The sequence below is a fragment of the Bombina bombina genome, chromosome 3, assembly GCF_027579735.1.
Source record: "Bombina bombina isolate aBomBom1 chromosome 3, aBomBom1.pri, whole genome shotgun sequence".
NCBI lineage: Eukaryota > Metazoa > Chordata > Amphibia > Anura > Bombinatoridae > Bombina > Bombina bombina.
Genome location: NC_069501.1, coordinates 404,880,359 through 404,952,447, shown reverse-complemented (window position 1 = coordinate 404,952,447; position 72,089 = coordinate 404,880,359). Strand labels below are relative to the sequence as shown.

General features: G+C 36.1%; 1 protein-coding gene across 1 annotated transcript; it reads left to right on the top strand.

The window, feature by feature from the left end:
• Positions 1–23,221: 23,221 nt before the first annotated feature.
• Positions 23,222–60,832, top strand: LOC128652362 (triggering receptor expressed on myeloid cells 2-like). Its single transcript, XM_053705301.1, is given in 3 exon segments — positions 23,222–23,234; positions 32,742–33,068; positions 60,510–60,832. Coding segments are annotated over 3 exon segments (663 nt in total).
• Positions 60,833–72,089: the final 11,257 nt, after the last annotated feature.

Below are 72,089 nucleotides of genomic sequence, written 5' to 3'. Positions count from 1 at the left end.
AGCTCACCTGCATCCTCCGTGTACAAATTGGGCATGGCCTAACGCGTTTCACTGGGCTCCTCCCAGCTTCATCAGAGGCGATGCCCATCCTCTAATCTAGCATCTATTTATAGTCTCTCTATAAAAAGATTATATAGTTATAAATTAATATTCCATAGACCTGTGTAGTCTATAAATAATCATATTTAGCATTAAGCAATTTACTATTAAGAGAAAAGGATTTTGTATTTTAACCTTCATAAGTTAAATCGAAGTTACTGGGATATATTTTAAAAATTGCATTTATTATTGTGGTTAAATTGAACTTATTTAATGCTATATTAATTATTATATGTTAAATTGTTAATATTGTGCATAAATCTCTGGTGGATTATTTGAAGTTATATAAGGCTATATTTTGGACTAGATAAGTAAGTTATATTTCCTTGGAAATTCTGATTTATTGAAGTTTAAGTTAAGATTTTATTGTTATACTTGGCATATTGTTAACCAAGCATTGCTAAGTAAGTAACCCACATTTTGGCATTGGATTAATATTATTGTCTAATTTAAATTGTTTTATCTAATTGTGATATTTGATACTCTATTCATTTGGAATTAAGGTTAACTTCTAGATAATATTGTCCCTATACATGATAACAGATATTTAATTGAATATTATTTGATCCAAAGATTTCTGTAACTGTCTTTATATTTTAACATTGTAATAATTAGACATATATATACTGTATATATATATATATATATATATATATATATATATATATATATATATATATATATATATATATATTTGGTCATAATCAGTACCCTATCTACTACACAAATATATTCACTGTGTATATAAAAATTAACTGGTCAGAACTTAGGAATTACTTTAATTGCGATCAAATATTAATATTTAATAATAATTTTATCGTCAAATTTATAGCTATCTCAATAGTATTATTTTGGAGTGCACTACAGAGATTTAACATTTCACTGGAGTGTACTGATAAGACTCTACTTTATTAATTGGAGGTATTGCTGACGATAATTTTATATGATTGTTATTAATTATTAATATTCATAATTCCATTAATCAAAATATTGTTACATAAATACATAACACGTTGAAATACACCGCTGAGATATTTTAATAAACTAAATAACTAATATTACTGGAGGACATTTCTGACCTGTACTAACTATTAAATTGAAGGGCATTGCAGAGATAATTTTTAATCGAAGGTTAGAGCTGTTTTTAATAAACTTACTGTTATTTATGGTGATATTCTAATAATAAAAGAACTAACAACAGTGTTAGGCATTATCTTACAACCGGGGGTATCACTTGACACTTATCAGTATTCTACAGCTTTACATGGAACTGAATGGGTTACTTGATGAGATGTCTCTGTGAACAGCATTTAGACAGCCAGCAAGTAAAGTCCAATCACTGTTCTGTTTATTATAAGACTTTTATAGACAACGGTTACAGAATATGGGGTTAAACAAATGACGTATCATAATCACGCCATTTCCCACCGTATGTTTAGAACAATGAACTTCATAGTAAAAATAAGGAGTATTTTTAATGAACGAGGAGTGTTAGATAAAAGTATACCTGGGCACATCGCCTAACACAGAGCAAGGCCATTGGACAAATTATTGAGCTAAAGTGTTCAGCTTAGAACATCAACATATTTTTTCTCACAACATAAAAAGCTATGTTATAATGACCTATAATAAACCATTCTTAAAATGGAGTCTAACAAAATGTATGAGTAGAGACAGAATAGTGTCAGTATTGTTATATATATATTTTCTTACAAACAGTGAAACATTATATGGTTCCTGTTCATGAAAGACATTCTTACGCTAAGTCCAGAGTTGAGTGAGGTGTGAGGAATCAATATTTCCTTGAACTAGGTCTTCTCTTTGGGAGGTGTAGAATGCTCCATTCTTGGGACTTTTGAGTCTTAATGTTGTGTAAGAGACAGATTCCTATTCTACTTATGGTATATTATCATCCATCCATCTTTGACTACAATAACACTACAGGCCACACTGCTATCAAGCAGTGTCATTCACCACCTCTCACTCTGGTGCACCATCAGCGCGATGCTCACACTGTGCAGCAGGCAAGCAGCGGTCACTATGGTACTATGGTAATACTTTTTTAGCCAATTCCAGAGGGGCAGTAGCTAAGATGATGCATGTGGCGGGAGTTTGATCCCAGTGAGCCGTTCTGTTTTGCAGCAGTCCCTGGGAGCCGTGTGAAGAGATTACTATTCAAAGTCCATGGTATATAGATTTGTATGTTCCGAGTTTTACTTGCATACATGTCCTTTGCCTCTCTTATTTGAAAGCTATTGCGGCCACTCTTGAGTTATGCAGCCATCTTATCTGCTGCCAACTCCACCCCCCCCCCCACATGATTATTCTTTTGGCCTTTTTTGTCAAAAATTATTTTTGGAGTTGGTAATGCATTTTTTGTATTCCACTTTGAACCACCAATAAAAATAATTATGTTTCAACGTATTAAACATGTACAAGTGTTCTTTTATTTGCACTATAAAGTTTGTATTCCCTGAAATTGATCCAATAAAAGCTGTATCAGTGGCATACACATGCATTCTGTGCATATCATGTTTTATAGCTTCAAACACAACTACTTAGGGATTTATAAGTGTTATTAATTAATAATGACTCATTTTTCATTATAGTAGCCACTAGTAGTTCTCTATAAATGTGTTGTTGTTTATAGTTGCGCAGGACATTTACAGCATATGCGTGTATGCTGCTGAACAGTAATACATTTTCCTGCAAACATATTTTGATAATTAAATGATATTTTAAATTATTAAAATATGAAACTTATATGTACACATTTCATTTTAACTAAGTTCCTTGAAATAAAAGTCCCAAAATAATGTTCTAATAAATTATTTACTGCATCATCTATCTTTTATTTATTCTATCAAATATACTTTCTTCTAAATGAATATTATATAAAGTAAACAGTAAATGTAATGACAATGAAACATAGTGCAAAACTGATGAGTGTGAAAAATAGTTTTCTTTTAGTAATTCATGTTTAAAAAGATTATCAAGTAATTTATGACTTTAAAAAAAGCCTAGCATACCAAGTAAAGAGCCTTTTGTGCTCTTAATGAGTGTTCAATTACACATTCATCTAAATTACGAGTTTTGCACTAAACAGGGTACGTAAAAAACGCAAAACAAATTAGCTTTATTGCACTTTCCATAGAGCTGCCATTCCGAGTTACTAAAAAACCTCCTTGTGCTGTGCGTTATGGTGCATTAAGCTCCATACCGCACAAAAGCAAAGGGCTGAGTTTATGTGCTCGTGCACGGTTTTCCCCATAGACATCAATGGGGAGAAAGTGTTAGAAAAAACTAACACCTGCGATTGCGGAATGGCAAATTATCGTAACGCTACCCCATTGATGTCTATGGGGAAAAGAAGGTTACGTTTAAACACCCTAACATAAACCCCTAAATACCCATAATCAGCCGCCCCCTGACATCGCCAACACTAAAGTTATTAACTCCTAAACTGCCCTTTTCCTGACATCAACGACACTACATAAACCTAAAAACCCCTAAACCGCCACCCTCCCCCACATCTCCAACACTTTAATAAAGTATTAACCCCTAAACCTCCAGCCCCCACATCGCAACTAATAAACTAAACCTATTAACCCCTAAACCGCCAGCCCCCACATTGTAGCTAATAAACTAAACCTATTAACCCCTAAACCACCAGCCCCCCACATAGTAACTAATAAACTAAACCTATTAACCTTTAAACTGCAAGCCCCCTACATCGCAAAACACCCCTAACTTTAAATTAAAAGTTACAATATAACTAACTATCTTAAAATACATACAAACCTACCAATGAATAAAAAAAAACTAAGATTAAACTATCAATTAACCTAACATAACTATTCTAATAAAATAAAATAAACTACCAATTAAAAGTCCTAAATTACATGAAAAAAAAACCTTACACTACCAAAAAATAAAAAACCTACATTACAAATTTAAATAAACCTAATACTATGAAAACATTTAAAAAAAAATCTAGCATTACAAAAAATAATAAACACTAAAATTAGGAAAAATAAAAAAACTCTAAGATTACAAAAAAATAATGTAGGGATGAAGCCTCTTGCACTCATTATTATTCACTTGCACTCATTATTATCAAAATATTATTAAAATAAAAATAAAATAATAATAAGATAAAATAAAATAATATTAAAATAAAATAATAATAAATATTATTAAAATAAAATAACAAATAAAAATATTTCAGCTTCAAAAGCCATAAAGGCTTTTGAAGCTGAAATATTTTTATTTTTTATTTTATTTTGATAATAATGAGTGCAAGTGAATTATACTTGGTCCGAGAGGGAAAGAGTCAACTTTAAAAAATGAAAATATAAAAAAAAATTTTTTTTACAGAAAATATATGCACACTACATATTACACATAATGAGAACAGTCTATGAGGCGGAATTATGAAATGTATGTCGGACATGTCTTTAAACCGCTGCTCCATAACTTGTGTTTCTGGCGAGTGTGAAGACTCGCCAGAAACACGGGCCCTCAAGCTCCGTTCAGAACTTGATATATGGGCCTCTATGACTGTAGCACATGCCTGGCATGAAACTAAGTCTAGAAGACATACAAGGAGGTTGTTTTAGAGCTAAACTTCCTTGAAGGCCACCTCTTATCTGAATACATCTGACATTTTTTCCCAAATAGAGGACATTAGTTCATGTGTGCCATATAGATAACTCTAGGGAAAAAGAAAAGCAAATTCTGTCTCACACTATATCCCTAATATGGCTAGGACTCCCAAAAAACCTTAATCTCCCTAAGGCTTAATGTAGAAACATAAAACAAGGAAGGGGGAGCAGCGCTAAGGATAGCAATAGGGTATCTACTATGGAATATATAGTTAGGGTAATAACTATTGACTGTTAAAGGTGGACTTTAAATGCAGATATTCAATGTATTCAATAATAAATATAATAAAGTTAAGTGTACAATGACATATATAACAACTGAGTGTGAGTTATAAAATAGGTTTATTCTGAACAATTCCATATCACAATAAAAACAATAATCAGGATCCGGATTTTCTACAAATAAAATATATAAAAAATGAGAAACTATAATAGTCTATGATGGTAAACAATCTAAAAAATCTGAAAAATCTACAAACAATGAGGCGAGAAAAATATTAGCCAGCAAAATATAAAAAGAAAAAAATAATAAAAAAAGTGCTGTTTATCCATTCTTAATTCCCAAGGATATAAGGCAGTGTTTCCCAACAGCAGTCCTCAAGTACCCCCAACAGGCCTATTTTTCATTATAGCTGAACCAGTATCCTCTTTAGAAATACTATCAACCCTTTGGTCAGACCACTCTTTGGTCTCATTATCCATGACATGGTTAGACAAACCTCTAACAGATTTCCATTGGCGGTTAGATGAAAACCTTCTCCTCCAACCTCAAATAACAGATAAACTTGCCTTCATGCTCACAGATTACTTCAAGCATAACACCAATACTAACACATCCCCTAGACTGACCTGGGAAGCCCATAAAACAGTGCTATGAGAGGAACTCATAAAACAAAAAGCCATATTAGTTAAAAACTACAATAATCAGTACAACAGGCTACTTCAACAGTTTAACAGATTAGAACATACACACATGACAGATCCATCAAACCCCCAATGCAGTATGCACCTACTTAAGATGAGATGTAAACTTAATGATTTACTGAATAGAGAAGCTCATAAAAAGGCACTATATCTTAAGAAATTATATTTTACAGAGGGTAATAGAGCAGGCTCCATTCTATTCAGAACACTCAAAACCCATACCAACAACAGCTTTATATGCAAATTATCCTCCCCCTTAGAGGCCTCCGATTGTATCCATGACAGTAGATCAATTGCTAACAGATTTTGTGACTTCTACCATACTCTATATAACATACCACCCTCTGGCCTCTCTACAAACTCAGACATGATAAACCAATACATCAGCGACTCCAAACTACCAACTATACCAGAGCACATAGCCAAACATCTAGACGACCCTATAATGACCCAAAAGGTAATAACAGCCAGAAAAGATACTCCCCTACATAAAAGTCCAGGTCCAGATGGCCTACTGTCAGGATTTGACTTCTAAACTTTGCCTTTAAGTCAAATCTCCTCCCCATTCCTACATCCTATTTAAGTTCATCACTTCCAGTGTTCATTGCTTGATTATTGGATCACTGAGGGAAGTACTGCTGCTCCCTTTATTTTCTATTATCCAGTTAAAGCCTAAACTTTTCATTTCCTTACCAGTACTAATTCTACAAACCTTATACCTCCTCTTTAGTGTGACATCTGAACAGTGTTTGGAAACTTATATGTTACATTTATTATTTCAACCTGCAACCTGATAAACCATTGGACAAGCAACAGCGCTGCAACTATCTCCGTGAACTTGTCGGAACTTGGTGACGTCACCCGCTCTTCACAGATCAGCTGGATGTACTACGCAGCTCCCGCTCAGCTCAGAACAACTGTAGTCTGCACGCCCAAAGACCGATGCTTCCGTGTTTGCAAACACAAAGTTCTACTCGATCCTCCTTTACTCCATAAGGCACAGTAAGATAATATTTCAACTATAAGGTATGACTGTATACTCAATGAACTTAGACTCAGCATATCGTTATGAAATCGAAGTGTAATATTATTCATTCGTATATCACTTCTACTTTGATTGAACCATATTTATCCTGCTTGTTTCTAACATCTAAAAACGCTAACTTTACATGTGAACTGTATCTTGCCACAAGTACATATCCACATCTTGATATTCAGTTATATTATTTTTTCAAGTTCAATATCTGTTATTATAAAAGATAACATGTGTTTGTTAAGACTTACAACTTGTGTTATTTCCACCATTTAATCCATTTAGATAAATTGCTACCATTCAAAATCCTGACATCTAAGTTATGATAATTGGGAGTTTATGGCAGCAGTGAAGAAGTAACATTTATTTTTAACTTTGTTTAAAGTGAATAACAGATTGTTACAGAATAATCAAGCCTTAAAAAATATAGTGAAATTTTTTTTCACAATTTCAGAACTGATTATGGATCCTATTGAAATATCCAATCAAATTACTACATTAAATCAGAAAGTTGAAATATTAGCTCAAGGATTAACCGAGCTAAAAAATGAAAATAGCACATTAAAAAGGGTAATAAATGAATTTATCACTCAAAAGACTAATGAAATGCCTGAACCTCAGGTAAATCCTCCCATTCCATTTTCTGGAGATCGTACTAAATTTAGAGAATTCAAAAACGCCTGTATTTTGCTATTTTCTCTTAAACCTAGAACCTATCGCACAGAAAAAATTAAAGTTTTCACAGCCATCTCTTATTTGTCTGGAGAACCCAGAGCATGGGCAGACAGGTTTTTGGAATCTGAGGATCCAATATTAAATTCTTTGGAAGATTTTTTTCGTACTATGGCTGTTTTATATGAGGATGTGAATAAACAACAGACAGCAGAGCAACGTTTAAGATCCCTACGACAGGGCAAACGAGCAGTGGAAGACTACATAGCTGACTTTCAGTTATGGGCCACTGACTCACAATGGAATTCAGTAAGCCTAAAAAACCAGTTTCGGTTGGGCTTATCTGAATATCTAAAAGATGAGCTTTCACGAGTTGATTTCCCTGAAACTCTAGAAGCTTTAATCAAAGTATGTATCACAATGGATAGGAGATACAGTGAAAGGAGATATGAAAAACTTCAACAAGAAGTTACCCCCAAAATACCATATCAAACCTATCCAGAAAAAGAAAAATATCATGCAGCACCTATACCCATGGAAATAGGCACTATCAGAACACCCCTCACTCAAGAAGAGAAACAAAGAAGACGCTTGGCGAATCTATGTTTATATTGTGCCAACAAAGACCATGAGGTGACCTCTTGTCCTATTCTATTACGCCAAAAGAAGGGTAAGTTGACAAATAACTGTCCTTCTGAATACACAAAAACATCCTCTCATCTATCCATTACCTTGTCATTACAGTGGGACCAACAACAAGTACAGAACGAAGCTATAATTGATTCTGGGGCTGATGGTGTCTTTATAGAAGATTCTGTTGTAAGATTAAATAAAATTCCAATTATGCAGAAATCTGTACCAGTTTTTGTGAGAGTCATTGATGGTTCACAGATTCTAAAAGGTCCTATTACACATCATACCATTCCACTTTTAACCATAACACCTGATGGACATAAAGAATATTTATCTTATGATATCATACCCAGTTCTATACACCCTATTATACTTGGTTTCCCATGGTTACAAAAACACAATCCATCAATTAATTGGTTAACAAACAACATCACTTTTGATTCTCAATACTGTCAGAACACATGCTATTCCTATGTAACAATAGGACAGATCACTACCAAACTACCTGAAGCATATAACGACTATAATGATGTATTCAATCTAAAGAATGCTGAGACACTCCCACCTCATAGGCATTTTGACTGTCCTATAGACACAAAACCTGGGGTTGAAGTACCTTCTGGAAAAATATTTCCTTTATCACATAAAGAATTAAAACATTTGAGAGATTACTTGGATGAAAATCTGAAAAAAGGTTTTATTTCACCATCATCTTCCCCCATAGCTTCAGCAATATTTTTTGTAACAAACAAAGATGGCACCTTGAGACCAATCATAGATTATCGTGCTTTGAACGCAGTTACTATTAAAAACAGATACCCTTTACCACTCATCCCAGAATTAATTGAGCGTCTCCAGGGCGCAACCATTTTCACGAAATTGGACTTAAAAGGAGCATACAATTTAATTCGGATGAGATCTGGGGATGAGTGGAAAACTGCGTTTAAGACAAGGTATGGTTTATTTCAGTACAATGTCATGCCATTTGGCTTGACAAATGCTCCAGCAACTTTTCAATTTTTCATTAATGAAATTTTTAAAGAGTTGATGGATGTTTGTGTAATAGTTTATCTTGACGACATACTAATATATTCAAAATCATTAGCTGAACACATGAAACATGTACGATGGGTCTTAGCAACATTAAGAGAACATAAACTCTATGCCAAAATGGAAAAATGTCATTTTCACAAAGACACAATAAAGTTCCTGGGATATATTATATCCCCAAAAGGAATTCAAATGGATCAAGATAAATTAAGTGCAATAGAAAATTGGCCCATACCTACTTCAATAAAATCTCTACAAAGATTTTTAGGGTTCACAAACTTTTACAGAAAATTCATCAACCATTTCTCCACAATTGTACAACCACTCACTCAACTTACAGGAAAGAAAAAATTTGATTGGGATCAAAAAGCTGACCAAGCATTTCATCGCTTAAAGAAAGAATTCACAACAGCTCCCATCCTTCGGTTGCCTGATCCTGAGATACCCTATGTTTTGGAAGTAGACGCCTCAAACGTAGGGATTGGTGCCATTCTTTCTCAGCAAAGAAAAGAGGATATTATACCTCATCCTATTGCCTATTACTCCCGGAGGTTAACCTCCGCTGAACAGAATTACTCCGTGGGTGATAAGGAATTATTGGCAATGAAATCCTCCATGGAACATTGGCGACACCTCCTTGAGGGAACCAGTGTACCATTTCAGGTGTACACCGACCACAGGAATTTACAATACCTCAAAAGAAATAAAACTTTTTCATCCAGACAAGTAAGATGGTCCTTATTTCTAGACCGATTCAATTTCACACTTACATACATCCCTGGAACAAAAAACATTAGGGCAGATGCTCTGTCAAGGTCATTTGAATTAAAGGAAGACAATGATACTTTATCACATATTATTCCTACTTCTAAAATAATTGGTTTCACAACCATAACAACTTCTGATTTGTATCAAGCTCAACAAGCAGATAGAGCAATTCCTCCTATCTGCATAACAGATTCAGAAACAGGTCTCTACATGCACAAAGACTTAATATACGTACCAAATTCTCTAAGAAATCAGATTATACAGCAGCATCATGAAACCCCCCTAGCAGGACATCCAGGTGTTGAAAAAACAACTGAATTAATTAAGCGAATGTATTGGTGGCCCCATTTTAAATGGGTTGTTCATGAATACATTTCTAATTGTCAGATCTGTGCAACCAAAAAGAAAGAACATCATAAACCCTATGGGTTTCTCTCTCCACTACCCATTCCCCAAAAACCGTGGGATATAATATCTTTGGATTTTATTGTTGACCTACCATTGTCACATGGACATAATACTATAATGGTTGCAGTTGATCATTTCACCAGATTAGCACATTTTATCCCATTGAAAAGAACTCCCACTGCTTATACAACAGCAATTGCTTTTAAAAATCATGTCATAAAATTACATGGATTGCCTACATCTATAGTGTCGGATCGAGGAACACAGTTTACCTCAAAATTCTGGAGATATCTATGTAAAACCCTACAGATTACTTTAAAATTCACTACAGCTTTTCATCCACAATCTAATGGATTAACTGAACGTGTTAATCAAATTCTTGAACAATATCTCAGGTGTTTCATTTCATCTCACCAGGATGATTGGTTTGAATTATTATCTAATGCAGAATTTGCGTATAATAACTCAGTGAACAGTTCGACCAAATACTCTCCTTTTTTTTGCAACTTACGGATATCATCCTCGCACTTATCCGTCTTCCCTAAAATGTTCTGAATCTCCTTCTGTCTCCCAATATACTGACAGATTGAGGGAAGTCACTTCCAGTTTGCAAGAACATTTACTTAATGCCAAAACCACTCAAAAGTATTACTTTGACAAAAAAAGGAAACAAGCTCCTGTATATAAAGTTGATGATCTAGTCTGGTTGTCAACCAAAAACATAAAATTGCCTGTTCCTAGTAAAAAACTAGCAGACCAATTTATTGGACCATTTCCGATATCAAAAATAATAAACGAAAATGCTGTGACTTTACGCTTACCCTCTACAATGCATATCCATCCATCTTTTCATGTATCCCTTCTAAAACCCTATTTGGGAAAAGACTGTCCTCGCTTAAGTGACTTTCCAATCTCTATTACAGACCCTCTTGAATATGAGGTTGATGACATACTGGATTCTCGTAGACGTCACAGGACACTAGAATATCTTGTTCACTGGAAGGGATATGATACTGATGAGAATTCCTGGATACCTGTTCGTGACTTTCATGCCCCGGATTTGTTGTCTTCTTTCCATGCCACTTATCCTTTAAAACCTGGGCCTAAGAAGCCTGGAGGGGCTCTTGACAGGGGGGATCTGTCAGGATTTGACTTCTAAACTTTGCCTTTAAGTCAAATCTCCTCCCCATTCCTACATCCTATTTAAGTTCATCACTTCCAGTGTTCATTGCTTGATTATTGGATCACTGAGGGAAGTACTGCTGCTCCCTTTATTTTCTATTATCCAGTTAAAGCCTAAACTTTTCATTTCCTTATCAGTACTAATTCTACAAACCTTATACCTCCTCTTTAGTGTGACATCTGAACAGTGTTTGGAAACTTATATGTTACATTTATTATTTCAACCTGCAACCTGATAAACCATTGGACAAGCAACAGCGCTGCAACTATCTCCGTGAACTTGTCGGAACTTGGTGACGTCACCCGCTCTTCACAGATCAGCTGGATGTACTACGCAGCTCCCGCTCAGCTCAGAACAACTGTGGTCTGCGCGCCCAAAGACCGATGCTTCCGTGTTTGCAAACACAAAGTTCTACTCGATCCTCCTTTACTCCATAAGGCACAGTAAGATAATATTTCAACTATAAGGTATGACTGTATACTCAATGAACTTAGACTCAGCATATCGTTATGAAATCGAAGTGTAATATTATTCATTCGTATATCACTTCTACTTTGATTGAACCATATTTATCCTGCTTGTTTCTAACATCTAAAAACGCTAACTTTACATGTGAACTGTATCTTGCCACAAGTACATATCCACATCTTGATATTCAGTTATATTATTTTTTCAAGTATTACTATTTCAATATCTGTTATTATAAAAGATAACATGTGTTTGTTAAGACTTACAACTTGTGTTATTTCCACCATTTAATCCATTTAGATAAATTGCTACCATTCAAAATCCTGACATCTAAGTTATGATAATTGGGAGTTTATGGCAGCATACACTCAGTGAAGAAGTAACATTTATTTTTAACTTTGTTTAAAGTGAATAACAGATTGTTACACCTACCTACATCATACTATAAGCATTTCCAGCACATCTTAGCCCCTCACCTTACACGTTTATTTAATGCTCTAGATGACGATGATTACCTATCTCCTGCCTTCTTAGAAGCCCACATCTCGGTCATCCCGAAACCCGGTAAACCCCCTACTGAATCCGATAATTATCGCCCTATCTCCTTATTAAATGGAGATATAAAAATTTACACTAAAATACTCACTATGCGAATTAACAAAGTCCTACCCACACTTATACAAGTTGACCAGACTGACTTTGTTCCCCTTAGGGAAGCCAGAGATAATACCATCTCATGGAGTATGCAAGAACACACCAAATACCCTCTATTTTTGTCTCCACTGATAGGCTAAATTGGCTTTTTTGCACTCTATCCTTAAACTCTTTGGCTTTAGAGACACAATGATAAACCATATATTTTACCTTTACAATAAATCCTCTGCCAAAGTACAAACTAATGGAGTATTATCCCAGAGCTTTAACATCAGCAATGGTACCAGACAAGGTTGCCCACTGTCACCTGTCCTATTCATACTTACAAAGGAGGTACTAGCAAGTCACATCTAAAACAATCAGAACATTCAGGGCTTGACCATAGGTCCAAATTCTTACAAACTTGCCACATTTGCAGATGACATTCTCCTGACCCTTACAGATCCTTCCCAATCCCTTCCCGCACTAATATCAGAATTTGAGATATTTAGTAGCTTCTCCTATTTCCTACTATCAACTATAATAAATCAGAGATCCTTAATGTTTCCATGAAATGACTTTACCAAATTAAAAGAAATCTGCCCCCTCAAACTACAAACATCACACTTAAAATACTTAGGGGGGGGGGGGTGCTGACTCCTCATCTCCCCCCCACACCTATTGACCCTCAACTATAAACCATTATACCAATCCATACAGCAATCCTTTCTAATGTGGAAATGCAAGCCACTGTCTTGGTGGGGAAGAATTCAAAATATTAAAATGAACACACTGTCCAAAATATTATACATACTACAGGCAATGCCAATTGCGCTCCCTAAACAATTCAGACAGCAAATACAGAATTCCATTAATACTTTTATTTGGGGTAAAATCAAGCCCATAATTAACAGAAACATGATGTATAGGTCCCTACAAAATGGTGCTTTGGGACTACCCAACATTTGTTTATATTATCACTCTGTTGTGAAATAATAGATCCTTGATTGTCATTGCAGAGGAGAATCCAAAGCCTGGATAACAATTGACTCCCACTTACTCTGAGCCCCTACACCAGGACCCCTATGCTGGCTCCCTAAAACCAAAAGAATGCCCCCTGCTCCACCTCCTTCCTCTATAGGCACATCTTCACATGGGACTACTTAAATTGAACCCAACTCTTTCCACAACTGTATCTCCTCTCACTCCTTTCTTCCCAAACATAGAATAAATGGGGGATATGAAACCCACAAAAAAGATCACATTGTCCAAGAACTACTTGACTCAGTCCCTACTGATAAATTATTAGATCAAAGCAAACTAAAACGGAGATCTGATCTTCAATCCACCCTTTTTGGCTCGTTCTCTTCATGGTTAAAATATGCTCAATTACACCATTTCATGCATAAGACCAAACACAAGCAAGATCTAACCAGAACCCCCACCCCTTTTGAATAGATATGCCTTACAGGCATGCTTTATAAAGGTTCGCTTTCAATGGCAAAAGCCCTTCTACACAATGCCCAATTCAGCACCCCCCCATCATATACTAACCAATGGAACCATGAACTAAATACTACCATAGATGCTAACCAATGGCAGAAAATATACACTTAGACACGTAAATCCTCTACATCGCCTAAGATCATTGAGCTAAATTATAAAACCCTCTTACGCTGGTACCTCACACTTAAAGGGACAGTATACACTCATTTTCATATAACTGCATGTAATAGACACTACTATAAAGAATAAGATGCACAGATACTGATATAAAAATCCACTTATAAAACCGTTTAAAAACTTACTTAGAAGCTGTCAGTTTGGCTCTGTTGAAAAGGTAGCTGGAAAGCCCACTGCAAGTGGCAAAAAAGACACTCCCCCCCCCTTCTTTTGCATATGAAAAGACCCTTTACACAAACAGGAGTAAGCTGGAGAAGGTAGCTGATGGTATTCACATAAAACTTTGGGGCTTGGTTAGGAGTCTGAAAATCAGAGCAATGTTATTTAAAAATAAGCAAAACTATACATCTGTTTAAAAAAAAAAACTTTATAGGCTATATAAATAGATCATCTACAAAACATTTATGCAAAGAAAAAATGAGTGTATAATGTCCCTTTGAAAACATCTACCCAACCTCCTGTGCATTTTTCTGGAGAGGTTGTAACACCCAAGGTAACATGATACACATGTGGTAGCTATGTACTAAATTAACCCCTTTTGGAAAGGCGTTGAAAACACCCTTCAATCACTTGAAGACTCAGATTTTAGACTAACACCCAGAATGTTTTTCTTAAACAAACAACCGCTGCACCGATGCAAGACCAAAGCAACCCTAGTCAGAATCGCCCTAAATAGCACAAAGTCCCTCATAGCACTACATTGGAAGTCAACTCAGTTACCCACACTAGAAAAATGGATCAAAACCACTGACGGAATGCTATCCTTAGTGGAATATGGCTGCTATAAAAGGAACAAATTATCCTTCTTTGAAGACATCAAATTTTACTGGGAGTGACAATCCCAGCCTACCAAAAGATACCCCTTAACCAGATCTATGCCCCATCTTACCTTATATTTCCCACCTGCAGATCAATCTTCTCTCTCTATCCACACTCACTCTGCGCACCCCATCCCCTTCTCCCTTACCTATCCCCATACCATTGGTTTTTGTTTATGTACTGTATGTATCATATAAGATAAATATTGATGAATGCACATATGCCAATGAGAAAAGTTTCAGAATACAGGACATAATCTATAGAGACTCTCTAAATGAATACCCTTACTGGACAATTCAATGTGTCTAATCAATTAAACACAGATTCATACACCCGTTGGCCTGACGCATGTTTACCTGTGAACTTTCCCATGATTTCTTATGCTGACAGACAACATCCTGTACCAATGTTATCATAAATGTTTCTAACAGGTTTCATTCAACAGCAGCTAAGTTGTACCTTTCAATAATCCTTGTATATCCTGTGAGATATGCTATACACACTGTGCATTTGTTTTGTTTTTATTATATAAAAAAATAATACAAAATATTGTTTAAAAAAATAATAAAATAAAATATTTTTTAAATGAAATTAATAAAATAAAAATAAATTACAATAAAATAAATAAAAATAAAATAAAAATAAATAAAATAAAAATACAATTAAAATAAATTAAATAAAAATAAATTAATAAAATAAATTTAAATAAAATAAAAATAAATAAAAATAAAACAAAAATATATTAAAATTAAATTAAATAATATTAATTAAAAATATAATAAAATAAATTACAATTTAAAATAAAAAAAAAAAATTAATTAAAATAAAAAACATAAAACAATAAAACATATTAGAATTAAATACATTTTTATAATTTTTTAAAATATTTTATTTCAATATTATTTTAATATTTTATTTTTATATTATTTTATTTTTATATAATTTTAATATTATTTTATTTTAATATTATTTCATATTATTACTTTTTATTATTATTTTTTAATATTTTATTTTAATATTAATTTATTTTTATATTTGATTTAACATATTTATACTAGTTTTCTGGGGATCCTGGAGCTCAAGAAGATGTCTTGCCTCCTCTGATTAGTGGAAAACGGCTGGTGTCAAATGGCGTTCTCTTAGCTATACATTCAGTATATATTGTTAACTGGTCCTTAAAGGGACACTGAACCCAATTTTTTTTCGTGTTTCAGATAGAGAATGCAATTTTAAGCAACTTTTTAATTTACTCCTATTATCAATTTTTCTTCATTCTTTTGGTATCTTTAGTTGAAAAAGAAGGCTTCTAATCTATTTTTTTTTGTTCAGACCATTGGACAGCACTTTTTTATTGGTGGGTGAATTTATCCACCAATCAGCAAGAACAACCCAGGTTGGTCATAAAAAATGGGCTGGCATCTTACATTCTTGCTTCTTAAATAAAGATACCAAGTGAATGAAGAAAATTTGATAATAGGAGTAAATTAGAAAGTTGCTTAAAATTGCATGCTCTATCTGAATCCATTCAAGCTACATAAAGTCCAAAACCCCAGAGAGTGGTGCATGCATCATACTACTGCTTCCCTAACCTTTTGCCAGGTGGCAAATTTCAAGATTAACAGCACCTGCCTGAGAGTGATTGGCTGTGCATGGGCAGGGGGCGGGATTGCACGCAAGCGCAAAATATTTGTCTCTCTCCCCCTCCCTCTATAAGTCTCTTTACCCCCTTCCCTCCCTCTATGTGTCTCTACCCCTTCCTCTGTGTCTCTCACTCCCTTCCTCCCTCTGTGTCTCTCCCTCCCTACCTTCCTCTGTCTCTCCCTCCCTCTTCCTTTCTCTCCCTTCCTCCCTCCCTTCCTCTGTCTCTACCTATCTACCTATCTCCCTCTGTCTCTTCCTCCCTCTGTCTTTCCCTCCCTCCATTCTTTCCTCTGTCTTTCTCTCCTCCCTCCCTTCCTGTGTGTCTCTATCCTTCTCTCCCTCTGTATATATCCCTCCCTCTGTGTGTGTGTCTCTCTCCCTACCCCTGTGTGTCTCCCTCCCTTCCTCATTCTGTGTGTCTCCCTCCCTTTGTACATCTCACTCCCTTCTGCATGTCTGCATTCCTCCCTCTTTCCCTTCCTCCCTCTGTCTCTCTCTCCCTCCCTTCCTCTGTCTCTCCCTCCCTTCCTCTGTCTCTCTCTTCTGCCCTCTGTCTCTCCCTCAATCCATCTGTCTCTTCCTCCCTCCCTCTGTCTCTCCCTCCATGTCTCCCTCTAGCTCTCTCTCTCCCTCCCTTCCTTCCTCTTTCTGTTTCTCTCTCCTTTCCTTCCTCTATCTCTCTCAATCCCATAGTTCATCTGTCTCTCCCTTCCTCTGTCTCTCTCTTCCTCCCTCTGTGTGTCTCTCTCCCTCCCCCTGTGTGCCTTCCTCCCTTCCTTACTCTGTGTGTCTCCCTCCCTTTGTGCATCTCACTCCCTTCTGTGTGTCTCCCTTCCTCCCTCTGTGTGTCTCTTTCTCTCTCTTCCTCCCTCCCTCCCTCCCTCCCTCTGCATGTCTGCATTCCTCCCTCTCTCTCTCCCTCCCTCATTCTGTCTCTCTCTCTCCCTCCCTCCCTCTGTGTGTCTAACTCCCTGTGTGTGTCTCCATCCCCCTCCCTCTGTTTCTCCCTCCCTTTGTCTCTCTCTCTCCCCCTCCCTTCCTCTTTCTGTCTCTCTCTCCCTCTGTCTCTCTCCCTACCTCCTTCCTTCCTCTGTATCTCTTTCTCTATCTCTCCCTCCCTCCCTCTGTCTCTCTCTCCCTTATTTCCTCTTTGTGTCTCTCCCTCCCTTCCTCTGTCTCTCACTCCCTTGTTCTCTCCCTCCTTCATTCCCTCCCTCCCTCCTTGTGTCTCTCCCTCCATCTCTATCTCCCTCACTCTGTCTCTATATCCCATCTTTCCTCTGAATCTCTCTCTGTCTCTTCCTTCATTTGTCTCACTCTATCCCTCCCTTCCTCTGTCTCTCTCTCCCTTCCTCTGTCTCTTTCTCTCCCTTCCTCTGTCTCTATCTCTCCCTCCCTTCCTCTGTCTCTCCCTCCCTTCCTCTGTCTGTCTCTCCCTCCCTCTGTCTCTCCCTCAATCCCTCTGTCTCTTCCTCCCTCCCTCTGTCTCTCCCTCCATTTCTCCCTCTCTCTGTCTCTCTCCCTCCCTCCCTTCCTCTTAGTGCCTCTCTCCCTCCCTTCCTCTTTCTGTTTCTCTCTCCTTTCCTTCCTCTATCTCTCTCAATCCCTTACTTCCTCTGTCTCTATCCCTCCCTCCCTTCCTCTGCCTCTCTCTCCCTCCCATCCTCTCTGTGTCTCTTTCTCCCTCCCTTCCTCTTTGTGTCGCTCTCCCTTCTATCCTATATGTGTCTCTCTCTTCCTCCCTCTTTCTTTCTTTCTCTCCCTCCCTCTTTCTCTATTTCTTTCTCTCTTTCTCCCTCTGTCTCTTTATTTCTTTCTCTCTCTTTCACTTTTTCTCTGAGATGTGAAAATGTGGAGAAAACCAATAGTTCTTGGGCAAGTTTTTCAACCCCTATATATATATATATATATATATATATATATATATATATATATATAATATTTTTATATATATATATATATATATATATATATATATATATATATATATAAATGAAAAAGCAAAAAAGCCAAACAGGTCTTAAAACAAAAAGTCCAATTTTAATGGTCAATTTTAAAAGTATTGACAGTACTCAGTGCGAAAAGTCTGACATGTTTCGGCCCACAGCCTTACTCCTAGACATAATTTCAAGTGAACAACCGCCAATATTTAAAAGCAGTACTGAGAATCTATTGGTTGTCATTAATTACAAACGGGGAACACTTGTGTTAGTTTGTGCAAAAAATCCACACACATAGGAGAGCCTGAAAAACAGAACTATTGTACATATATGTAAATACTTCTGGGCCTATTTGAAAATCACAATAATGCTTGACATATAATATCAAACAAACAAATTATATAGATTGTATGATAATGATTGTGAGTATATAAACTATACATAAATACCTATCAGCATTCAGTGAAACTGGTGACAAAGAAAAAGAAAATTGCTTAGTAATCACTAATGGTCGCAAATGAAAACATATTTGTATAATATTGGTTTTGAATATATAAACTCCACATAGAAGCAAAAACATAAGATACAAAAGGAAAGGAAAAGGAGGAAAAAGAAATTATATATTAATGACAACGATAATGAATATAATTCAAAACCTATAAAAATGAATATATGTTTATACTGGAAACATGTGGTCTTGCATAATGAAGGCAAGTACATCAACATGTGAACTGTTGTGTTATAACCGTATAAACCTATAGCGAATTTAACATTGTAGAATTATACTGATCTCCATTTCAATACAACATCTAATATTATTCAAAAGGGATGTTCTTAAGGCTATATATTGTAATAGTAACTAGGCTATTATTCCTGAATGAATTCAAGTGGGTGATAGAAAAAGATACATAAAGTGGAATAAATTAATTGGATGTAAGAACAAACTAATAATTGGTAACTATTTTAATTCGTTCAATACTTTAAATGATGGTCTCAGTTGAAAAAATATATATAAATATACAAACTTGTGGGCCCACAATATTTGCCATACTATTTAATTGAAAAAAGAGAGAAAAGAGAATGTACTGGTATGAGAGCGGGTACACTACCCTGCACACGCAAAATTTATGCGTATCTAAGAACTAATATACAAAGCCTATAGAGAAAATAGACAGTATGTATGTGTGTTAACTAGTGTTCAATGGGACCCTGTGTTATAGGATGCTCACTCAGTTATTACCAGAAATTTATGATGTCATTGATGGAGTTGTACCCATCTGGGATATGTGACTCCAATGTAAAAATCCAAAACGCCTCCTGTTTTAATAGGGCTTTATTACGATCACCACCCCTATTGTGTGCCTGTATGTGGTCAATGACCATCCATCTAAAGGTTGAATTACTGCTGTCATGTTTCTGAATAAAGTGTTTAGCCATGTCAGACACTGGGTCTGATCTTTTGATGTCAGATAAATGTTGTCGTATACGTTCTCTCACCTCCCTTGAGGTACATCCCACATATTGTTTGGGGGTACAGGTACACCAAATCAAATATATAGCAAACTTTGTGCGACAATTGACACAACTTTGTATTTTATATGTTTTGTTCGTAGTTGAAGAAGAAAAAACATTTCCTTTTTGGATAAAGCTGCAAGGGATACAGGCACTGTATCCACATTTAAACATTCCCTTAGATTGTAACCATGAGCTTGTAGTAGTATTTCTTTTAGGTAAAGCACTTGGGGAAATTAAATTTCCTATAGTGCATCCTTTCCTGTAGGAGAATCTACAACCTTTGTCTATAAAGGGGACCAACCCCTCATCTGCCTTTAACATGGGTAAATGTCTGCGAATGATCTTGCAGATGTTGTTATAATCAGATGAATATTGGGTAACAAAGGTAACCTGATCACTAGTAGTGTAGATCTTTTGTGGTTTATTAGCCAACAGAGTTTTTCTATCTAAACTGTCCACTTCCTTTTTGGCCTTTTGAATGGCAGTATTATTGTAGCCCCTGCTCCGGAGTCTATGGGTAAGGTCTTCACTTTGTGTGACACAATCATGTATTTCAGAGCAGTTTCTTTTTACTCTAGATGTACTGTCCCTTAGCAATGGCATAGGGTACATTTAGGGGATGGTTGCTTTTGCCATGCAAAAGGGTGTTCCCTGATATGGGCTTCCTATAAATTTGTGATTTGATTTTATTGGTGCCGGCCATATTACTTAGCTGGATGTCCAAAAAATTGATAGATGTTTTGTTAGTTTCAAAAGTGAATTGTAGACCCCATTCATTTTCGTTCAAGTATCCAATGAATTTTCCAATGAGAGAAGGCTGACCTATCCAAATTAACAACAGATCGTCAATGAAACGATGGTAGCTTTTGATATGCTGGAGAAAGGGATTCTGTTCCCCATATATCATACTGTGTTCAAACCAGCCCATTACCAAATTAGCATATGAGGGCGCAAATTTCGCCCCCATTGCTGTACCTTGTAGTTGGAGATAAAATTAATCTTCAAACTTAAAATTATTGTGCGTCAAAAGAAATTGTAAAACGTCTAAAATAAATTGAATGAATTCTTTTGTATAGTTCAGTTTATTCTCCAAATAGTATTTTACAGCAAGGATCCCCATGGAGTGGGGAATGGACGAATATAAAGCTACTACATCCACTGTTAACCAGGAAAATTCATCCTGCCATGTGAAGCCATCAAATATTTGAAGCACATGTTTAGTGTCTTTGAGAAAACTCGGTAAGGTGATAACAAGTGGCTGCAGTATGCTGTCCAGCCATTCCGATAAAGGCTCGCAAAGCGAGCCGATACCGGACACAATCGGTCTGCCTTTTACATTTTCGATGCTCTTGTGCACCTTGGGCAAGACATGGATAATGGGAGTGATCGGATTATCCACTGATAGAAAGTCAAAAGTCTTGTCATCAATGTGGCCTAACATGAGACCATCATCTAAAAGGGAGATGAGGTCTTTTTTGAATTTTTGTACAGGATTGCAAGGTAAAACCTTGTAATCATTAGAATTGTTAAGTTGCCTCATAATCTCTCCTTTATAGGATTTGAGGTCCCAGATGACAACACTTCCACCTTTGTCGGCATTCTTTATCACCAAGTCAGAATTTGACCTTAATGAAGTTAAAGCAATTCTCTCCTGGTTGGTTAAATTAGGTTTACCTTTCAAAGGTTTTTTCGCAAGTTCAACAAGATCTTTTTCTATTCGTTTCTGAAAAGAAACCAGAGTGTCTCCCCTTGTTTGTAAGGGGTAAAAGGTAGATTTTGGCTTAAACCCAATGTGGGCGTTGTGTATGCCTTGAATGGGGTCAAAATTCTCATCATTCAGTGAGACGAGAGTTTGGCTGTCTCTGACTTCAGAAAAATCCATACTCAGAATATTTGATGTACTCTCAGACAAACTACAATGATTGTCAATTCTTTTTTCAATTAAATCAACACTTTCTTGTGTCAAATAAAAATGTTTTTTCAATGTAAGGGCTCGAATGAATTTGTTTATATCTACAAGAGTCTGAAATAAATTAAACCTAGTGGTAGGAACATAACCTAAACCATAACCAAGTACTTTAATTTCATCTTTATTTAGTTTGTAATCAGTAAGACTGATAACATTATAAGTGGGGTCAGCTGACTCATCTATTGAATTTACTGTTCTTTTGTTTGTATTGCATATTCCATCAGTCAAATTTGATATTTGTTTTGACCCCTCCCTCTCCTTAAGGTGTATCTGGATTGTTGTCTCATATTTGGATCTCCCCTTTGATTTGCCCCTCGCCCCCGATTTGCGTGGTTCACTGGGGTGATCTGAAAAACCTGATCAAGTATATTACTGTCAGTTTGCTCTTTTTGGGGACCAGTCTGTTCTATTGCAATTTGATACTTATTGGGTATAGGAGGATGGTCAGTGTCTTTAGGATTAAAAGATACAGTTTTGGGTACCTGATCTCTGGGGTTTTTTAATATGGATTTTGGTAGTGCCCCTTGAACTTGATAAGCTTCATTATCTGGAATACTGTGATCTGAATTACTAGCCTCTCCTGAATCTGAGCCACTCCAGGTTTCTTTGTCTTTGTTTTTGTGTTGACTATCTTTGTTGAATCTCCATCTACGTTTACGATCTCTAGATCGATTTCTGTTCTGCCTTTGCCAAATATAAACTTTGTTTTGGCTGTAATCTGTTTGGTCTCTTATGTATTTTTCATGCTTAGAATGAATTAATTCTTTTTTCAATTGTGCTATACTGTTATTCAAGATATTATCTAACTCTTTGTAGTTCTTCTCTAGTGTGTTTAGATCTAATTCTTGTTGCAATAGAGTGATTTGGTCTCTAACGGCACGAAGCTGAGAGTCTTTGTGCTCTGTAATTAGAGCCATTAATTTGAAAGAGCAGTTAGAGAGGGAATCATTCCATTTATTAATGAACTCTTGGTCTTCTACAGAAAAAGTAGGGAATTTTTTAATTCTGAGACCCGAGGTACCATTTGTAGCCTAATGTATCTATCTAAGGTCCACTTATCCCATTTTAATCTCAATTCTTTTTTCATTAGATTTTCCATGGATTGGAACTTATCACTTAATGGATTTAAACTGTAAGTTTCGCAAAAAATGTTCTCAAAATCTTGTTCTAATTGATCTAGATCATCAATGGTAGTTAGAGAATAAAACTGTTGTTCCACATCAAAACCCGTTGCCGCTTCCATAATGTTTGAAATAGGGTGAAGCTTCACAAAAACTGGGTTTATCAAAGGTGGCAACAACAGTGTAATTCAAATGAAAAAAACACACCAAAGATAAATGGTAATTTGCATATTTGTCCCAAAACAGAGTTCAGGAGTCAATAATCACTACTAGTTGTTCAGATATATGTGAGAAAAGTAGATAGACTAGGTAATCAGTACTGAGTTGTTACACAGTGTATTATACAAATGTGTCCTGCAGTTATCTAAATGTGAAAGGATAAAAAATATCACTGTGAAATCAACTGCATTAGATGAACACACATATACACCATGCCAATTTGTACTAAGTGTGAAAGTAAATGTTCAAAGAAATATTGACAATACACTAGATATGTATATGTGCACCGGAGTGCAAATATGTAGACCACAAAAAATGTGAGAGAAATATCACTAAGGATAAAGAATTTTTTTGAGCAATACACTTGAACAAATGCTATACCTTTGGTAAATATAAAACTACACACACATGTATCATATAGATAAAGACAAATACGTAATATCTACACTTCTGTAAGTGATTATTCAAATAAATATTGACAATGTACTAGGTTTGTATGTGTACACAAAAGTGCAGATGTACACAGCAAAACGACCACACTAAATGTGAAAGAAATATCGCTATGGATAAGTAATATGTTTGAACAATAGATTTAAACAAATGCTATACTCATGGTAAATATAAAAAGTGCACACACATATATCATAAAAATAAAGATAAAGACGGATATGTATTGCCTGCACGTTTGTGAGTGTGTTGTGTCACTTTAAGATAGATATGAAGATAGAAATTGAAATTATTAATTAAATAATAATATTAACATTGATTTTAGATTATTGTACTCAACCAGTGCAAATTCCTATTATTATACAATTGGTCAACCTGGCATCATACTGATATATTTATCGTAGTCTAAGAAAAAATCAAATTATGTAGAAAACTATGTTGGTATTTGAAAAAACTGCTCACACTATTGGCAATTAAGGACTTGAGACAATCTACAGCTTGACATAATAATAGCATGAAATACTCAATAACACCCAAGAAAAAAGAACGACAAGATAAATGAGTAAAAAAATAGTGAAAAAATAGATGGATCAAAAGAGTCAATTATAAACCCGTGGCAAAATAGTAAATGGGTTCAAAAAAGAGAAAATTGTGTAAAATAGTTTGTGAATAAAGTTCTCCTTTGTGAAATGATGACCACTGGACTTTAAATAATGAAGAACGATAAATAAGTCCAAAATCCCAGCTGCTTGGAAAAGATACAGGTAAACGCAAAAAACTGTCATAGATGTAAACAAGCTTCCCTTTCGCTTGTAATGGTTAAAGATACAAAAGGAACATCAAGGCTGTATTTGGGTAACCTGTCGTGACATAAAGTCCCAATGGAGCCCGCTGTGAAGTATGCCTGAGCTCGGTGAAAAAAACGGAAAGCAATAAAATATATATTATGAGTCTGGCATACTATCATACTATCTATAGCATTTGAGTTGTGAGCATATTGTGGACTGGAGAGCACTGTGCTTTCATGATAGAAAGCGTTTTCCAGCATAATGACTTTCCGAACCCATTTCAAGATTGATCAAAATAGAAGTGTTCCAAGCAGGAACACAATTATGCTGTGAATAAAAATATCCTCCATACAGGGTCTGCATTAAAAAAACCTCAGGCAGAGTGCGTGCAGTTAGGACACCTCAGAATATTGAAGCTGTCAGACGAGAATTTGTGCAGTCTCCACGCCAGTCAGCTGTGAAGCAAGCCCTTACATTAGGAAAATCAGATGAATATCAGATATTCCCTGGGCACTTGATTTTTCTCTGTGGGGATTTTGCCTGGCCAGTACGCTCACCTGACCTCACGGTGTGATTTCTTCCTCTGGGGGTACCTGAAAGCAAAAGTCTTCAAGCACAGACCCCAGACCACTGCTGAACTGAAGATATTAAGGATGAAATAGCTGCAATACCTGAGGAAATTATCCGGCAAGCGATGAGAAGCTTCAGAGCACGTCTGCATGAATGTGTCTGAAATGACAGGAATCATCTGGACGATATCATTTTTTAAAACATAACTTTTTTCTTTTGCTTCTGTTATAGATCAGCTGCGGTTTAGCTATAAAACTAAGATATAATTACAAATGGTAGGTACTGCTTTTTTATGATGTTAAATAAACATTTTAAACAAGAAAACGGTGTCGGTGACTGTGTTTATTGACAGAAAACAGTCAGGACCCTACTGTTTTCTGTCAATAAACACAGTCACCGACACCGTTTTCTTGTTTAAAATGTTTATTTAACATCATGAAAAAGCAGTACCTACCATTTGTAATATACTGTGTATATATATATATATATATATATATATATATATATATATATATATATATATATAGATATATATATATAAAACACCCGACTATTAATTCTTTTATGAATTAAACTATTTTTAATTTATAATTAGTGTCTGAATTATGTACATGGAACCACAGAAACCTATAATGTATTCACGCAGTCAGGATGACTGTAAGTCCTTGTGTCCAATATCTGTTGCAAATAGGGCCTTTTACACTTTCAGATACTTATATTTCAAATGTACAGGTATTAATTAATGATTTTATTTGGCGCCTCAAACACCCAAAAATTGCTAGTTTGACTTTAAATTGTTCTACATAAGAGGTGGAATTGGGGGTCTCACATATTGCACATAATAGACAAGGAATGTTGATTGGTGTAAAAATGGATAGCATAATCAATGGGTATCCCTTGAACACACTATAATAAAAAACTAGGATCTGGGGTGTCCAATATGTGTATTGGCATAAGATAATACGGAAAGAAGTGGAACAATTATTATGCACTTGGAAGGCATAAATATATTTTTGGTGATCCTGCCTCAATCTGATTCCCTTATGGGAAATAATAGCATATTATATTAATTAGACATGGGCATGGGCAAAAATCTTGTTTCGTTTGAAAGATTCATTTTGGATTTTTCCAAAGTTAAGTTTGGTCAAATTTCGTACATATGGGCATTCGTTTTGGACAAATATTGGATTCTGATCTGCTACCATTTATTTACAATGGGAACAGCAAAAATAGACAACTAATATCAACAAAAGTCTTACAAAAAGGAGTTGAACTATTACAAGAACCTTTCTTTTAATGTTAACCCAACAGAAGTCACACAACTGCATGTTCTAATAGCCTGTATGACTAAAATCCAACATTCAGTGCATGACTAGCTGTGTCTAATATCAGTCATTAATAATACTATGGCAGGATTGGACAAGGGATGAGGGACACATGAATGGTCAGATCCCCTGTACATCATTACAATCAAGGAGCCTATTAAACAATCAATGTAACTGCTCCCCCCTTCCTGCACCTTTTTTGGCACAAAATGGCATGAATGAATGAACAAATAGATTTAGTCAAGCAATCACATTCATTCTTTGCCATTTTGTCCAATAATATAGTCGGCTGTTCATGTATCGGCGGACTCAACAAATCAGAAACATTTGCATTCATCTGAAGCCTGAATGTACATCTCTAATATGCATTCCTAATTGGACCACACTATCCCACTCCACCCTTTATTATGCTCGTTAATATAATGTAAAGTAGTAATTACCTTTAATGATGACTGGAACCATGACTGCAAGACATGATTTCTTTAGCAAGAACAGACTGTAGTTAGCTCTGAGGTGTACATTACAACTGCCAGGTATAGAAATTAAGTAAAAGAGGTAATCTGTAAACAAACCAAAGTTCAGTAATGAGAAGTCAATCAGGAGCCAGGTGTAACAACACAAAAGCAGATAATCAGTCCAATCTGTGAGGTAAAGGTAAGGCTTAGGCAAGGGCAAGGCACAAAGGTAAGAAGGCAGACCATGGTCAATATCAGGAGAGCAGGCCAGGAAAAGGAACACGGCTTCCATACAGAATAACCAAGCACTCTATGGGAGACAGAGATGACTTTAACATCTCCCATTCAGACTTGCAATGTGACTCTTAGCATGCTCCAAGACCTGACACCTTATGAAGCATGGTCCTTACTGTGCCTCACGAACTGAACAAGCCTATTGCCTTTCAAAATAATGCTAAATCCAAGACACTACAGCTATTCTTAAACAGTGCTAAACAATTAACCCCCTATTATCTGAAACCCCTACCATTCCTTGTATTGATGAGTGGTAAACACACGTTCACCATAACATCGCAATGGAAAATTTCCATTATCAGGTCACCCACTAGTTAGATCTTTAACCAATTTAGATCAATGATAGTTCTCATACTGAATCTTATTTACACTTGAGTCCTTCCTAAGGGTCCAAAATAATACCACATACAGTGGTTTGTATCCATTGGACTAGTACCACTCTTATTCAAGGACATGAAACTCAAATTTTTTCTTTCATGATTCAGATAGAGCATGTGATTTTAAACAACTTTCCAATTTACTTTTAAGCTATTTCATTAACCAGAGGTCTGACCTCGAGCTTAAGATAGCATTAACCAGCCACTTGTAATGGCTGGTTATTTAATGTGCAACCGTAAACTGGCAAATTTGCCCCTTTATGGGTGCACGTTAAATTAGTACTTCACCTGTAATCTGGCCCTTTATCTATTTTTTTCTCTAGATTTAAGTGAATCTATTAACATCCAATATAGATATCACACCTACAGTCAGCTGGTTTTACTTCTGTTGTATCACCTTGTACCTTTTGCGCTAGCCAATGTGCCTGAACACCAGTTGAGCGCATGTCCAGCAAAGCCCAGGAAACCACAGAAATAAACCAATATTTCCTGCTTAGGACAGCTATGTTATATTTATTTTCTGCTATTAACAGAAGTCTTTGAATTGACTTTGCAAAACAAGCATACAATGATTCTGCATCTTCTTTTCTTTGGAACTCTTTGTGCAGGTATGTATAGTTGTATCCGTCTGAATTTTAAACTTATAATTAAAACTGATTATAATGAAAAAAATAATATACTAGCATTTTAAACTGTCTTTACTAATAATAGAAATGACAAGGTTACAAAACAAATGTCACAAATGTATATGAAGTTCATATGAATAAATGTTATTTACAATACATGTGACATATATCAGTAGTGAATCTGAATGCAGAGGGTTAGCAGAAAATAAGAAAATAATCTAAGGAATATAAACTGCATAATGAAGAACAGTCTAGCAAAGGATCACTGCACAGACTAAAAGCAAAATAGAAGAGATAATTACATAGGAATCAGATTGCTGCCCTTTGTTATCTCAGCAATGTACCAGGGAGTGTGTTCAAACAAACTTCTCGGCTTTAATTCTGTTGATTTATTTTGTCTATGTAGCAATATATGGGTTTCATCTATTAAACAATTTGACATTGTAATATAATATTTTAGTTATGGTAGTAAAAAAAAGCTTTGTAATATCATTTCACTTTTTGTGTGTCTCTTTATTTCTGTATTGGAAATTGGAAATGCAGACTCTAGACTTCAATAGCCTAACACTGCCCTTTACACTATGGAGACTAAAAATGTACACATATTGCTTCAATATTTAAGAAAAAAATATTGGTAGCTAGAATGAGGAATGGAATTAGATATCAATAAGATTTTGGAGATATGTTTAAGAGAATAACGTTAGATTATTACCCTTAGTATGGAAACTAAATGCATTTATGTGTTAACAAATATTAAATATCAAGCATCAAATTCAAGTGTTTTTCATTATTTTTGGCAAATTTTTATTTTGGAAAATTGTGGGCAAATATCATATTGGATTTCTATCTTAATATGTATCCCAATAAGTATAAAAAGTTAGTCCTTTCCTTAAGCACAATAATATTAATAGTTAGGAAAAGAATCCTTAAGGAATGAAAACCATGTTCCATCATTTAATTAAAAAGAAATATGATGCTACAGTAGAACTGTTAACTTAATTAAAAAATGGAAATACTTTATCTAGATAAATTAAGCCAGCGGCATTACTTAAAGGGATTCTAAACCCATTTTTTTTTTAATTTCATGATTCAGATAGAGCATGCAATTTTAAGCAACTTTCTAATTTACTCCTAATATCAATTTTTCTTTGTTCTCTTGCTATCTTTATTTAAAAAGCAGTAATTGAAAGCTTAGGAGCCAGCCCACTTTAGGTTCAGCACCCTGGATAGTGCTTGCTTATTGGTGACTACATTTAGCAAACCAATAAGCAAGCATAACCCAGGTTCTGAACAAAAAATGGGCTGGCTCTTAAAGGGACATGACACCCACATTTTTTCTTTTATAATTAAGAAAGAGAATGCAATTTTAAACATCTTTCTAATTTACTTATATTATCTAATTTGTTTTATTCTCTTGATATTCTTTGCTGAAAAGCATATCTAGATATGCTCAGTAGCTGCTGATTGGTTGCTGCACATAAAGGCCTCGTGTGATTGGCTCACCATGTGCAATGCTTTTTCTTCAACTAAGGATATCTAAAAAATGAAGCAAAATAAATAATGGAAGTAAATTGTAATGTTGTTTAAATTTCTATTCTCTATCTGAATCATGAAAGAAAGATTTTGGGTTTAGTGGCCCTTTAAGCTTTACATTTCTGCTTTTTAAATGAAGATATCAAGAGAATGAAGAAAAATGATAATGATGATAAAGTTGCTTAAAATTGCATGTTCTATCTGAATCATTAAAGGGACACTGAACCGAAATTTTTTTCTTTCTTGATTCACATAGAGCATTACATTTTAAGCAACTTTCTAATTTACTCCTATTATCAAATTTTCTTCATTCTCTTGGCATCTTTATTTGAAATGTAAGAATGTAAGTTTAGATGCCGGCCCATTTTTGGTGAACAACCTGGGTTGTTCATACTGATTGGTGGATAAATTTATCCACCAATAAAAAAGTGCTGTCTGGAGGTTTCAACCAAAAAAATAAAAAGCTTAGATGCCTTCTTTTTCAAATAAAGATAGCAAGAGAACAAAGAAAAATTGATAATAGGAGTAAATTAGAAAGTTGCTTAAAATTGAATCACAAAAGAAAAAAATTGGGTTCAGTGTCCCTTTAAAGAAAAAATGTGGGTTTAGTGTCCCTTTAAGCCCTTTATAAATTGACTCTCTTTAAAGCCATATTATTTTCAATCCCAACTAATAAGCAATGAAACTACAAATTGTTTACAAACTTCTCATATTTTTCTTTTTCTTTCTATATAGAACAATCTAGTAATTGTATTAATATAAATAAAATAAGCTAAGACAATGCTGTTAAGCTCTCTGTGTAAAGTTATATTTAATAATATTTAAGTTATATTATATGGAAATTGTTAACATTTTTATATATGAGAGATGCAAGATTGTATATTGTTTATGTGAGGTTCTGACAATTTGTTATATGTATATTATAAACTTTATAAAATAAGTCAAAACTAAACTTTCATGATTCAGATGGAACTATAAACATCTTTCCAGTTTACTTCTATTAAATAATTTACTTTGTTCTATTTATATTCTTTTTTGGAAAGCATAGCTATGTATACTCAGGAACAGCAATGCATTGCTGGGAGCTAGCTGCTTTATAAAATAAAAAAATCACAATTATTTCAGAAAACCTTATCAAATGATGTATCTACAAAAATCTCCTTAGACTTTAATGGTGAATTATGTAGAAAAATCATTAGACTTGTGATCGTGATTGGCCCCATGATTTAAAAATCCAAAATGAGTTGAAAGCCTTACACACTATATTGCCTCTCCCACTATCTTCCAATCTGCAATTAAACAATACAGGCCCCTAGAGCAAGACAGGACATGGCATTTTCAGTTATGAAAGAACAAACAAAAAAACAGCAGGATTTATTAAAGGGACATGAAATTAATTTTTCCCCCTGTCATGACCAAGAGTATATAATTTTAAACAACTTTCCAATGTACTTCTCCTATCAAATATGCTTCATTCTCTTGATATCCTTTTTTAAAGAAGCAACAATACACTACTGGCAGCTAAATAAACACTTTGGGTTCCATGTACTAAATGCTATGTGGACAAGGTTCTCAACTTGAGAACCTGTCTGCACGGCTTTACGGTGTAGGGGCAGCAGAGCCTGAAAGTCCGCTGCCCGTATGTACCATTACACACTCAAGCGAGTGTGTAATGCCGCCCCCTTCCCTCTCACGATGAATTGCGCAAGAGAAAGGCCTGTCAATCACTCCAAGCAAGCATGTTTGGGAGGATTTCTCTCCACCAACTCAGAGAGTGTAAGAAGCAGCGGACTAATGATTACAGGAAGCAGGCTTGCATGTGCAAACCTCCCCACCAGGGCTCCAAATCAGCATATGCTGTTTACAGTACATGGAGCCCATTTGTGAGCCAATGACAAGAGGTATATATGTGCAGCCACCAATCAGTAGCTAGTTCCCAGTAGGGCACTGCTGTTCCAGAGCATACCTAGGTATGCTTTTCAACAAAAGATTTAAAAAAAGAAACCAATTTTAATAATAGAAGTAAATTGTAAAGTTGATAAAATGCGCATGCTTTTCTGCATCATAAAAGAAAAAAAAAGGATTTTAAAAATCCCTAAAATATGTTTTATTTCAATAAATGAGGACATTACTTAGATATAAAACAAACGTTTAATGGAAATTAAAAAACAAAAATGTGCAAAGCAAGGCAGTAAGATCATAATGATTATTTCAATAAACAAAGTACAGATGGCCCTCGTTTTACAACCGTTCAATTTACACCGTTTCAGAATAACAACCTTTTTTTCCAGTCATGTGACTGCTATTGAAAAGCATTGAGAAGCAGCGCATTGATTAAAATAGCCAGTAGGTGGAGCTGTCCGCTTGTGTTGCAGCAAAGCCAAGCAAGCTGAAATTAATCAGTTTAACCAGACCAGAGCTATCAAGCAGATTTCAAAGGAACAAGATCTTCCTGTCTATAAATCAGTCCAGATTGGAATGCATAGAAAGAACTGTTTGCAGAAAAATGCAAGTGAAGTCTGTGTTGTGTGATTATTTTATTAGGTTTATAATGCTGTTTAGCAAATGTTTTTGTTCATTTAACTTAGTTTAATTATATATTCTGTGTTGTGTGGTTATTTTATTAGGTTTATAATGCTGTTTAGCATTTAACGTCTTCATTTCAAAGCTTTAAAAATAATGTATTAGGTGTTACTTATGACAATTTTGAGAGGAGCCTGGAACCTATCTCCCTCACTTCCCATTAACTTACATTATAAATTGGGTTTCAATTTACAACGGTTTCGATTTACAACCATTCCTTCTGGAACCTAACCCCGGCGTAAACTGAGGGCTACCTGTACAGCAAAATGTCTTATCCTAACTTTGCAAATTTTCTTTTCAGTTGCAGAGATAAAAGATTTGTGGACAAACACAAATAAGTTAACAGCCAAAGAAGGTGATGATATCACAGTAAATTGTTACTATGACAGAAAACAATATGTTTTTAGCAAGAAATATTGGTGTCATGGAGCCTCTAGATCTACTTGCCAAATTCTGTGTGACACGGAACAGAGAAAATTTCAGAAGCTTTTTATTAAAGATAACAAGAATTGATTATTTTATGTCACAATAACAAACTTGGTTCTTGAAGATTCTGGAACTTATTGGTGTGGAATTGATCGACTATATGCGGATATAATGTCTTCCATGGAGCTGAATGTGATTGAAGGTAAAAAAGAAAATGACAATATATTACATAGTAACATAGTAGATGAGGTTGAAAAAAAGCCAGAATTCCATCGAGTTCAACCTATACAAATCTTAATATACTCACAAAAAGCTCCGGTTGAGCTTAAATTAATCCCATTAACAAAATGTGACCTGTCTTACACAAGCTAGCTTATACCTGAATTGTTTCTAGCCAGAAAGGTATCTAAACCATTTTTAAATGTATCTAACGTATTAGCATTTACTACCTCCTCAGGTAATGAGGTCCACAATGTTATTGCTTTTACAGTGAAAAAGTGTTTCAGTTGCAGAAGATTAAATCTCCTTTCCTCCAGCCTTAAATTGTGACCTCTTGTCACAAACTATTTTCTTGGTATTAACAGAGCTTCTGCCATCTCTGTATATGGGTCTTGAATATATTTACATAAAGTAATCATGTCACCTCTCAAGCACCTTTTTACTAGAGAAAACAGACCCAGTTTGGCTAACCTCTCCTTATAGCTTAAATTTTCCATTCCCCTTATTAGTGTTGTGGCCTTTCTCTGAAATTTTTCTAAGTCTGCAATACACTCCATACTCGAGGTGAGGTCTTACCAGGGATTTATATAGTGACACAATTATGCTTTCCTCCCTTGCATCAAACCCATCAAACCCATCTTTAGCTTGTTATCTATTACTACTCCCAAATCTCTTCCTTCCTCTGTTTTGTTGTTTAATGCTAATTTAATATCATACAATCACATATTTAATTAACACACTTAGGGCTAACTGATGCACACAATCGATAAAGGATCTATTGAGGTTCTTTGCGTGTGTCAGAAGTAGAGAGTGTATTACAAGTCGAAAGTAAATGCATTCCCTTGAGCACACATTGAACTTTATGCATGTCGGGATAGCAGTGGCGTCACTAGGGTTGGTGCCACCCGGTGCGGTAACTCATGGTGTCACCCCTTATGAGCATCACACCCAGTGTGGTCCACAGCCCCCACAGCAGTGATATATATATATATATATATATATATATATATATATATATATATATATATATATATATATATATATATAAAATATACAGCCAGGAACAAGCGGGGGTATATGCACTCTCACCAAATACCATCAACTGCCAGGGTGCTATGTAGGAAAATTCATCAGCAAAATTGAGAAAAGCACTCACTGGTCTTTAGATAACTTATCCAAACAAAATTTATTAGTGACGTTTCGGGACAGATAGCGTCTTGGGACAGAGGAAGGGACGCTATCTGTCCCGAAACGTCACTAATAAATTTTGTTTGGATAAGTTATCTAAAGACCAGTGAGTGCTTTTCTCAATTTTGCTGCTATATATAAATATATATATATATATATATATATATATATATATATATATATATATATATATACATACATATACACACACACATATATACTGTATACCTGTATATATATTTTGAGAATTACAACTTTTAGTGACTACTTCACACAAACTCACAGACTGGACTGAAAAGATTATGGGTCAGTGTTTAGATTATGAAGGAGCTTGATGTGAGCTAAATTGTGAGTCTTATGAGTAAGAACAGAAGAACAGTGAGGTTAGACACATTACAATTTTGAAAAAAAAATTAGTAATTGACCTACACTACAGCATGATATTGTTTCCTTATAATACAATATTTTGAAAGGCTCAGTGACAAAGATTGTAGAAGTTTTAGAAACATGAGAGTTAAATACCTGAGTATTCAGCAATATAAGGGATGGTGCCTCTGATATTAGCAGTCAGCTCTTTAGGACTTGAGAATAAAGACTATAGCCCTGGGATCAGTACTGCCTCCAGATCCTTCACTGACATTTCTGTAAAAATCATTCTCAAGTGCTGGAAATATAAATGTGTGTCTGTCTGTATATGTATATATATATATATATATATATATATATATATATATATATATATATATATATATATATATATATATATATATATATATATATATAAAAACCTATATATATATATATATATATATATATATATACACACACACATATATACAGTATATATATATATATACACACATATATATATATACAGTATATATATATATATATATATATATATATATATACACACACACATATATACAGTATATATATATATATATATATATATATATACACACACACATATATACAGTATATATATATATATATATATATATATATATATATATATACACACACACATATATACAGTATATATATATATATATATATATATATATACACACACAGGCACACAACACATTTTATGTTATTTAGTATTTTTTTGTGAATTGAAGTGCTGTGCTGAGAGGTGTAGCTCTAAACCAGCATTTTGTCAAAGGCAAAACTAACCACGGATCAGCCCCTTCTACATAACCTCTTGCCCTGCAGCGTTTAAGGAACAACAGAGATAGCATGCAGAGTACAATTTAACTCCATATCTACCAAAGAGGGTTGCAATGCACTACTTGCAGGGGCGTATTTAGGTTTTGTGCTGCCCTAGGCACTCAAAATTCTGCTGCCCCACCCCACCCCAGGTTTAAGGCCTTTTTTCTAGACATAATATTTTTGGGTCAGGGTGTAAAAAAATTAAAAAAATTATTTTTAAATAGATGTTCACCAGGGCTTGCATTCACTCTGGTCATACACACACACACACACACATACAAACATATATATATATATATATATATAAAGACATTATTTTGTAAGTCAGATGATTAAAGTGTTTATATCAGAAAAAATATCCTTCACTGTATGTTAGTTTGTCAGTAGATAGTTGTTTAACCTTAAACATCCTCTTGATGAGGATTATTTAAGCAAAATATCTGCTTGGATAAATATGTAATGAATATACAAACTGGCCTTTAAAAGTACTTAAAAAATACAACAGTAGTTATGATAGGTTTAGGGATTGTATCCTATGGGATAAAGTCACATGATACAATCATAATAAAGTATATACTTGTATTGTTTCTGAATGTATTAAATGCATACAACATATTTTCAGTTGTGTTTTAAAGTGATGGTAAACTCTCCCCTTTTTAAAATCAGATCTGGAATGTAAGCGCTATTTTAGATGGAGCTTAATTAATTAGCTGTAATGAAGATGCGCTATAACTTAGTTATTAATATAGATATGAAATTCAAATACCCCTCGTTACACCACTCACTTCAAAAGTCAATTTTCCTGTCAGCTAAATGATTGAATTACTCTCCAATCAATGCTCTAGCTACAACAAAAGTGCCATATGGGGAGAGCGCTGATTGGACAACAATTCAATCTGTTAGCTCACAGAAAATTTTACTTTTGAAGTGGGCGGAGGAGCATGCAGTATTTGAATTTCATATCTATATTAAAAAGCATGTTATACTGCATCTTCATTACAGCTAATGAATTAAACTCCATCTAAAATAGCGCTTACATTCCAGATCTGATTTTAAAAAGGGGAGAGTTTATCATCACTTTAAGTCACATAGTTGTATAGATTCAGCAATAAATACATATTCTTTGCATGTATGACAGATAAACAAACAGTAAATGTACAAGTATTTAGTGACTAATCCGTTTAAGTATTTTAATGCCTAATGAAGATGTATTGAAGGGAGAAAGGCATATGCTGTTCACAGTGATCACGTTGTAGTGCACACTGCACTGTGTAGTCTGTGTGAGTCTCAATCACGCGGTGGAGCCAGGAAGAATACAGCATTCCCTCTCAGTCCAGGCCAGGCTGCGCAAGTGAGCTCCGCCTCCACTGTCACCACGTCATGCGCATCCACATACAATCCCATAGGATGGCAATAGCCGGGCCAGCCATTTAAGTCATTAGTAATTGGTTGTTTTATCCATCCGGCCCTGAGTTCGGTAGAGTGGCCCTAGGGACTCGCTGCCCCTTAAAAATCTGCTGTCCTAGGCACCGGCCTTGTTGGCCTATGTCTTAATACGCCCCTGACTTCTTGGGAATAAACTACAGTCCTTTCTGGTAGCCAATGAGTTACATTTTACTCTGCATTCCACAGTGTTTTATGCACATTGCAGGGGGAAGGGTCTGCTGGGTCCTCACCTTTGACAGCACTGAACTTGCCATAGCAGACGAATATTTAAACAGAAGTGGGATAAACAATCTTAATTACCCTCTTAGATCTCCATGTGTTACTTGCAGTTGCTGCCACGGAGGAGAGCTCTCTATAGTCCAGCCCCAACATGTCACATGCATGTACTGAGCTGCCACTCCCAGGATTATTGTTGGGTGACGTGCTGGTGTGTTATAATTGTTTGCTACCTGTTAGATTTTGCGCAGTGACGTTGGTAGCAAAATCTAATAGGGTAGCAAAAAATTATAAAACACCGGCTGCTGCAATCTGTGCTCTCCTTTTTCCATAAATACCTGTGTGTGTGTTACTGCCCCACTCGCACCCAACTCGCCTATATGCACTCCCAGAGGGTAGTCATATGTGTGCAGAATCCTCAGTGGTGCCAACCATAGCAAGACACAGTGGAGTCAGTTGGTGTCACCCCTCCCCAAGATGTCACCTGGTGCGGTCCATACCACCCGCACCCACTAGTAATGCGACTGTGGAATAGCGCAACTTTGCAAGACAAAAGTGTCACAAAACACATTAAATTTACATGTAAAACTACAGTTACACTCATTATAACCGTCTAATAAAATATTAATAAAAATGATTGCATAAAAAAGGTATAAGGCCTCAGAGATATGAGGTATCAGGTGTTAGAAAAATAAAAGGCTGCAAAGGGCTTTAACATAGATATACCTACATATACATGCGTAATATGTTGATGTATGAATATATACAGTAATGGCCAAAAATATTGGCACCCCTGCATTTCTGTTAGATAATGCATCACTTTGCCCTGAACATTGTTGCAATTACAAATGTTTAGGCATTCTCATGTTTATTTCTTTTGTTTGTATTGGTTTGACACAAAAAAGAGGAGAAAAAAAAGCCAAATCTTACACATTCCACGCAAAACTCCAAAAATGGATTGGACAAAATAATTGGCACCTTCTCAAAATTGTAAGAAATAATTGCATTCTAAGTTTTTGATGCTCCTGTAATTTTTAATTAAACTCACCTGTATTAATTAACAGGTGCTAACAATATAGAAATCACACTGGCAACAAGTTAAAATGGTGAAAAAATTGCATAACCTTTCTGTTGTGTGTCTCTGTGTGCCACACTGAGCATGGAGAAGAGAAAGAGCAATAATTGTCTGAGGATTTGAAAACAAAATTTGTGGAAAACCATGGACAATTTTAAGGTTACAAGTCCATCTTCAGAGATCTTAATTTTCCTGTGTCCACTGTGTGCAACATTGTCAAGAAGTTTACAGGCCATGGTACTGTAGCTAATCTCCCTGGACCTGGATGAAAGAGAAAAAATTATCAAAGATTGCAATGGAGGATTGTTTGAATGGTGGATAAAGAACCTCGATCAACTCCCAAACAAATTCAAGCTGACCTTCAGGCACAGGGTACAAATGTGTCAGCTCGCACTGTACGTTGCCATCTGAATGAAAAGGGACGCTATGATAGGAGACCCAGAAGGACCCCACTGCTAAAACAGAAACGTAAAACAGCCAAATTTGCCAAAACTTACCTGAGGAAGCCAAAATCCTTTTGGGATAATGTGCTGTGGACAGACAAAACAAAATTACAGCTTTTTGGTAAAGCCCATCATTCTACTGTTTTCAGAAAAAGAAATGAGGCTTTTAAAGGAAATAATACAGTCCCCCCAGTCAAACATGGTGGAAGTTCACTTTGGGGTTGTTTTGCTGCTTCAGGCACTGGATGTCTTGACTGTGTGCATGGCATTATAAAAACTGAAGACTACCAAAGAATTATGTGGTGTAATGTAAGGCCCAGTGTCAGAAAGTTGGGTCTCCATCAGAGGTCATGGGTCTTACAGCAGGACAATAACCCAAAGCACACGTCAAAAAGCATCCAGAAATGATTTAAGACAAAGCGCTGGAGAGTACTAAACTGGCCAGCAATAAGTTAGATCTCAATCCCATAAAGCACCTGTGGAGAGATCTCTAAACAGCAGTTGGGAAAAGAAACCCTTTCAATCTGACAGACCTGGAGCAGTTGGTGAAAGAAGAGTGGTCCAAAATTCTAGTAGAGAGGTGTAAGGAACGCATTGATGGTTACAGGAAGCAATTGATATCCCTTATTTTTTCCAAGGGGTGAGCTACCAAATATTAAATTGAGGGTACTAATAATTTTGTCCAGTCCATTTTTGGAGCTTTGTGTGGAATGTGTCAGATTTGGCTTTTTTTCTCCACTTTTTTGGGTCATACCATTACAAACAAAATAAATATACATGAGAATGCCTAGGGCATTATCTGACAGAAATGCAGGGGTGCCAATATTTATTCATTTAAATAAAACAATGATTTAAGACTTGTAAGACAGGACAAAATTTACAAACACATACAGGAGGAATTGAGGGCCCTATTCCAATGAGAACTTACAATCTAGAAGGGTAGGAGGTTGAGAAACAGGAGGTGAGGACTGCAAGAATGAGAAAGATGTTAATGTAAAGTTAGATGAGGTGAAATTAATTTATTATTGAGTTGGGTGGTATATATATATATATTCCAAAGTAGAAGAGATCTGGAGCGCAAAAAGAAAAGGGAACTGCAATAGTGTGAGATCCAACAACACTTTTTATTAGCACGCAATTAAAATCTACTCACAAAATTTCCAAATAAGTCAAGCACATAGCATCAAACATGAAGAGTATTCCGGTGCTTCTCTCACGACTGTATCCTTGCAAGACTCGGCGTGTGACGTCACCACCCGATCTACTGCCGCGAGATTTCAATCACACCTCTCTACTTCGTCAACTGTCAAACAGTTCAGATTCAAGCATTCGGCGCCTCAACGCGTTTCCCCGCCCCTTCTGGCGGCTTTCTCAAGAGTACCAAATGCTTAAAAAAGGCTCCTATTTGTACTGATGCGATACTAGTGCCCCCTGCTGTCAAAAGAGTAGCTCTTCAAATGAAAACTATACTTAATTTGATATTATCCTTTTGTATCAGCTCCGGGCAATACACCAATACATTTTAGTACAAAATATAATACATTATTAGCTCCAACTTAGGCAATAATTATAACATCATATATAGTACATTCAATTACATCATTCAATATACTTTAAAAACACCTCATTGAATAAAAACATATATTTTTTGGTGATTGACGTTGTGCATAAAAACATTCAATTGTACACTAATTAATATACACCAAGTGTTTTGAAAAATTATTTTAAAATACATTCTAACTGTATGTTAATATGTACACGTCAATCCTATTAAAAAGTTAAAAATAATTAATTCATTTACAGAATTGATTTATAATCTAGATTTTGTGCAAAACATTAAAACATTAAAAGTATTCATTCAAAACAGAGTTAGAATATTTCATTTAAATAAGTTACTTATGTTAAAATAAATAATAAATTATAAACTCTGAAATGTCAAAGAACTTTTTACGGGATGTCCCATACTTCTCTACACCTTTATCACATTTCTAGAGATAGTGAATACTAATAAATTTTTTCTTTTGCCCCTAACAAAAGTATTGATAAATTCCAAGTCTATATCGACTTTCAAAGATTTATTAGGAATATCACATTAAAAAGGTTTTTTGCTAATAAGGAGACTAAATATGCAGAGAAACATAAGGGGATTCTGATGGGGGATGATGTTAATGCTTTAGAATCCCTAAATGCACTACAAAAAGAATCCAATATGGAACAAAGCAGTGAAATAGAAAATGAAATCTGTATCCATAGTGATAAGAAAAAACAGTCCACTTTTTATCCAACTTATGCCCAAGGAGAATATATTAAAACTTTTAAAAATCTAGTGGAAAAGGATTTGGAGAAATTAAATGTGGACACAGAGATAGCTGATAATTTGACTAAAAATGAAAGAGTGAGCTTGAAAAAACTGATGGATAATACAAATATAAGTATACGCCCTGCAGATAAGGGCGGGGGTATTGTTATCCAAGATAGGGATACATATGTAATGGAAGCACTACGCTTGCTAGGGGATATTGAAACTTATAACAAATTAAAAAGTGATCCAACTAATATATTTTTGAAAGATCTAGAAACATTGTTAAGAAATGGTTTGGATGAAAAAATATTAACTAATGATGAATTCAAATTTTTATACCAGGACCATCCAAAAATTGCAACAATGTATCATCTACCAAAAATACATAAAACGCTTATAAATCCACCTGGTAGGCCCATAGTCTCTGGGATTGATTCCCTTACTGCAAATATCTCTAGTTATGTTGATTATTTCCTAAACCCATTAGTTCCAGATTTGAAATCACACTTAAAGGATAGCATACATACATATTAACATACAGTTAGAATGTATTTTAAAATAATTTTTCAAAACACTTGGTGTATATTAATTAGTGTACAATTGAATGTTTTTATGCACAACGTCAATCACCAAAAAATATATGTTTTTATTCAATGAGGTGTTTTTAAAGTATATTGAATGATGTAATTGAATGTACTATATATGATGTTATAATTATTGCCTAAGTTGGAGCTAATAATGTATTATATTTTGTACTAAAATGTATTGGTGTATTGCCCGGAGCTGATACAAAAGGATAATATCAAATTAAGTATAGTTTTCATTTGAAGAGCTACTCTTTTGACAGCAGGGGGCACTAGTATCGCATCAGTACAAATAGGAGCCTTTTGTAAGCATTTGGTACTCTTGAGAAAGCCGCCAGAAGGGGCGGGGAAACGCGTTGAGGCGCCGAATGCTTGAATCTGAACTGTTTGACAGTTGACGAAGTAGAGAGGTGTGATTGAAATCTCGCGGCAGTAGATCGGGTGGTGACGTCACACGCCGAGTCTTGCAAGGATACAGCCATGAGAGAAGCACCGGAATACTCTTCATGTTTGATGCTATGTGCTTGACTTATTTGGAAATTTTGTGAGTAGATTTTAATTGCGTGCTAATAAAAAGTGTTGTTGGATCTCACACTATTGCAGTTCCCTTTTCTTTTTGCGCTCCAGATCTCTTCTACTTTGGATTATTCTACTCGGCTGCCGGACAAACAGCCAACCCCCTGTGAGCAGCAGTTTGAAAGGTGACTGAAACAAAGTGTGTAACGCTGGAGGACATTTGCTACATTTGCTACACTTTATAAAATCAAAGCTTATGGACATTACAGACATTTATATCAGTAAGAACATTGATCAATTGATTAGTTCATAAGTGTGTACTATTATTAAGATTACCGGAAATTTATTGATTCCTCTTTTTTTACTATTCATAATTTGGTTGAGACAAGCGCTTCTAGTTTCATATATATATATACACACACAGTAATATATACACATATAAACACATAAATATATATTTAAACATATATAGACATATATTTAGATTTTAAATTAAAAAGTTTAGGTATGCATAATAAAACAACTTTGCAATATAAGAAAAGATAAAGCCGCTACGGTCCAACAGTATAAAGAAGAAAAACCTTTATTCCAAATGTAAAAATTGACACACTTATCAAAAACAAGAGAGCTCCATCTTCTTACACTTTTCACGCCGCTAGACGCTTAATCATAGACTTAGAGCACAGTTAAAAAATCTTAGCATTTAAAGGAGGCGCAACCAATCAGCCTGGGTGTCCAAAATTGACGTCAACGCTACATATAGCATGATGACAGAACCTGATCATTAGCGCGAATACCTACATAAATGCTACGGTATTTAAAACCATAAGTAAGTTATTATCTGTAGATAAAGGCAAATGCAAATTTTCTCTGGCAACAAGATTACAAAACAAAGGCGCTTTGGGTGTGATCAACACAGAAGGAGCTGCATATACAAAGCAGCAGGAACATTTATATTAAGAGGACATCTACACCTTTGGGTCCATCTAAGGACTGGTATCTTTCTTTAGAGAGCCAATTACGTCTTTACAGACATTTATCATCACTGGTATATCATTTATGTTATATGTATAACATCACATTTGTTCCTTAGGTTACAAATTATATTTTTGGGCTCAATCCATACTAGCATTATATACTTTGGGATTTATATAATTTAAGAATCCTCTTGGTTATAGTGTTGTATTGGCAACTGTCTTTTGCGCCCCCTAGAGTTGACAGTGTGATCAGCAGGTTTTTTTGATAAAGGCAAATGGCCCAACATAATATGACATATTATTGAAATGAGTAGAAGGAAGCAGTTTCAAAATATGATGACAAATATCAGATGTCAAATATGTATAGAAAAATGTGTAGAGAAGGATACAAGCAGAACAACGCAAAGTCATCAGAATAATTATCAAAATAGGTAAGAGAAATACACATGTATTTACAATGTAACACATGAATATATGTATATATATATTTAACACATTGTGACAACTCAAATAAATCTGTTAGGGAGTATACTAGACAGAAACACCTCCAGGACCCTCCATGATACACCCTGTTCCAAATTATTATGCACAGTAAGTTTCAAAACTCTTTATAGGTTGTAAAGAACTAAAAATTATCATTTGTTGTGTTTGCAGCATATTTACTGAAATCAAAAGCTATTTCGATCAAACTTTGAACAACATTTTACATTTTTAAACATTTTAACAGGTCACGATACATTTTAACATAGGACCCCATTATTTGATAGCAGCTTCACAAGTCTTGCATCCATTGAACTTGTGAGTTTCTGGACAGTTTCTGCTTGAATTTGTTTGCAAGATGTCAGAATAGCCTCCCAGAGCTGCTGTTTGGATGTAAACTGCCTCCCACCCTCATAGATCTTTTTCTTGAGGATGCTCCAAAGGTTATTAATAGGGTTGAGGTCAGGGGAGGATGGAGGCCACACCATGACTTTCTCTCCTTTTATCCCCATAGCAGCCATTGATGTAGAGGTATTCTTTGCAGCATGAGTTGGTGCATTGTCATGCATGAAGATGATTTTATTATGGAAAGCGGTCAGTCAGGAACTCCACATACTTTGCAGAGGTCATCTTTACACCTTTGGGGACCCTAAAGGGGCCGACCAGCTCTCATCCCATGATTCCGGCCCAAAACATGACTCCACCATCGCCTTGCTGACGTCACAGCCTTGTTGGAACAGGGTGGCCATCTACCAACCATCCACTACTCCATCCATCTGGACCATCCAGGGTTGCACAGCACTCATCAGTGAACAGGACTGTTTGAAAATTAGTCTTCATGTATATTTCTGCCCAATGCAGCCGTTTCTGCTTGTGAGCATTGGTTAGTGGTGGCCGAATGGAAGGTTTATGCACAGTTGCAAGACTCTGGAGGACTCTACACCTTGATGTCCGTGGGACTCCAGAGGCACCAGCAGCTTCAAATATCTGTTTGCTGCTATGTAATGGTATTTTAGCAGCTGCTCTCTTGATCCGATGCATGGATCTGGCAGAAATCTTCCTCAATGTGCCTTTATCTGCCCGAACCCGTCTGTTCTCTGAATCAGCCACAAATCTCTTAACAGTGCGATGATCACGCTTACGTTTTTGTGAAAAATATCTAATGTTTTCAAACCTCGTCCAAGACATTGAACTATTTCACTCTTTTCGGCAGCAGAGAGATCCTTTTTCTTCCCCATATTGCTTGAAAATGGTGCTCTGCTTAATAATGTGGAACATTCTCCTTTAGTAGTTTTTTCCTTTAATTGGGCTCACCTGGCAATCTAATTATCACAGGTGTTTGAGATTGTTTTCAGTGATCAAAACAGCCCTGAGACACAATGCCATCCATGAATTAAACTGAAAAAAAAAATTTTAATCTTTGTAACACTGAAATAGAATTTGCATAATTTGGAACAGGGTGTAAGTGTGTCAAAACTATAGTATATATAGAGAGACTGTTGCTCTTCATGCTGTAAATAACCTCAGGAGATGTGTATTGAAAAACTACACTCCTATGGCTGACCAATTAGAAAAATAAATTCCAAAATTAGACAGGATATTATTGGGTGTCAGTCAGATCAGGCATTTAAAACACGTGTCTATAGTCAACGTTGCACATTTACCATCTGAAAAACGTAGCAAGCCAAAACCAATTAGTATGCAGCATTCATGATAATACTAGATACAGTTCATGTATAAACAGGTCTTCTTATTTTGTTAAGTTCGCTATTGTTAGGACACTATGTAATGCTCCTGCAAATCATGTGTAAACAGTTGAATTGTGTACCTGATTAATCCAGGGGAGGAATGTTTTTCCGATCTTCTTAAAGACTCACCAATAATCCCGACTTAGTAGAGAGTCAGTACCGAGCTGGTATGCAAGGTCGTCCAAGCTCCGGAGAAAGAAATGTAATACCGCTGCAGATACCTGATGCTTGTAAAAGAAAATGGTCTAAGCCAGGGAGAGGTGGCGTGGAGCAGGCTTAACAAAGGCGAAGGACGGGCCGCACATCTGTTAACAAGAAAAGATAAAGCCGCTATGGAGCAACAGTATAAAGAATAAAAACCTTTATTCCAAATGTAAAAATCGACACTCTTATCAAAAACAAGAGCGCTCCACCGTCTTACGTGTTTTACGCTGCTAGGTGCTTACTGATAGAATTAGAGCACAGATAAATAAGCATAGCATTTGAAGGAGGTGCAACCAATCAGCCTGAGAGTCCAAAAATGACTTCAGTGCTACATAATGCGTGACTACAGCACCTGATCATTAGTGCGAATACCTACATAAATGCTACGGTATTTAAAAACATAAGTAAGTTATTATCTGTAGATAAAGGCAAATGCCGCAAAATAATATGACATATTATTGAAATGATTATATCAAAATTAAGGAAGCAGTTTCAAAATATGATGAACAGGGCGCAGAAGACTATATGGCTTCGTGGTAGGGGCAATTTCAGATCACACCTTAATAATTGTTTAACGTGATATTATGGATTTCACCAACAATTTCAGTAGTAGAGTTACAGGGGAATCTTTCAAGATTTCATTTTATGCTACGTGCCTCACAGAAAATATAGTGTATATGCTAGATTGTCATTTATGTGGAGCCCAATATATAGGCCAATCTACTAGAGCCCTTAGATCACGTGCAAGGGAACATCTAAGGGATGTTAAGAATTGTAATAAAGATTCTGCAGTTGCCAAACACTTTAATTTGATACACTTTACTAATGAGCCACAATTCAAAATTAGAATTATTGACCTAGCTAGAACTCCACAAAGGGGAGGCAATAAAGCAAAAATTCTAGATAAAAAAGAACTTTTTTGGATTTATAAATTACAAACCAAATCACCTTCCGGTATAAATCTTGAATGGGAGATGGGATATTTTGTGGATTGATTTTGAAGAGTAACTTGGTAGAGCAATTTTGCAGTGTAGCTCTATATTCTTATTGCATAGATTTATTCAGTGTTCATATCCTGTTAATATGTCATCTAATCTGAATATATATAGTATAGTATTTATCCATTACACATGGTGATCCTATTAATAATGTTTTACACATAAGTACTCCACGGATCTAATGCTAGCTATAATAGTGCCTTTTGAAAGTATATGACATATTGTAAGAACTTATATAGTCATTTATTTATTGCATTTGTTGCACGTATTTAATACCATCTGATTCTTGTGGGTCATTTTGCCTGAGCAATGTATAAATGCCTTGTTGGCTGCAGATCATACATATTAGTAGGTGTTTCTGTCTAAACTCTTCTATAGAGGGATTGCAATCCCTTAGAACGTGCCAGTTTCTTTTAATTGCTTTTCTAATGACATCGCTATAGGGGTTATACTGTGACACGTAAACCAGTTTGTTAGTTTTCTTAACTCCTTGTTTATGTGTCCTCACACCTGAGTGTTCTACTGAAGGAAATTACAATGTTTTGATTTTCATCAAAAAGTATCCTGTGTCTTTAAGATAACTTGCCATATTATTGGCAACCTCAGGTTGCAATAATCTATCTAAATATTTAGAGATATTAGTAAAAACAGACTCAATACAGGACACTATGGGTCTCCCTGGTGGTCTAATGGGGTCCTTGTGGATTTTGGGCACTGTATAAAAAATTGGATTCCTAGTGCTTTTCACATTGGAACATTGGAATTTCCTTCAGATAGGTACCTGCTGTTCACCATGGACGTCAAAAGTCTCTACACATCGATCAAACATGAGACCGGCATAGCCGTGATTAAAAAGACTTTCATGGTGAGTGGCAGGTACTAAACTTAGATTGATATTATATTGGAATTTTTTCTTATTTCAAGATCAGTGGTTCATACAAAAAAGAGGCACAGCTATGGGCTCCAACGTTGCTTCATCATTCGCCAATTTGTACATGAGCGAATTTGAAGAACGCTTTGTATATGAGAGTAAATTATTCAAGATATATGGCGCCATTTGGTGGCGCTATATAGATGATGTCTTTGGCGTATGGTGGGGCAGCGTTGAGAGCGTTTTAGAGTTTGTGGACAAATTAAACTCTATGGTGAGAGGGCTCCAGTTTACGGTCAATTATAGTGAACAGTCAGTTACTTTTTTGGATACGTGTGTTTCGAAAGGAACCAATGTCCTTAATGTAGATTTATATACTAAGGAAACAGATGAGAACACATTGTTACACTATAGGAGTTTTCATCCAAGGAGACTTATAGAATCACTCCCCAAAAGCCAACTTACAAGGGTCAAAAGAATAGTGAATAATGAGTCACTTTGTAAAAAAAGACTAACTGAAATGGCTAACAAATTTATAACTATAGGCTACCCACGTGAGTTAGTTGAGGATAAGGTTCAAGAAGTAGAACACTCAGGTGTGAGGACACATAAACAAGGAGTTAAGAGAACTAACAAACTGGTTTTCGTGTCACAGTATAACGCCTATAGCGATGTCATTAGCAAAGCAATTAAAAGAAACTGGCACGTTCTAAGGGATTGCAATCCCTCTTTAGAAGAGTTTAAGGAACCTCCATTGATGGCCTTTAGAAGAGTCAGCAATATCAGGGATCAGCTTGTCAGATCAGATATAGGTCCGGATAAAGAGGTCAAACAAACTTATATTGGGGGCATGAACAAAGGTTGTTATCCTTGTTTAAATTGTGCCAGCTGTAACTCTATTATAAGAGGTAAGAACTTTTTCCATCCACACAGTGGGAAAAAATACAACATTAATGGGTACTACACATGTAACAGTAGCTATGTCATATATTTGATTAAATGTCCATGCTCTTTAATCTATTTGGGGGAGACCACCCAATTAATAAGAGAAAGACTAAGTCAACATATATCGAACATCAGAAGGAAAAATGTAGAGGCCTCATTGTCAAAACACTTTATTGACAATGGGCATGCGATTAGTCAACTCAGGTGGCAAGTTATAGAACACATTAATTTTAAACACAGTGGCGTGAGTAGGGAAACTTTGTTAAAACAACGTGAAATGTGGTGAATACACCACTTTGACACCTTAATACCCAGAGGCCTCAATAGGGATTTTGACCTATCATGTTTCCATTAACCCATTTCTAATATAGTCATTTGCAACCTGGTAACTGGACTTAATATTAAGTATGTCTCAATTGACCTATATATATAACAGCAGCCCTGTATAAATCTGGTACCCAGACTCTACAATAGTCTAAATAGCGTCCTTAATATTAATGAATGCACCGCAATATTAATGTAAGCCCATTAATCTCTTTAATTCTGTATGTTGCACACTAGCTATTTAAGGTAGAAAAGAATATGAGAGTAAACAAATAAATGGCTACAATTGTTATAATATGTCAAATATACCTTGTACAAGTTATCCAAATGTTTTTAATGATGTTACTTATGTATTGAATAGGTTTTAATGGTGTCTGTGTTTTGTATCCACTAGATGGCAGCCTTAGGTCCCTGGGAGGTCAGTTTGGCACCATTGAGATAGTATTTAAGTGTTGTAAAATGATCACATTATTAGCATGATTAAGATGTTAACACCTTGAAACGTTGCTGACAGTTTGTTCCAATAAAAGCATTTATCATTGCACCAGCAGTTCTTGTGAACTGCTGGTGAAATGCCGCCCCCTGCAAATTTGCGGCCACTAACAGGGAATGTCAATCAACCCAATCGTATTCAATCGGGTTGATTTATGTCCGCCGCCTCAGAGCAGGCGTACAAGTTATGGAGCTTCATAACTTCTGTTTCCGGTGAGCCTGAAGGAGCTTGATAAATTGACCCCTATGTCTCTAATACAATCTCCAAAGGCTCCGGGCACAGTTTATTAAAAAAGCATCAAAAACAACTACACAGTAAAAACATGGGTAAGAGACACAATCTATGTCTCTAATACAACCCAACTCCCTACTGAAAAGCTAATGTATGTCTTGCCCTTAATCCTTGTTTTTCTTTTATGATTGAAGATCTATCTCCAACAGACTCTCCGGCAGATTAGGGGTTAATACTTGAAGTTAGGTGTCGGCGATGTTAGGGAGGGGTTAATACTATTTATTATAGGGTTATTGAGGCGGGAGTGAGGCGGATTAGGGGTTAATAACTTTATTATAATAGCGGTGTGGTCCGCTCGGCAGATTAGGGGTTAATAAGTGTAGGCAGGTGGAGGCGACGTTGTGGGGGGCAGATTAGGGGTTAATAAATATAATATAGGGGTCGGCGGTGTTAGGGGCAGCAGATTAGGGGTACATAGCTATAATGTAGCTGGCGGCGGCGTGCGGGCGGCAGATTAGGGGTTAATAAGTGTAGACAGGTGGAGGCGACGTTGTGGGGGGCAGATTAGGGGTTAATAAATATAATATAGGGGTCGGCGGTGTTAGGGGCAGCAGATTAGGGGTACATAGGGATAACGTAGTTGGCGGCAGTGTACAGAGCGGAAGATTAGGGGTTAAAAAATTTTTATAGAGTGGCGGCGATATGGGGGGGCCTCGGTTTAGGGGTACATAGGTAGTTTATGGGTGTTAGTGTACTTTAGAGCACAGTAGTTAAGAGCTTTATAAACCGGCATTAGCCCAGAAAGCTCTTAACTACTGACTTTTTTCTGCGGCTGGAGTTTTGTCGTTAGATTTCTAACGCTCACTTCAGACACGACTCTAAATACTGGCGTTAGAAAGATCCCATTGAAAAGATAGGATACGCAATTGACGTAAGGGGATCTGCGGTATGGAAAAGTCGCGGCTGGAAAGTGAGCGTTAGACCCTTTCCTGACTGACTCCAAATACCGGCGGTAGCCTAAAACCAGCGTTAGGAGCCTCTAACGCTGGTTTTCACGGCTACCGCCCAACTCTAAATCTAGGCCTAAGTGTTTTAATAAATTACTGTCACTATTTCCCAAGTGCTCCCTCACTTGAAAGTTTAAAAAGAGTTCCAGTTACAGACAGCCAAGTTTTCTTGTTGGTGACTCTACAAGAAAAATATGAAACTTGTTAAATTAACTTTAGTGTCCAAAAAAACTGTCCATGCAGTTAAATGTCAAATATTTTTGGAGACAGTATAGTACTATACAATGTATAGCCAAAAGTATGTGGACACTCCTACTAATTATTGACTTCAAGCACAAAGCCGTGAAAACTCCATAGACTGAAGAGCTCAGTGACTAGGACGTCACATTTGAGAATAATTTAAACCTGGTTGTGAGCCAGACCTTGTCTAACATCAGTGCTTGACTTAATAAATGTTGTTTGGGCTGAATGGGCAATAAAATCTTGTTAAATCTTGTTCATACTGTAAAGAATTCCTTGCTGTTGGTGAAATCTGCTTTCCTAAAGTCTCAGTAAATGGCCTCTTGTGTGTCCTACTTATGATTAGGTCATATATATATATATGTATAAAGTAATCATATTTTGCACCCTTTCCAGCTTTTTTCTAGCATTGAAATATTCCATTCCCTTGATTAATTTTGTCAACCTCCTCTGCCGTTTTCCAGTTCTATAATGTCCTACTTATAAACGAGTGCCCAAAATTGCATTGCATATTCAAGGTGGAATATTATCATTGGTTTATAAAGATTCAAAATTAGATTTTCATTGTGTGAATTTATACTTCTTTTTATACATGACAGTAACTTACTAGTCTTTGAAACTGCTGACATTGAGTCACATCTGTTATCTAAAATAACTCCCAAGTCATTCGTATTTAATATCTTGCTGCCAAATTGCATTTATCTAAATTGAATCTCTTCTGCTATGTACCTTCTCAGTCCCGTTATTTATTCAAATCCCTCTGTAGAGAAGTACCATCATGTTCAGAATGTTTTATGTCACTTAAACAACAGTTTTTTGTCTCTGGGTTTTTTGACCACTTCTAATGATGTCCGGTGGTTATTGATGCCCATTTTTTTCCTTGTTGAATATACTGTGTGCACTATTCCTGTAAATTTTCTGTGATACTGACCTCTGCTTGCCTGGCAATTTTCCTGGATTTATACTCTGCACCTTGACATTGCCTGTAAGTTGCCAATCACTGCCTGTCTGACTATTCTCTTGTACCTGGATAGTTCCAAACGTTACTGACCTCTGCTTGCCTGATCACTCTTCTTATTATACTCTGTGTCAGGATATAGCCAGCAAGTTACCGTCTCTAGCCTGCCTACCATTTACAGATAGTCCTCTCAGTCTGTTTGTGTCAAAAGCTTGCTCTTTCCTGCCTAATCGTTCTACAGGTTTCATCTCAACTCATTCTTCAGTGGACTATATCCTGGGTTCTATCCAGACTGCTTGGAAACTGTTACCAATCATTCCCCAGCCTTTGGGTCACACTCAGTACTTATTTATTCAGCTGTCTGACACATCTACTGCAACACCCTGAAATAAATTTTGACTAACTTCATAGAATGCAATTACATTAGTTTGACATGATCTGTCGTACATTAAACTATATTGATTCCTACTAATGCAATTGTTCAAAATGTATCCCTGAATATTACCTTTTAATAATCATTCTAATAATCTCCCCTCCCCCACAGATGTTAACATTACAGCTCTATTAATTTCTGGCTAATCATCTAATCTCTATAAATATGGACACAACATATTTATGCTACTCTTTTGGTATACCTGAAGACAAATAATCCTCAATGATTAAAAGCTAATGGTTTGGATGTTACTAGATTAATCTGCTTGACTACCCATGGATATGAACTAGCTGGCCCAGGGGTTTTATCTACATAAACATTTAATTGCTTATGCCCTTAATCATGTGTCAGCCAATCACGTATTTTCTGCAAGGTTTTTTGTAACATTGATCTACAGTCCTTGCTTCTTTCTTGCTATATACTGAAAAAATGAGTTTAAAACTTCTCCTGATCCTCCTTGACTAAACACCCCATTTACAAATTCCACAGGCCAACATTTGTTTTTTACATTTTTTGACATCTATACACTTAACTAATATTTTTTTAGATTTGTTTTGCTTTCTATAGCTATCTGGGTTTTTTTTTTTTTCTATCTTAGCAAATTAAATTGATATTTTGCAAGTTCTGTTGACATGTTTGTATTGTGTATAAGATTTCATTGACCCATTTTATACAATTGTTAAATGCTATTTCTTCATTTTTTATTTCCTGGCTGACCATTCTACTAAGCCACATTGATGTTATTTTTTTATAATTACTTCCTGTGGTATACATTGAGCAATTAATTATTGTAACATTGCTTTAAAGTTATTCCACTTCACATCTGTGTTCAATCTAGAGATAAGCTCCTTCCAGGTAATGGGTTGCCTTAGCCTGCTGAAATTGGCCTTTTTAAAAATAAGTGTTTTAATAAAACCCATACTATTTTTAACTATCTTACTTTCACTATTTTCCAAGTGCTCCCTCACTTAAAAGTTTAAAAAGAGTTCCAGTTGCGGAAAGCCACATTTTCTTGTTGGTGCCTCTACAAGCCGAGTTATGAAGCTGACATTAAGCAGGTTAAAAAATGTGTTCCCGATACCGGAACTACTAGTCCCAGCATCCCAATCAATGTCTGGGTATTACAAATATCCCAAGATTTAAATTTTAAATTTGCCTTTTTCTTCTGTTATTGTAATACACCTTTAATAACTATACTGTTATCCTCCTCCCACTTTTCCCTGCTATAAATCATTAGGGGTTTCCCTAGCACATTGCCTGAATATTGAAGTCATTTCCTGTCTTCAAGTTAGACTTTTCAGCAGGGCTGGCGTTTGGTAATAGGCAACCAAGGCAACTGCCTTATTGCGCCCCAGCAGGGGGGGGTGCAATTTAGAGCGACTGCGAGCAGCCTGAATTTTTATTTTTATTTTTACTTTTTACGTGATTGACTTCCCACCCTCTGCTGTCCCCCTTTTTCCTTTTTTGGCTCAAGCTGCTCAGCCAATTTGCATTAATTTCTAATGCAAATTTATTGGGTAACAGTGCACTGTTGCAGTGCATGGCACTTGGCACACCCCCTACGGTCCGACCCAACCAATACCGCCCAGCACACACTGACCCGGACCCACCCATGCAGGCACGTGTAAACTCCGGGCTCCCTCCTCCCGGATACTCAGGACCAGTGCAGGATTTCAATGAATTTGAACTCTGAATGGGACAGAGGACAATAAGTTTTACCAGTGAGTTCCGGTGTGACTATGGGGCCACAGTGCACACCCACGGCTGTTGTGCCTGACTGACCTGAAGCCTGTCTGCAACTTGAACTTCCAACTTCCATCTTCCAAGTATGTTCTGCCTGTCCTGACTGCCTGTGGCTGTGTGGGGTTAATTGCGCTAAACCTGCCTATCTGTGCTCAGTGACGAGGTGGAGTGACTGGCACAGGCAGGGTTATATTTTTCCTAAAAAATTATGGGGCATATTGTATTTTATTCATTAACAATAACACAATACATTTTCGAAATCAGAACAGAAAAAACATACTTTTTTTGTAAATGTATATATATATATATATATATATTTATATGTGTGTGCGTGTGTGTATATTTATATATATGTATATCACTAGAATCTTGTGATGTACTAATTAATAACTGTAAAATAATCAATTAACTATTATAATTATAAAAATCAGATTAACAGTATGATTTTATGGGGTAATGGGAAATTATACTTTCTATAATTATAGGTAAAATAATTATCCTTTTATTTTTTTTAGCTCATCTCTGTAACATTTTTTAAAAACCAGCAATGGTATGTAATGGGGGGGGGGGGCGCACAATGTATCCTCGCCTGTGTGGCCAAAAATCCTAGAACCGGCCCTGCTTCTCAGTGAAAGGATAGCTCTTTACTTATGTTTTCAGGAATTTAACTCTTGCTGCATTATTACTTGACTTCTTATGTTTGCAAGCAAAACTCAGCTTGTTTCAAGTTCCTGTCATTCACTACCTGCAAGTTCCAGTTTTTCATTCAGGATCACCTTCAGCTGCTTACTACAGGTTTACCAATGTAGCTGTCTCCTTGCTCACTGCTGTTTCCACTATCAGTGTTCCAGCCTCCCAAGAAGCTGCTAGCTTGCCTGTGCAAAAGAGCATTAATTTGTGTGCCTGTTTTCATTGTGTCAAGTTAAAGGACAGATCTTCACCTGCAATCATCAGAGCGCAAGTATCTCTTTTTACTCATACTTGTTATTAAGCAACAGTATTAAAACAATACAATTGCTGTCTATGGATACTATTACTTGCACTTAACAACTATTCAGCTGTGTTGATTTTGAACATGCAGGAAGATTAACTCTTTATATATCAAACAGCAGGCTCATACTAAGTTGTTATATTTGCTACTTACTGAGCTTTAAGCATATTTCTAGCTCAATTTTGTAGCTGATCCATTAACACTCTAATTAAACTCACTCTGTTTCTGTTAACCCATTCCTACCATTAAATTTTGTTTGGGTTAAGTTTTCATCAGAGCTACAAAACTGGTATTGCATAATTCAAAACAGTTATATTAGAGATTTACCTTACAGTTATAAAAGATAAACTTCCTAATCAAAAATAATATTTGATGGTATGTAGTATATTACTACAATTCAACTATTGGCCCTTTTAGGTTCTTAGCAAATTGCTGCTCGTCAGATTTCCACAATATCACCAGTAGTATAACATAATGCATTAATACTAGGCTTTAATTCCCCCTTTCCTGATTTCTCTATCCCTTCAAAACACCTATATATGATATAACCATTTACATTAACTGTCCAGTCATGTGTTTCATCCCACAAGGTTTCTGTATTACCAGAAATATCATACTGTTCGTCATATACCAATAACTCTAGCTAATTTTGTTACTCAAACTTCTTTTTTTTGTGAACATTTTCTGTAAATATCTTTAATTATGTTAATTGGAGAGACAATTTGTATGTTGTATATATTTGCTTGAGTACAAAACATGACTACAGTCACCTCATAGCAATGACAGCATAAAATGTAAAGACATAGGTGCAACGCCTTCCTGGCTTCCCTCAATAAGCCTCAAAAGGGTTAAAAAGACAAAGTAGCAAAGGTGGCCCAATCTCAAGACAAGCAAACTTTTATTGAGACGAGCAACGTTTCAGGGCTCCTGCACCTTTCTTAAGCTAACAAACAAAGATCTCAACATACATTTTATAGGGTACATGTCTAAGAAGATATCCAATCACTTATTAGTAGGAGGGGCTATATCACACACCAAACACATCAAGACAAAGGTAATCAAATTGCTACCAAAGTTAACCTCCTCCTTACTGGTTATAATTGGAATACCTAATAAAAACAAAAGCAGCAAGATAATACTTTACTCCATAGAAAAACTTTTCATCCCCAGAGAGTATTCCAAAGTGTACCAAAATCTCAGATGATTCATGTGAAATTGTCTCTGATTCTGAAACTAGAAAGTTAAGCACTGCTGAAATGAAAGATACATAGTAAATATAACACTATGAGTAGACAGATTTTTAATATCATCAGGAGGAACTGGTTTCTCCTGCAGGAAACTTGTCCTGAGATCAGTGAATTTAAAGAAATTGCTAAAGTCTTATTTCGAAAGGGCAATACTATAGGCAAGAGATTTGTACATGCTAATTTCAACAGCAATAATGAAGTATGAACACCTTACTTTGACACACCTAGACATGGAACTGTTCCCTGCCTTGGTTGTGCTCAATGTAATAGTGTCATAAAAGGAGATTACATCTCTCACCCTTACAAAGGTAAAAAAATTCCATATACCTCAATACTTCACATGTAACTCTATATATGTGGTGTATACCCTTAAATGCCCATGTGGGCTTTTATATGTAAGAGAGACCACCAAAAAAATAAGGGACCAGATCTTTTAAAATAAGTCCACTATCAGGAATGAAATTACTGCCTACTTGTCTGTACCTGCCCATTTCCTTGAAATGGGCCATCAGGCGAGTGGAGCTTAGATTCATGGTCATTGATAGAGCTCATAAGAAGCTCAGTGGTGATAGAGCAAAGGACTTGCTTCATAAAGAACCCAAGTGGATCTGGCGGTTAAATACCATATACCCCAAAGGCCTAAATAGGGATTTCAATTTACTACCATTTATTTAGGATATAATCATACAATAGAGATCTTTACCCATTAATGTATTTAATATGTTAATAGGACTTTAAGAGGTGTATACCAGAACAAAGTAATTTCATGAATCCCCTTTACTAACGCAAATCACCATTTGGCTCCAGGGAAATGTCGACCTCCCAGTCTGGAGCTGAATTGGTAGCAAGTTCCCAAATTCATAACATGCCTCAGTGTGTCAGAAGAGAGTTATAGTGTCCCTAGATTTGTAGCTCACCTTATTTCAGCTGTAGGGATATAAACCTATTTTAATCTTCACATTGAGCATTATAGTATAGCTAATTAATATCACTCCACTTCATTATGAATAGAATTATAGAAAAATACTCACTCAGCTCAAATCAGCATGTTTCTGGGATGCAACCGGACTTAACTTACACACCATACCTTCAGTTGCTGTTTTAAGTTTTCACTGTCCTATTTGATTCACTCAGGATCCTTACAGCTTACTCACTCTGGGCAGAGTTATAATTCCAGTTCTTCTTTTCTGGCAAAATGCACCTCAATTCACCAATAACTTTGTAATCCAGTAAAAATAATATGTTGCACACTGGCGTTTAGAAAGAATTATTACCGCGTGTGGATAGCCTTAGCTATCCTAAAGTGTTATATATTAATGTAATATATTAATGTAATAATTCACAATTCATTATTTTGAAAACCAATTGTTTAAAAAGATGAAGAAAAATATATTAACTAAAATATGAGTCTGACATAGATCATAAATCAGTGTCTCTCAATCCTTAAGGAACCCTAAGAGACCAGATTTCAATTTTAATTTGTTCCCTGCTCTAATATAGCTGAGACTATTACAGCAATAGAGATACTGAACAGCCCTAGAAGGGAAATACTTAAAATCTTGCATATTGGGATTCCCTGAGGACCAGAATCGATTAACTCTTATGAAAATGTATTAGTTTAGTACATATTAAAACATACATGTTACGGATGGAAGTATAAAACAAATCTTTATCCACATTGTTAGAGTTGCTAAGCAACATAATCTGAGACGCTAATTTTTCTCTAAAAATTATTAAAGGGACATGAAACCCACATTTTTTTCTTTCATGATTTAGAAAGAGCATGCATTTTTAAACAACTTTCTAATTTACTTCTATTATCTAATTTGTTTTATTCTCTTGATATTATTTGCTGAAAAGCATATCTAGATAGGCTCAGTAGCTGCTGATTGGTTCCTGCACATAGAAGCCTGGGGTGATTGGCTCACCCATGTGCATTGCTTGTTCTTCAACTAAGAATATCTAAAAAATGAAGCAAAATAAATAATAGAAGTACAGGCAGTCCCCGGGTTACGTACAAGATAGGGACTTTAGGTTTGTTCTTAAGTTGAATTTGTATGTAAATTGGAACAGGCACTTTTTTAGGTGAAACTCTAGCCAAACATTTTTTTTTGTTTTAGATAGCATAGGATAAAGTTTGTTTTGCTATCTGTGCCCCTGTTCAGAAAATTTCACATCACTTTCTGTCCTTGTGACAATTGGATTTTCAGTATTTTGGATTATCCTGGAAAGAAGGATTGTCGATAAAGCTCTATTTTCTCTGTATGTAAGTACGAGTTGTACTTAAGTCGGATGTAGGACTGCCTGTAAATTGTAATGTTTAAATTTGTATTCTCTATCTGAATAATGAAAGAACATTTTAGGGTTTAGTGTCCCTTTAAGCTGCTGACGTTAAATGAAAATTGTACATCTGTAAAACAGAAAAAGGAAAATATGTAAACCCTGTGCAAAAAATGGAAGGCAATAATGCTTTACATCATCTGAAAATGTTATCAACTATCCGCACAAAATTAACACCACCAATATTAACTTGGCCTTTGTGTTTTGTAAGCAATCTATTTTAAACTTGTATTTTTATTTGAAGTTTAATTTCACTCAGTGGAAGCTGCAAGCTTTATATCTTACTTATACCAATTTAACAGGACTTTTAATATCCAGAGTCCTTACAGATAAATGAATATACAGGGAGTGCAGAATTATTAGGCAAATGAGTATTTTGACCACATCATCCTCTTTATGCATGTTGTCTTACTCCAAGCTGTATAGGCTCGAAAGCCTACTACCAATTAAGCATATTAGGTGATGTGCATCTCTGTAATGAGAAGGGGTGTGGTCTAATGACATCAACACCCTATATCAGGTGTGCATAATTATTAGGCAACTTCCTTTCCTTTGGCAAAATGGGTCAAAAGAAGGACTTGACAGGCTCAGAAAAGTCAAAAATAGTGAGATATCTTGCAGAGGGATGCAGCACTCTTAAAATTGCAAAGCTTCTGAAGCGTGATCATCAAACAATCAAGCGTTTCATTCAAAATAGTCAACAGGGTCGCAAGAAGCGTGTGGAAAAACCAAGGCGCAAAATAACTGCCCATGAACTGAGAAAAGTCAAGCGTGCAGCTGCCAAGATGCCACTTGCCACCAGTTTGGCCATATTTCAGAGCTGCAACATCACTGGAGTGCCCAAAAGCACAAGGCGTGCAATACTCAGAGACATGGCCAAGGTAAGAAAGGCTGAAAGACGACCACCACTGAACAAGACACACAAGCTGAAACGTCAAGACTGGGCCAAGAAATATCTCAAGACTGATTTTTCTAAGGTTTTATGGACTGATGAAATGAGAGTGAGTCTTGATGGGCCAGATGGATGGGCCCGTGGCTGGATTGGTAAAGGGCAGAGAGCTCCAGTCCGACTCAGACGCCAGCAAGGTGGAGGTGGAGTACTGGTTTGGGCTGGTATCATCAAAGATGAGCTTGTGGGGCCTTTTCGGGTTGAGGATGGAGTCAAGCTCAACTTCCAGTCCTACTGCCAGTTTCTGGAAGACACCTTCTTCAAGCAGTGGTACAGGAAGAAGTCTGCATCCTTCAAGAAAAACATGATTTTCATGCAGGACAATGCTCCATCACACACGTCCAAGTACTCCACAGCGTGGCTGGCAAGAAAGGGTATAAAAGAAGAAAATCTAATGACATGGCCTCCTTGTTCATCTGATCTGAACCCCATTGAGAACCTGTGGTCCATCATCAAATGTGAGATTTACAAGGAGGGAAAACAATACACCTCTCTGAACAGTGTCTGGGAGGCTGTGGTTGCTGCTGCACGCAATGTTGATGGTGAACAGATCAAAACACTGACAGAATCCATGGATGGCAGGCTTTTGAGTGTCCTTGCAAAGAAAGGTGGCTATATTGGTCACTGATTTGTTTTTGTTTTGTTTTTGAATGTCAGAAATGTATATTTGTGAATGTTGAGATGTTATATTGGTTTCACTGGTAAAAATTAATAATTGAAATGGGTATATATTTGTTTTTTGTTAAGTTGCCTAATAATTATGCACAGTAATAGTCACCTGCACACACAGATATCCCCCTAAAATAGCTAAAACTAAAAACAAACTAAAAACTACTTCCAAAAATATTCAGCTTTGATATTAATGAGTTTTTTGGGTTCATTGAGAACATGGTTGTTGTTCAATAATAAAATTAATCCTCAAAAATACAACTTGCCTAATAATTCTGCACTCCCTGTAGAGACTTGCAGAGGTTTCAGAGGAAGTGGGATAGCAAGAAACATTAAAAAAAAAAAAACACACAGCATAAACATATAAGATATAAATGAATTCAAAGGAGGCAGCAGCAAGCTTTAAATTTCAATGGAGTCTGTTCTTTTAAGTACATTTTATTAATAAGATATTAGATTAACTGTAATTGTTTACTAACATATATTTTTCTTCTTTTTTTTGTTGTGTTTGCATTAGTTATATTATTACAAATAATAAGAGATTATTGTGTGTTTAAAAAGTGTCTTTATTGTTTTACTTTTGTGTTTTAGAACCTATATCAGTGCCATTGCTGTCCTACATTAATGATCCAGAGGATTCCTGTTTTGGGCTACCAGTAGTAATCAAATGCAGCTCTAACAGAGGATTCCGTGTGCAGTACACTTGGTACAGAATGGGCACTACTCTCGCTACAGTAGGATCCAGCACTCTGCAGATAAAATGTGAGTCTCTTACAGAGACCCAGGAGTATTATTGTGAGGCCTCAAATAAAAGACAGAAAAAATCCAGTGCCATTGTCAAGGCTTTGTTATTGAATTTCAAGGACAGAGAGTGTGTGTACCTTCTGCTACAAAAAGGTAAATTATGCACATAAGATAGAGTTTGGCTGGTTTATAATTAACTATATATGTGAACAGACAAAAAAAATTGTGTTTCATTCTAAATTTGTTATGGAGGTTGTTCAAAATTTGTTTACTAAAATACTTTTGTGCACTGTTTCCAATAGAAAAAATCTTAAGGGCAGCAGATTAGCAGCTGGACAGCACCGTAAACTTAAAGGGACAGTCTAGACTCAATACATCATTTTGATTATTTATTACATACCAGAGAAGCATCCTGCAACTAGTCCCACATATATAAGCTTGTAAAAAGTACATAAACATTTAAATATTTGTTTGTTAGGAGCAGAAAATTGTTGTCAAGCTCCACCCACCCACCCTTTGGGTTTATATTTTGGTATGTTAAGTTTCACCAATCACAATTGACTCGTGAATACGTTTTCCTACTTGCACACTCTGATTTGTGCATGCGGAATTTGAGATAGCTAACTGAAACATGGTAAAACTGCACTGTTAAACTATTATATATAACAGCTAACTGGACAAGAAGAAAACTGTGGGCGGAGCTTGGTGGCCATTTTCGGCTGCTAACAAAGGATTATTTAAAACTTTCATGTACTTTTTACAAGCTTATAGATGTGGAACCTGTTGCAAGATGTTTGCCTGGTATGTCACATTGAGTAATAAAGAATAAGTATTGGGTCTGTCCCTTTAAATACAGCTAATGTAGTAATTAGTGCTACGTCTACATGCCAGCAGAGGCACAAAAAAATCCTTATTATTTTTATTGGAGCCAAGACAGGCCAAGAACAAAGGTGAAGCTTTTATACTTGGTTGGCACTGGAATCAAATAAGTTGCACAAATATTGTTAAATTGTTATTCAATTGTATAAATTTGAACTTTTGAAGCATTTCCTCCCAGTAGAAAACCCTTTAGTAATGATATTAACCTCATACATGAATGCACCGGAACCTCTAGGAACTTGTCCATCTTGCACAATTTTTCTGGAATGACCAGGTTGTCACAATCATCCAGAGTAGATAACACCTCTTTAAGCAGTGCGCGGAGATGTTCTAATTTAAATTTAAATGTCACAACATCAGGTTCAGTCTGTTGGGAAATTTTTCCTGAATCTGAAATTTCCCCATCTGACAAAACCTCCCTCATGGCCCCTTCAGATTGGTGTGAGGGTATGACAGAACAATTATCATCAGCGCCCTCCTGCTCTTCAGTGTTTAAAACAGAGCAATCGCGCTTTCTCTGATATGCCGGCATTTTGGATAAAATATTTGCTATGGAGTTATCCATTACAGCCGTCAATTGTTGCATGGTAATAAGCATTGGCGCGCTAGAAGTACTAGGGGCCTCCTGCGTGGGCAAAACTGGTGTAGACACAGAAGGAGATGATGTAGAACCATGTCTACTCCCTTCATCTGATGAATCATCTTGGGCAACTTCATTATCTGTGACAGTACTGTCCTTACTTTGTTTGGACGCTTTGGCACAATTATCACATAATTTAGAAGGGGGAGACACATTGACTTTCATACATATAGAACATAGCTTATCTGAAGGCACAGACATGTTAAACAGGCTTAAACTTGTCAGTAAAACACAAAAACCGTTTTAAAACAAACCCGTTACTGTCTCTTTAAATTTTAAACAGAGCACACTTTATTACTGAATATGTGAAAAAATATGAAGGAATTGTTCAAAATTTACCAAAATTTCACCACAGTGTCTTAAAGCATTAAAAGTATTGCACACCAATTTTCAGAGCTTTAACCCTTAAAATAACGAAACCGGAGCCGGTTACAGTTTTAACCCCTCTACAGTCCCAGCTACAGCCTTTGCTGCGACTCTACCAAGCCCAGAGGGGAATACGATACCAAATGACGCCTTCTAGGAACTTTTCCAACTATTTTCAGGTCCTCACACATGCATCTGCATGTCTTGCTCTCAAAAACAACTGCGCAGTAATGGCGCGAAAATGAGGCTCAGCCTACAACTGGGAAGGCCCTTCCTGACTGGAAAAGGTGTCTAACATAGTGCCTGACGTTAAAAAACGTTCCCCAAGTTTATAAGTGTGAAATACCAGCATAAACATGTATAAAATGCCCAAATAAAGCAATCGATTTTGCCCATAAAAGTGTCTACCAGTTTTATAGCCCATATTAAGCCCTTTATTCTGCTTGAGACTAAGAAAATGGCTTACCGGTCCCCATGAGGGGAAATGACAGCCTTCCAGCATTACACAGTCTTGTTAGAAATATGGCTAGTCATACCTTAAGCAGAAAAGTCTGCTAACTGTTTCCCCCAACTGAAGTTACTTCATCTCAACAGTCCTATGTGGAAACAGCAAAGGATTTTAGTTACTGTCTGCTAAAATCATCTTCCTCTCACAAACAGAATTCTTCATCTTTTTCTGTTTCAGAGTAAATAGTACATACCAGCACTATTTTAAAATAACAAACTCTTGATAGTAGAATAAAAAACTACAACTAAACACCACATACTCTTAACCATCTCCGTGGAGATGTTGCCTGTGCAACGGCAAAGAGAATGACTGGGGTGGGCGGAGCCTAGGAGGGACTATATGGCCAGCTTTGCTGGGACTCTTTGCCATTTCCTGTTGGGGAAGAGATATTCCCACAAGTAAGGATGACGCCGTGGACCGGACACACCAATGTTGGAGCAATTAATTTTACTCACAATGAATCGCATTAAAATACCCCAATAAAATACAAAAGGTTGTATATATTATTAATGCAAACAGCCAATGGATATGCCAATATGTCTGATCTGAAATAACCTCTTATTTAGCTACAATAAGACAAATTCTGAAATATATAAATAGCTGCAAATAATTTTATACACACCAGAGAGATTTACTTACAATAATAAGCCTAACTTAGAGATATGAAATACAGAAGACCTTTACCTAGAAAGTAAAATTATTTAGCATTTGTGATTAGTTAAAACTACACAAGACTATGGATATAGCTTAAAACATCAAATATGTTCTTTGAATTGCCAACTGCAATTTAACTGTAGCAACAAAATACCTTTGATTTAAATATAAAAGTATGAAACAACCTTTTATACGTTACCAGTTACACCAAATTGAAGTTCAGTTTTTTTCAAATAAGTCCAGTTCACTTCATAAATTAAGAGAGGTATTTTTGCAATATGGATGGAAGAAGCCCAGATTTGCTTTATAGAGGGAATGCCATTTGGTTGTAACACTGGATTTAGGCCATCGGGGGCAGCAAAGAAAAACATTTTCACTTTCAACACTGCTAACAGCTTAATATAGCTATTTATATATCTTCAAAGGTATATTTAATATATTCACTATTTCTTGATATTAAGAAACTTATCTGGTCAATACATATGTGTCCCATCTGATATAATTTAGCATGCATCTATAGAGACTAAACATGAGTATTCTTCCATACAATTCTACTTATAATATTTCAAGAGACGCATTCAAAGTTATATTTTTTTTATGAGGGGACTCAAAAGAATGTTAATACCCTCAGCATGAATTTGATTAATATATCAATTTATATTCTGATATAACATTGCTTTGAATGTATGAAACATGAATAAGGTATAATTAATTTAGCAACTTATTGTATGTATATCTCTTCACATTGGGAATTCTCTGTTTAATCCTATGCCTGCAATAAAAGAAGCAAGGTTTTTATTCTGAGATTTTTGGAACACATTTTAAATTTATTTATGTAGCTAATCAATCATTCAATACGGCAGATATTTGTTCAATATAGTATAATATATATATATATATATATATATATATATATATACAGGGAGTGCAGAATTATTAGGCAAATGAGTATTTTGACCACATCATCCTCTTTATGCATGTTGTCTTACTCCAAGCTGTATAGGCTCGAAAGCCTACTACCAATTAAGCATATTAGGTGATGTGCATCTCTGTAATGAGAAGGGGTGTGGTCTAATGACATCAACACCCTATATCAGGTGTGCATAATTATTAGGCAACTTCCTTTCCTTTGGCAAAATGGGTCAAAAGAAGGACTTGACAGGCTCAGAAAAGTAAAAAATAGTGAGATATCTTGCAGAGGGATGCAGCACTCTTAAAATTGCAAAGCTTCTGAAGCGTGATCATCGAACAATCAAGCGTTTCATTCAAAATAGTCAACAGGGTCGCAAGAAGCGTGTGGAAAAACCAAGGCGCAAAATAACTGCCCATGAACTGAGAAAAGTCAAGCGTGCAGCTGCCAAGATGCCACTTGCCACTAGTTTGGCCATATTTCAGAGCTACAACATCACTGGAGTGCCCAAAAGCACAAGGTGTGCAATACTCAGAGACATGGCCAAGGTAAGAAAGGCTGAAAGACGACCACCACTGAACAAGACACACAAGCTGAAACGTCAAGACTAGGCCAAGAAATATCTCAAGACTGAATTTTCTAAGGTTTTATGGACTGATAAAATGAGAGTGAGTCTTGATGGGCCAGATGGATGGGCCTGTGGCTGGATTGGTAAAGGGCAGAGAGCTCCAGTCCGACTCAGACGCCAGCAAGGTGGAGGTGGAGTACTGGTTTGGGCTGGTATCATCAAAGATGAGCTTGTGGGGCCTTTTCGGGTTGAGGATGGAGTCAAGCTCAACTCCCAGTCCTACTGCCAGTTTCTGGAAGACACCTTCTTCAAGCAGTGGTACAGGAAGAAGTCTGCATCCTTCAAGAAAAACATGATTTTCATGCAGGACAATGCTCCATCACACGCGTCCAAGTACTCCACAGCGTGGCTGGCAAGAATGGGTATAAAAGAAGAAAATCTAATGACATGGCCTCCTTGTTCACCTGATCTGAACCCCATTGAGAACCTGTGGTCCATCATCAAATGTGAGATTTACAAGGAGGGAAAACAGTACACCTCTCTGAACAGTGTCTGGGAGGCTGTGGTTGCTGCTGCACGCAATGTTGATGGTGAACAGATCAAAACACTGACAGAATCCATGGATGGCAGGCTTTTAAGTGTCCTTGCAAAGAAAGGTGGCTATATTGGTCACTGATTTGTTTTTGTTTTGTTTTTGAACATCAGAAATGTATATTTGTGAATGTTGAGATGTTATATTGGTTTCACTGGTAAAAATAAATAATTGAAATGGGTATATATTTGTTTTTTGTCAAGTTGCCTAATAATTATGCACAGTAATAGTCACCTGCACACACAGATATCCCCCTAAAATAGCTATAACTAAAAACAAACTAAAAACTACTTCCAAAACTATTCAGCTTTGATATTAATGAGTTTTTTGGGTTCATTGAGAACATGGTTGTTGTTCAATAATAAAATTAATCGATAATATCGATATATATATATATATATATGTGTGTGTGTGTATGTATATATATATATATATATATATATATATATGTATGTGTTTTTAATATGATCTGTGTATCTTAAATTATTCTGAAGATTATGCACAATTCCTTTTTCTGAGATTTAGTTTCCCATGTCATACAGAGACTTAAAATGCCAGCTTGTCTGGGAGCTGTGTATGGGAAACTCTGCAGGGGACAATTTACACTTAGATGATATGAGCCACATATTTTGAGTATATTTGTATATTCCACTATTCTTACAGATGGACCGTCTGTTCTTTACAGGGGGCCTGTAAGTTTTATTACCCATCTTGGGCAGGAAACCCATATATGGGCATATACATCTGAGGGCTTCATAATGCTAATATTTACTCTGAAGTGGCCCATCGGTCTTATCTATACAAAGGTCTAAATCCTTTGTTCTCTCCTGTGTAACTAAGAAGAAGGGGGGTTGTTCTGTTATGGCTGCAGCCCACACAACTCATGTCAAGGGAGACAGCTGACCTGATATATCAAAATTTATTTGATACATATGTAGCTCATTTAATGCTATTCACAGGTACACTGACATAATTCCCCCTTCCAATTTTAAAAAGATGTAGGACACATGTTTTTGAATTAGCTTAAAGTCAATGTACTGACTGATGCATCATAGACAGTCTTCTATGAAGAGAGTCCATTATTTTTTAGCCCTCATGCTCGCTAGCTAGGCATCTTTAATTGATAATATTTCATTAGTGTATTTGGGGATATGACATTTCATTCTCCCTCTATAATTTATAGTTGGGATCTAGGATGGCATGCTCGCAACTGATTAATATGGACCCATTTATCCATAAAAGTATCATTTTTAGGTATCCTAATATTATAGGCAACTAGAGATATTTTGTCAGTAATAACAAAAGGACCCTTCCATGATGGAAGAAATTTCTTCTCCTTAATCTGATCTCTTCCAAAGTTATAAAGATAAACTTTATCATTTATTTCATATTCCTTTTTGAAAGTTTTAAGATCATAATAGGTTATAGCGGCAGTTTCAGATTTTTCTATGTTCCTTTGAACAAAGGCATGTTGCAGGTGCTTCCTTAGGTTCTCCACATCTTGATGCATATTTGCAGCATTTATCAAGTTCTGGTCTGATGTACTGTACAATAGATGTTGAGGTAGAACTATTCTTCTACCAGTCATGTCAGGTGACATCTTAGTAGCACTACTTGGAGTTGCTCTTAATGCCATTAGGACTAGAGGTAATTTTACATCCCACTCTTTACCTGTTTCACTCTCAAAGTTTTTGAGAATTTTCACAATGGACTGGTTGTAACGCTCTACACCACCACTTGAAGCAGCTCTATATGCAATATGGAGCTTTCTTTTGACCCCTAGTATTTTCCACATTTTAATCATCACTTCGCTAGTGAAATGGGTTCCCCAATCGGATTTGATTCACTGGGGTAAACCAAATCTGGAAAACACATGGTTGATGATCAATTCGGTGCATGTTTCAGCACTATTGTTAGGTGCAATGATGCACTCTACCCATTTAGTGAATAGGCATGTTACTGTCAACATGTATTTGTTACCTCTTGATGACCTAGTTACTGGACCAATAAAATCAATTTGTATATCTGTCCATGGCATTACCATCCCCCTTTTCTACAATGACGCTCTATGTGTTGGTGCAGTGGGATGGAACTGTAAACAGATTAAACAACCTTGACAGTAGGTTTGAACATCCTTCAACATATGTGGCTAAAAGGCATAGTCACGCAATATTTCATACGTTAGTTTGGCACCACGATGGCCAGATGTGGGAGCATCATGGGCATGTTAAAGCATGAGACCTCTGAACTTTGTAGGTACCACCCATTGGTGGATGCCATTTTTGGAGGTTCTAACTAACAAACTATCCTGTAACCTGAATTGTGATCTGGATTTCATCAAGATTCTAAAATCTTCCTTATCATACCAATACAATCATCTTTTGAAATGGGGTTGCTTTCAAGATCTTCTATATGTTTATAGAAGATGCCTACAATGGGGTCTTCTTTTTGACTAGTGATCAGGTCCTCACTAGGAGAATCCTGACTCCATTGTACCAGGTTAGGCTCACACTGTTGTTAAGCCTAGTTTCTGGTAATGGCTTCTACCTGAATTGCTCCCATTAAGTGGTCGATATTAAGGAGTTCTCCAGTTATGGCTCCTTGTTTGGCTAATGAATCCGCAAGATCATTGCCTTCCTTATCAGGAGCTAGAACCCTGGAATGACCCTTGGTCTTTTTCCAGTGTATGGTTAACCCATTGGACACCACTAGATTATCAATGTCGCAGAACAACTTGCCATGTTCGACTGGTTTGTTGTTAGTTTTCTGCATGCCATTTCTTTTCCAAGTTGGCAGGTATTCAACAAAACTGTCAAGCACATAATTTGAGTCAGTAATGATCACAAATTCATGAATATCTTGTTCAATGGCCATTTCAATGGTTTTTAGAACAGCAGTGAGGTTTGCAACTTGACTGTATCTTGGTCCAATGTTGAAACCTACAGTAATATTTGGGAATCCATTTATTCAAGTTATACCAATGCCGGCGACTAATCTGCTCTTATTTTCAATAGTGGCATGGTAAGAACAACCATCAACATATACCCAAGGTAATGTTTGGCAATGCTCCTCATTATACATTTTATATGGGGAAAGCAATTGTTCCTCCATGAAATAATCTTCTAATAACTCTTCCCCATGATTCTTAGCAGTACAGTCATGGAGCTCAGCAAGCCGCTATGTGACTGGATTCTTTTTATTTTGCTTGTAGCAAATTTCTAAAGGCCAGTCTTGTAAGGAAAGAGTCCAAGCTGTTATACGACTGTTAGACAAATTTCCATCTCTTATTTTCTCACTTTGCAGATATAGCAAAGGCTGGTGGGCCGTTTCTACAATAATTTTCTCGCCCTGTATATAGCTGCAGAAATTTAGTAGAGCCCATACAGTAGATAAGAGGACTTTTTCGCAATTACTAAATTTTATTTCTACTGGGGATAAAGTTGTACTCGGATAAGCAATTACTTTGCCTAAATTATCATGCTTTTGGTATAAAACAGCATTCATGCTTATATCTGTGTAACCTGTATCTAAGTAGAGAGGTTTCCCCCTTTAGGGTACGCTAAGCAAGGTGCTTGAGTGAGTTTTCTCTTCAGCTCATTGATGGCTGTCTCTTGAGTCTCACTCCAGTGCCATTTCACATCCTTTTTTAGAAGAAGTAGCAGTGGTTTAGCTAATTCTGCATAATTATCAATACATTTGAGAGAATAATTTGTCATACCCTGGAATTATCTCAATTCCTTTAAGTTAGTTGGGTTCTTAGAATTTATTATAGCTTCCACCTTTTTCTTCTGAGGATTTAACCCTTCAGAAGTAACTTCATGTCCCAAGAAGTTTACACGAGTGCGGCACCATTGAGCTTTTTGTAGGGATAATTTGACACCTGCCCTTTTAAGTTGGCTGAGGACATGTTTATGTTCTGCGATGTGTTTTTCAAAGTCTGTGCTTTTGATTAAAACATCATTAACATAAGATAAGGTCCCCCTTTCCAGTGCATCAGGCATAGCCTTATGCATGAATACAGCAAATTCATGTCCTGAATTTATATGTCCAAACGGGAGTCTTTGGAATGCATACTGAACCTTTTGGAACGAGAATGCGAGCTTATACTGATCCTCCTCATGTACCTTTATGGTCCACTATTCCTGTGCACAATCAATGGCAGTGAATATTTTGGATCCCTGCATCTGCACTAGGCACTGGTCAATATATGGCACAGGCCAGCCAGACATGAACACTCATTTGTTTAGCTGTCTTAAGTCAGCACACAATGTCATTGTCAATTGGGCTAAAGAACACCTAGAATATGATTGTTATAAGAGCTATGCACCTGTCTGATAATACCTCTTTCTTCCAAGTTCCTTATGATTTCTGCAAGAGAATCATATGAGGCTAAAGGAAGTCTGTATTGTTTAATAAAGACAAGTGGTGCATTGGGATCTGTTTGGATTCTTGCAAGTGTGTATTCATATTCAAATTCATGTGCAAGTCTGTAGTCCCACAGTCATAAGAATTCCTAGAAAAATATCCTTGTACTCCAAAAGGGGTTCTCGTAGCTGTTGGCATGCATCATCACTGGAACAGCCATTAGCTAAGGAGATTTGCACTTCGACTATTTGCTGAAATCCTGGAAAGATTTCAGGCTGTCCTATCTCATAGGCTTCTTCCAACCTAGAGGTGAGATCCCCTTTATTATAATTTACATTGCCCCTATGATTCTGGGTATTGGGGTATTATTGCTCTTTGATCGGCTGATCAAATACAAGAGAGGCATCTTCAATTTTACAGATGCCTTGCTCTGAGCTGAAGAGATAAATAGACTGAATTGTAAATAGTCCCTCTGGCATAGATGCAAAGGATTGTTCTATTAATTGTTCTTCAGTTATGTATCCTTCAGATTTTTGCCAAATTACATTATTCTGGAATCCAAAAGTGTAATAAACTTGATTCCAGCGCATATCCTATGATAGTTCCATTGGATAAGGTGATATCCTGTGGGGTTATGTTATGCACAATCAATAACATGTATTGGAATAGTTCCAATATATACCGTAGGAGTAGGGGTCATTGTTATACCCAGATTTTGCATTCTATGGGAGATGCATATTAATGTTTCAGAAGTTTTTAATTTCTGACCTCTTTTTATCTGTAAATATAAGAGGAATTTATCAGCCCCAGCAGGGATTACAAAATTGTTAGACACCTGCATATTTACAGCATATGGCTTTTGCTGGTTTGATTTCAGGTCTGCATTTTCATCCTGAAATACTTCAGGGTCCCCCTTTAACCTGTTCCAGAGGCAAAGGTTAATCAAATCTATTTGTATGGCATATCTATGTAAGAGATTTTTGCCAATATATATTTGATTATGGGCATTATTTATAACTAAAAACAGGTACTTTGCTGATTTATTACCTATGGGGATAGATAATAAGCATTTAGCTGTAATTTTGTAGCTTTCAGACCAGTCATCCAGGCCATGGACACAGTGGTCTTGGGGAGAAAGATATTTAATCACCTTAGGTTCAGCGATCTGCGCTAATAAACCTTCGCTTATCTAGCTAGCTTCCTGTTTTAAGTTCAATTTAGCATACTTAGTTTTACCAAGGTCATGCACTTGCATAGGGATAAATAGATCATCCTTAACTTTTGCAATTTATGTGAGGAATTGCAAATGATCTCCCCATTTAGGGGATTTAGGGTCCCCCTTGTGGAGGTATAGGGTTAATACATCGCTGTCTAAGGAAATATTTGCTATCTTTCCAGGCAAACTTTTTAAAGTATTACCATCAGAGCCACTTAAAGGAGTCTGATCATCTATTTGTAGAATAGTGATTTCAGGTATAGAGTCATTCCTGAAATAAATCTCTACAGCATCTGGCTTCTCTTCCACCACATGACAGTTATGTCGGTGCAAGATATACCGGACTGCTCATAATTAATAGGCCTTTTTACTTGTGACCAAATTACATTATTTATGCAATTAATTATGGTGCTTAATCGCTTCAGGAGATCACTAACTATTATTAAACAATTAGTTGGCAGATCCACTATAATGACAGGGTGTCTTATTACCCTGTTCCCCAGCCTTAGTTTTAACCATGCGGTACCGTAGACTTTTAGAGGGTCACCCCCAAACCTATTAGTTAACCATAAAATTATTTTATTTTAGGTTTGTGGGGTGTTAGTTCATTTAGCTGTGTGCAGTACCTGTGGGATAAAATAGTTCCCTGAGATCCAGTATCAATTAATCCCATGATAGGGTTAGCAACTGAATCCTGGAGTTCAGCACATACAGAATATCTTCCTGCAG